The sequence below is a fragment of the Mya arenaria genome, chromosome 7 (assembly GCF_026914265.1).
Source record: "Mya arenaria isolate MELC-2E11 chromosome 7, ASM2691426v1".
NCBI lineage: Eukaryota > Metazoa > Mollusca > Bivalvia > Myida > Myidae > Mya > Mya arenaria.
Window position 1 is genome coordinate 5,709,407 of NC_069128.1, and position 72,089 is coordinate 5,781,495.

At 34.5% G+C, this 72,089-nt stretch overlaps 2 protein-coding genes across 2 annotated transcripts; one reads left to right on the forward strand and one right to left on the reverse strand.

Annotated features, from left to right (window-relative positions):
• The first annotated feature begins 10,599 nt into the window (after positions 1 to 10,599).
• LOC128240514 (uncharacterized) lies at positions 10,600 to 14,481 on the forward strand. The gene is made up of 2 exons (XM_052957168.1): positions 10,600 to 10,717; positions 12,179 to 14,481. The coding sequence occupies exon 2, from the start codon at positions 12,182 to 12,184 to the stop codon at positions 14,465 to 14,467; it is 2,286 nt and encodes a 761-aa protein (XP_052813128.1). The 5' UTR covers positions 10,600 to 10,717; positions 12,179 to 12,181; the 3' UTR covers positions 14,468 to 14,481.
• A 15,737-nt stretch (positions 14,482 to 30,218) lies between these two features.
• On the reverse strand, positions 30,219 to 38,524 carry LOC128240527 (plexin-A2-like). Its single transcript, XM_052957186.1, has 9 exons — positions 38,320 to 38,524; positions 37,866 to 38,022; positions 36,446 to 36,619; positions 35,734 to 35,858; positions 35,112 to 35,189; positions 34,245 to 34,400; positions 32,701 to 32,848; positions 31,897 to 32,034; positions 30,219 to 30,304 (listed from the first exon to the last, which is right to left on the reverse strand). Exons 1-6 carry the CDS (start codon positions 38,452 to 38,454, stop codon positions 34,245 to 34,247), a joined length of 825 nt encoding a protein of 274 aa, XP_052813146.1. The 5' UTR covers positions 38,455 to 38,524; the 3' UTR covers positions 30,219 to 30,304; positions 31,897 to 32,034; positions 32,701 to 32,848.
• Positions 38,525 to 72,089: the final 33,565 nt, after the last annotated feature.

Consider the following 72,089-nt stretch of genomic DNA (forward strand, 5'->3'; position numbering starts at 1 on the left):
TGGACATTCGATGGGTATTTCGCCTTTGGAATGACGGGATGTGTGAGATTCCGTCGGTGGAATGAGGCTGATTATCTCTGCTCAAGTCAGTTGCTTCAACGTGAATAGACTACCCCAATCATAGGTTCTACCTGGCCCGGGACTTTAAGCAGGACAACAACATTCACTGGATATACGACTGGCCATCATGTAAAATAAATAATGCAATAAGTGACTTTTTTATAACAATATTTATATGAACAATTACCCAAACAAATCCAGAAGTCGTAAGTTTGAACATAAACCACGTGTAATGGCACAGGGTCAACGCCAATAACATAGACCACAAAAACAGAAAATTACAATCCAGAAACATGGAACAACAACACACAACTCCACAAACACCACACGTCCCTCTTGTGTGCATGTCTTTTAATTAGAGCCATAAAATACATTTTTATCGCATTAATGATTTCCACTGTCACATCTATGAAGGCAAAGAAACTTTTATTTTTATTTTTAGAAAAAATCAAAGAAATCAAGATCATTGTCATATCCTTGGTGTCATTGTTGTTATGTTATCGATGTCATATTGCAAAACTTTCCGATGGTTGTGAGAGATATAAGACCACCACTAGAAATAAACTTAAAATACTTGAAAAAAATAATAATTTCAATTTGAAAAAAAAACATCAACGGTTTCTGAATCAGTTCAAAGAGCAAAACACTTCCTTCACAATTTTTGTCAGCTACGGCAAATCGGAATTGTAGATGCAAGTCGCGATAAAAGAGATACCTGTACATGCCAAAATGCCGTCTGCTTGGCACTGAATAGGCTTAATGAGCTGCATACGTGTGTGTGTTTTGTCTCTACATGGGCTTTATGGCTGCCATTAGGTGATCTACTTGGTATTGAGTATGCTTAATGGACTCGTTTTGCACCTTTTTCTGGCACTGCAAAGGCTTAATAAGATATACAAGTTGGCACTATGGAGTCAAACATGCATTTGTTTTGCTCTGAACGTGCCTTATTGATGTAATATTTAAAACGAAAGAGAACTGCACTTACTTAAGTATAGACCCTCTGAAGTTTGGTTATGAATGGAAATGCTTGACTTCGATCACTAAAGAAATTTTCAGACGCCGGAAGGGTTCGTGTAGAAACCTTCTTTGGTTCAGAATGCCGATTATAATGCTGCTTTGGTGTTTGCTTGACACATGATAAAATTAACTGTAGATGCATTTGTGTTTATTTGGAATTGATATGGATATGGACGAGTCCTCCTGTGGTATTTTGACACTTAATTACCATTTTTGCAGCAGATTTGGATTAACTAAGCACTGAATTGACTTGATACCTGTAAAGGATTTCTTTATACTTAATTGACACAAGAATATCAAAAACTAGTGCGTTTTGTGCAATTGATAGAGCTCCATAGTGTCTTTATAGTAACTTTGGCAAAATCGTTACAAATATATGATGCAGTTAATGTTTGAAACCACAGAATTGTCCACACAGTCTGCCTTTACAAATAAAAGGAATGGAACCGTGTGATCATAGAGTAGAGTTCTATAATGAAAAGCATTATTGTACTAGCCATAGGATTAAACACACACACACACAAAAAAAAACATTATAAAAAATACAATACGTATTTGCTAAAATCTTCTTCCAAATTATCAACCTAAGTAAAATATTCAAATAAAGTAATGTCATGCGCTGAAACATTCCGATTGAACCAAATGAATGAAAAAGTCAAGAATTTCGCCATATTTGCATAACATTTTCAATGAATTCACATTTCTTTGCAGCCATTTTGGACGCCATCTTGGACTTTTTTATCCATACCACACGTTCAAAATTTATGCTTATCACCTTATTAATTATATACAACATACTTTATCTAACATGTTGATATATGACATTCCGTTACCTGCTCCTTAAATCAGCTTCTTCTGACCTGATTGTCACTTTATTATTATGTGTAGTCACTTCAAATAATAATTATAAGCATGATAAAATCAGTGTTTTGTTGCTATTGGAATCGTTTTATAATTATTTACTAAAGCAGAGACTTAAAAGGATATTTACAACATATATTCTTTACATGTTTACGAAACATATAGATATAGAAATATAAATGAACAACATGATTTCGGTCAATTACATTAGCAATCAAATCTTTTCAGGTGGAAAATGGCTGCCATGGCAACCAAAACGCTTTTTTTATAAGTAAAAATATTTGAATTTTGTTGTGTTTCTTTTTACGATATAACCATAAAAATAAATTCAACTTGACTTAAGTATTTTCTGAGGTAATATAACATACATTTATTTATGACAATACCTAGTCATCAAGGCAGTTGAAGCAGGTATTTATTTTGTGTTAATCATTAGTAAAAAGGTCATGTGATAAAAAATGGTATTTGCCATCATAGTATACACAATTTTAATGAGCTCGTCAAGGAATTATGTTAGTAAGCTCGCCAATGACTCGTAAGGCTCGCTTACTAACAAAATCCTGATCTCGTTGACTCCAATTGGGAATAATATGACGACTCGAGAAAGAGTCGTAACTTCGGACATTGTCTAGATATTCGGACATATGAAAATAAATTTTGTGGTAGATCTACCGATGATCGACTCGTTAAGTAAAATTAATACAGGAACATTTTACCTCGGCAGACAGTCTTTCTTAACGATTAAATGATTACCTTTTCAGTAAACAACATATAAATCCTACACAGCAATTAAGTAAACATCCCCTAAGCGGGGAAGAACTTCACTGTTATCATGCATAGATTGTTGACCCGCCGAAACAGCAAAAGTGAAAGAAGTCAGTATACAAAATGTTAGGTGTATGAACGCTGAATTATAGCCTGTTTCCATGGTAGTTTATTTATTGTATTTGTTTACTAAAAAGCCAAAAAATCAATCGCATAAATTTACCAAGATATAAATTGTAAAAGGTTATAAAGAAATGGTTTACCATATTATACTGCCATTCTTTCCAACATATTGATTAGATACTTAAAAAGTGACCGAAGTTTATTGCCAGACACTTACCAGTATATATGTTGCTTAATAACTTAAGACCTAATGAAAATAAGTTCCATTCATTGCTACGAATATACAACTCATACTGTTTGTGTCATATTATTCATTTAAGAAACAGACAAAAAGGCTTCTTAAAACCAGATGAACGAGTCATGGGCTGCTGAAGAAATGAGAGTTTAATCTAAGGTGGAAAAAAATATTTAAATAATTTTAGTTTAAAGTAAGGTTGAAATGAGACAAGAACGGTTAGTCTTTCAATAGTTGTCATTAACTTGACAAAGTAGTTATAAAACTGAAGTAATATCAGTCATATTGTAAATTTGGTGAAAAAACAGTCTCTTCACAGGCTACTTGAAAGTTATTGTAAAAAATGAGTATGTTGACAGATTATTTAACAATGTTTTAAATTATCATAGGATCTCACCTTCATTGCTTCAAGTTGCTACCTAATACTATTATATTCGAATAAATATCCGCAGTTTGATGATTAAAGAACTAGAAATCAAGAATGAAGAGAAATTTCAGTACACTCGTAAACGTCTGTTTGGTTGTGTTTGTGGTTTCGCTTATTGTGGGATACACCAAGTGGAACATGATACCGGTGAATTCGTCGTCATCCCCTCCACCGATCACTAAGTATGACTTAAGTATACTGGTAATCGTATACAACCGGGCTCAATCAATGTTACGTCTGCTAAATTCTATCAACGAGGCCAATTTTGATGGTGATAACGTCAAACTGGAGGTTTGGATTGAACGATCGAAGGCGGGGGTTGTGGATACATTAACAGTAAAAACTGCGGAAGAGTTTGTATTCAAGCACGGCCATTATGAAGTCTCAAAACATTCGCAACATGTCGAAATTTATAGACAATGGTTTGCGACGTGGAAACCAAGAGTTAACAGTTCTGAAATCGCCGTGATTCTTGAGGATGACTTAACAGTTTCTCCTCATTTTTACAAATATTTGAAATTAGTGCATAATAAATATGACAACGTACCTGAAATCAACGGGTTTTCATTACAGGGAATCTCAATCAAGCATGCAATAGGTTACTCAAGCCAAACATTAGAAGCCCCCGAAAGTTGTTCAGTCTACTTATACCCCGTTTAGGAACGTGGGTTTTTTCACAAAGTAGAGACAATTGGATTCACTTTTTGTAGTTGTTTTTTGCAAGTGATTCAAAACAAGATATTTCAGCCGTATGTTCCCGGAAATGTGATTTTCGCCTGGTATAAGATTTTGCAGGCCCAGGGTCGAGCAGATGGGGAACAATCCATATATCACATATATCATTCCTGGAAATTCAAGGAATATACGCTTTATCCAAACGTTAAAGGTAACTTATATCTGCTTGTCTATATTTCAAACTGTATGCCCATGTCTTCGTTGTCTCAATTAAGGTATCTTCGTTTTATTTACTGACCATTTTTTGGCATCTACATTTTTTCATGGCTGTGAGTTGTAACTTCAAACTCTGTTTAATGTTTGGTTCAGACAGGTATCAATTATATGTCATCGAGTGAGAACCGAAAGTCATATTTTCATGGGTGAACATATCCACGTCCAGTGCTGAATTAATAAAATATTATCGATATTTCATTGAAAGGAGCATTTTTAAATTATCATCATATGCTTTAAAAACAATACAACTGCCATTCCATATCATACTTGGCAAGACTTTGTTTGTATTTTATGGCATTTTAACTTTTATTTTATCATCCAAATTGTACTCCGCAAATCTCTGGGTATTTAAAATATATTTGGATATAATCAAACAGCGTTTAACTCGAAATGACGTTTTAGCTAAAGATTTCCCCAAATATACCTGTTGAATATCTAAATCAGGTCATTTGTTTAAGCTTTACTTAAATTTCTTTCTAAATTTAATGGAAACATGAAGTCAAAAATCTATGGTTATTCACACATGTATTTAACGCCAGAATTACTAAAAAAATAAAAATAAATGAAAATCTAGCAAGGTAAATCAGGGCATTTCATTATTCAAAAAAAAAAAAAAAACGAACAGCAATTATGTGCAAAACTACAGAAACAAACTCAGTAGCAAAACAAAATAAACATGATAAACATACCTAGTGTTTTATATGGTATATATGCACTGCGCTCTTTGTGGAGTTTTGTGCTGTTCTTCCATGTTTCTTGTTTGTGATTTTTTTTGTTTTTGTGTCATATGTCTTTGGCGTCTACCCATTGCCATTAAACCGGGTTTATGCTTAAACGTTTTGCTACTGAGCTTGTTTCTGTAGTTTTTTACATAAGTAATAAACCCGGTTTAATGGCACTGGGTAAACGCCAAAGACAAGAACACAAAACAAAAACGCACAAACAAGAAACATGGAAGAACAGTACAAAACTCCACAAACAGCACAGTGCATTATATATTAAAAACTAGGTATGTGTATCCATGACTGTTAGGTAACGCCTTGGAACGGTCAGTAAAATTTAACCCTTATCGGCCGGCATGATCTTAACATAATAATCTGATCAAATTGTAAATCTACCCCTGTTGAGCACCCGAAATGTGTGCATATATCTTGATAACATCATCTCCTCTTGTAATGTATATCCTTAAATTGACACCAGGTGAACAAAGTGACTTTTAAGTTGAGAAGTAATTGTACAAAACACATACTTGGAGTTGTTTTACAATACTAAATTAAAGCTGCGGAAACCAAATGAGGTTCTTATGGGTTATGCTTACTCCATTAGTAGTATTATTGATCTATAGTGTTGTTGTTCCTCTAACAGACCGCACTTCGCCACCCTTCCAAATACTAAAACATATACCTTTTCCCAAATATAAAAATAAACTTCCCTATTTTATGTTTTGAATGCTTTAAATCCATTTCCCTCCATTGTGATAAAATCAAACTAAAACGACTAAATTGCTCCAGAGAAACCGGTGGACTTAACCTTCTAAATGTTAGACACTTCTTACATGCTAGTAAAGCAAGCTGGGTAAAAAGACTCTTTGATGAAAATAATGAAGGTAAATAGAAAATATTTGTTAATAAGGTAATAGAAAAGAACGGTGGAAGTTTTATATTTGATTGTAAACTTGACGAAAATGACATTAAAGGCATTTTTGGCCATAACGTATTCATTCACAACATCATGAACTCATAGAATATAATTAAGAGGAAACAAAACATATTGATATCAGAAAATTCATAATTTTGAACGATTCATCAATAAAATGCAGTAATAATATTTTATTTTATAAAGAATGGCATAAGAAGGGAATACTCGACCTCGAACACATTTTCAACTTTAGAGGAAAGATATTCTACTAATTGGATAGCAAACATTTTTATACCAAATTCCTAATGGTGATTTTTTTTAAATATTTACAACTGACTAATCATATGCTACAATATATGAAGAATGATCTGAAATCCTCAAGTATAACGATTACAGTAGAATATATGTCGATGCTTGATGAAATAAAATCTAAAAAAACATCAAAATTGATATATTATACACAGAATAAAAATAGCAATATAGAATTAAAGCACAAACAGAAATGGGAAATTCTGTTTCGTAAGGAGTTAAATTGGAAGGAAATTTACATAATGCCTTACATAGATAAAATTGATACGTGTATACAAGCATTTCAGTTTAAAATAATAAATAGAATCATACCTACAAACAGATATTTGTTTAATCGCAAAATATCCAACTCCAACCAATGCGACTTGTGCTCAAGCAATGAAGAAACAATTAGTCACATATTTTGGGAGTGCATCATAATACAAGATCTGTGGAAACACCTTAAGACCTATCTTCAGACTAAGGGTAAACTTGTTCAATTCAATCTATTAACTGTTTTATTTGGAGTAAACACAGCTAGACGTAGTAGATATAGCAGCCCAAACTTTATTATTGTATTGATGAAATATTTCATTCTCTGTTCAAAATAAAGACTTTGCAAGGTTCTTGCAAATACGAACGCGAAATAGTCACCGTGAAAAATAACATAGATATCCATTTACAGCAATGGAATTTCTTGTCATGAAAAAATAAAGCAAACAACGACATTAATCAAACATGAAATACCAGTATGACTCTCAGAACCCCCTTTTTTATTCACGCTCCCCTCTTAACACTTTGTATATAAATATAAACATAAAAATGAGCTCAGTAATTCAATATCTAACAGGGCAAGGAGTGACAAGAAATAAGCGTATTTAGCATAGATGAAACATAAAGTCATATGATAATTGAAAATATCGTAGGTGTTGTTTTCTTCTGTACATGATGTACCGTGCTTTGTATTGTTATTGCTGTTGTATACATATTAATAAAAAAAACACAAAACTCTTTTTCTGGTGGATTTGGGACATATTTGGTGCTCTAATTCATAGAGGTTATATCCATTGAATACATCGGTTATTTTACTTAAAATTTTAATTTAAAATGAAATAAAGAACAAATATACAAATATGCTTTATTACTTTCATTAACTTATTTTACATATTGGTTGTAAATAGCCAACACCCTCTGAAATGATATCAATTGCATAAGGGCACCAGACATCAACATTTAACAGTCCGGGGAACGAAGAGCTTATTTTTACATCGAATACCATAAAACAAACTATAAACGCCTTTCAGCTTTAAGTATTAACTAAAACTATTTCTTAGCAAAAAAACACAGATATGCAATCGTTTCGTAATTGAATTGAATTTTATCAATGCCAGCCACGAAATTACTAAAGAGTTATTGAAACCATTTCAGTAGAATTTAATATGTTCATATCTGCCAATGGACCGTCTAAATGAAACTGCGACTGCTTCATCGCACAATAATATTACTTCCAATGGAATGTCTCAGTCAAACTGTGACTGCTTTGTCGTACAATAACCTTACTGCCAATGGATTGCTCCAGTCAAACTGTGACTGCTTTGTCGTACAATAACATTACTGCCAATGGATTGCTCCAGTCAAACTGTGACTGCTTCGTCCTACAATAACATTACTGCCAATGGATTGCTCCAGTCAAACTGTGACTGCTTCGTCGTACAATAACATAACTGCCAATGCATTGTCCCAGTCAAAGTGTGACTGCTTAGTCGTACAATAACCTTACTGCCAATGGATTGCTCCAGTCAAACTGTGACTGCGTCGTCGTACAATAACATAACTGTCAATGCATTGTCCAAGTCAAACGGTGACTGCTTCGTCGTACAATAACATTACTGCCTATGGATTGTTCCAGTCAAACTGTGACTGCTTCGTCGTACAATAACATAACTGCCAATGCATTGTCCAAGTCAAACGGTGACTGCTTCGTCGTACAATAACATTACTGCCTATGGATTGTTACAGTCAAACTGTGACTGCTTCGTCGTACAATAACATTACTGCCAATGGATTGTCCATGTCAAACGGTGACTGCTTCGTCATACAATAACATTACTGCAAATGGAATGTCCCAGTCAAACGGTGACTGCTTCGTCGTACAATAACATTACTGCCAATAGAGTGTCCATGTCAAACTGTGACTGCTTCGTCGTACAATAACATTACTGCAAGGAATGTCCCAGTCAAACGGTGACTGCTTCGTCGTACAATAACATTACTGCCAATGGATTGTCCATGTCAAACGGTGACTGCTTCGTCGTACAATAACCTTACTGCCAATGGATTGCTCCAGTCAAACTGTGACTGCTTCGTCGAACAATAACATTACTGCCAATGGATTGCTCCAGTCAAACTGCGACTGCTTTGTCGTACAATAACATTACTGCCAATGGATTGCTCCAGTCAAACTGCAACTGCTTTGTCGACCAATAACATTACTGCCAATGGATTGTCCAAGTCAAACTGTGATTGCTTCGTCGTACAATAACATTACTGCCAATGGAATGTCCCAGTCAAACTCTGACTGCTTAGTCGTACAATAACATTACTGCCAATGGATTGTCCAAGTCAAACTGTGACTGCTTCGTCGTACAATAACATTACTGCCAATGGAATGTCCCAGTCAAACTGTGACTGCTTAGTCGTACAATAACATTACTGCCAATTGATTGTCCCAGTCAAACAGTGACTGCTTTGTCGCACAATAACATTATTGCCAATGCATTGTCCAAGTCAAACTGCGACTGCTTTGTCGTACAATAACATTACTGCCAATGGAATGTCCCAGTCAAACCGCGACTGCATAATCTTTCAGTATCATAACTGCAAAGCACGCATATATTGGTGGATGCCATTACCCACGCATGTATGGGTGGATGCCCACACGTACGCATGCATGGGTAGATGCCCACAAGCACGCATGTATGGGTGGATGCCCACACGCACGCATGTATGGGTGGATGTCCACAAGTACGCATGTATCGGTGGATGCCCGCACGCATGTTTGTGTGGATTTACAAAAGCACGCATGTATGGGTGGATGTCCACACGCACGCATGTATGGGTAGATGCCCACACGCACGCATGTATGGGTGGATGCCCACAAGTACGCATGTACTGGTAGATGCCCACACGCACGCATTTAACTGCTAAATTAAATTAATACGCGATCTTCTACCAGCGGACTTAAACATACCGATTTCTGAGTTTATAAACCGTCTATATACATTCGAAGCTCTTTTCGATAAATGGCCGAGGAGCTCCAAATGGATGACTACCATATGTTGCTAAACTGTCAACTTCATTAACCCAACTTCTGTTTAACCCATTCAAAATATCAGACGGAATCAATCCATTTGTTTGTTTAAAATTACAAAATATCTTGAAATTGGTAATAAAGATATACTAATAGGTAGGAACTAACCGAGATGAATTTGCCTTATTGCATTTACAGAAGTAACTAACCAACCAGGGTATACTATATTGCATTTACAGTAACTGACCGACTTGGGTTTACTATATTACATTTACAGTAGTAACTAACCGGTTTGGGTTTACTATATTACATTTACAGTAGTACCTAACCGACTTGGGTTTACTATATTGCATTTACAGTAGTAACTAACCGACTTGGGTTTACCATATTACATTTACAGTAGTAACTAATCGACTTTATTTATTTATTTATTTTTTGAGGGGGGGAGGGGGGGGGGGGGCTTGTGGCCTTCTAAACTTGTGTCTAACCTATACTTTTGCATGTTTCATGCTCTATAATAAGTATTTTTGTAGCATTTTATTTCCCGAACCTTAACAGGAAGGAACGCTATGCTTTAGGTGCATAAATTAAAGATATTTTTTTTACAGAAATATGTTTTGAATCCACTCGACTTACCTTAAATTTTATCTAAATGCTCGCTCTTCTTTCCTTAAAATATGATTACGGACATTGTTAGTGTGTTCAATAAACTAACAAAAAAGTTTACTTAGTTGAAAATTTAATATAACACAGTTAAATTGAGAATCAATTTTGCGTCGCGTCAGAAGCGATAAGATTGCAAAAAAATGCTATCAATGCGCTTAAAATCTTATCGTCACTCAGCCCACGTCTGCGGTGTCACTCTTTAACAAGTGGACTACAATTGAATATTAATATTCTTGTTTAGTGGTAGTTGAGTTCTTTTGCTATAAGTGCGGTTTGCGAAGTACGTGTTTATGGAGATTTTTCAAGTATAGATAATTACAGGTTTACCGTATGCATAACTTGAGAGAATTGGATGTAAAATATCAACCCAAAGGTATTTTATTTTTTGAAAATAATTCAAAGTTTACTTTAATTGAATTTCATTATTTTTAGAGTGTAGTTATATTAAGGAAATACGACGTTTCATTGAAAACTTTTATTTTAAAACCCCAGATATATTGTCATTTAGACGTGTTATGAAATTTAATCCATATTGTATTATGTTTTAAAGTTGTGTAAATTCATGAAATATATCATTAGTCAAGTTAGGTTTAGAAAATGGTGTACTCCTCTTTATGCCATGATATTGCTTATAATTGTATGGTTAAAGTTTATTTATAAAGCCGCTTAATGTGTATAATATGTTCATTGCGAGGCCCACTGTGTCATGCATGTGTGACATGAGTTTACTGGAGAACTTGAAACTTAAAACTTGACATTTTATCACAGTGAATAATTAATTGTGTAGGCAGTAAAAATACTGACATATTTTGGTTTCAATACACGTTCATATACAATTCAAGTGTAAGTAAACACATAACACATGTATGCTTGTATTTACTATCATGCTATTAAAAAACATGTTATAACCAACAAGAACATTACAAATGAACAGAGTGCGGGTAATGTTATGAGATGGGCTCTGATTGGGGTTACATTTTTAATTTGTAATAATGTATGCGCCTAAAACATAGCGTTCCTTCCTGTTAAGGTTCGGGATATAAATTCTACAAAAATACTTATTATATAGCATGAAACATGCATAACCATAGGTTTGACACTAGTTAAGAAGGCCACAAGCACCCCCCCCCCCCAAAAAAAAAAAAAAAAAAAAAAAAAAAAAAATAATAATAATAATAATAATAATAATAATAATAATAATAATAATAATAATAATAATAATGATAATAATAAAAAATAATAATAAAATAAAAAATAATAATAATTAAAAAAAAATATCACAGTGCGAAGATAAATGCATGACAATTTAAGGGATGGCAACGAGTATTAAACTTGATACTCGAGTACTCGGACAATCTTCAGATCGAGTACTCGGGTACACAATTACTAGGAAAACTTTAATTGATTTTCGGGAGAGACAAGATCATGTATGTATTGTTCATGTACCATATGCATGGGTCGTCGTTATATTGGCCAAAAAGTATGTCATTATGTAATGACGTACTTAAACAAATAAATGAAGACAAAAATATTATTTCATTCTATTAATTTGCCTTTATTTTATCTTATTTTGAACATAAATATATGACACTGCAATATTGCGCATGTGAATAAGTAAATTATATTTATTTTAGAAAATATTCGTAACAAAAGAAGCATATGAGAAACAATCAATAATGAACATTATCCACTAATAAATGATAAATAGCATACAGCATACCTCAATTATTAATACTGATGTAATATCATCCCCACATTTGGATTATAACACAGCATAATGCAACTGGTTATATTTTCATAGTTAATAGCGTTTTTGTTTCTATGTGTGTTGCAGACAATGCCGTGCTTATTGTGCGTCAGTGATTCGAAGAATGCCAGAGCGTTACCAGAATGTCATCATGCCATCTGCGATGACTGTCTTACTGAATACATCAGCGCAAGCTTTGATAGAGACACAAGCACGGTCAAGGAAACGCAAACGATTCTTAAGTGTCCACAATGTACTATGCAGTTTAAAGGTCCAGATTTTAGAGCATCCATTTCTGAATGGATTGACAAATTACTGATATTGTCGTGTAAGCCATCAACAATCAATTTCTCAGAACATGATCCAACTAAAAGCGCCACAGATCACGTTAAAAACATCCTTTGTGATGGAGTAAATAAGATGTACACACCGAATGGACCTCATTATCACAGCGTTGATGTGGAAAACCAAGTTTCGGGAAAAACGAGGTATAGGAGACACCCTCTTGATGTCAACAGTGATTGTTACAAACTTTGCTCAACACACTGCTGTAAAAACGTTGAATTTTACTGTATCACCCACGAGGAATTGATTTGCCGACTCTGTGTTATAAGAGAAATAAGACACAGGCAATGTTACAACATTGTCGATTTTGAAGATGCCAGTGACATTATACAGAAAAGTCAAATACACAAGACGGTATTAAGCGATCTCGAAGCAGTTATGAAGCACGATGTAACACTGATTCGTGAAATAGACGACACCAGAAAAGCATCTGAGGGTCAACGATCAGAAATAGAGAAAACATTCGAAGCAGTTAGGCAAACAGCTTTGCATTTCATTGATGTCCAAGAGAAAATCTGTCTGAAGACCTTTGACGAAGCCATGAACTATCAGGCAAAACGTCTAAATGAAATAAAGGGTAAAATTAAAGCCGGCAAAGAAGCAACTAAGCTAATGGCAGCAGAGTTGTCAGATATCATTGAATCTGGTGAAACAAGTTCCTACTTGTTTCCTTCTGTTTTGAAGATTGTAAGACACAATGATGAAAATAAAATAAATACATGTGGCAATTATATCCAGTGCACAACTGCAAAACTGAAATTTCAAAGTACAGAGGCAGCAAATACAGGAAATGGTTTTCATGGAATTCAAATTGCTTTTGAAAACAAGGAAACTCCTCTGTCACCAATGCCAGGTTTTCAAGCAACAACTGAAAATCTTCTGAGACTGGTTGCTGTAAACAGACAAGCAAGTCCTAAAACTCCTCAATGTGTTCAAGTTACAACAAGAGATTGTCAGACTGATACCGGGGTAAAACAACCTTCTCAAACTAAGGCTAAAAAACGTAAAACCAAGGGAAATGTACAAAATACAAAGCCTATGGTAAAAGACGCAAACAAAGCAGTTACTGAATTGAAAAAAGAATCTTCTAACGAAAGACATAAACAACACAACACTAACGTGACCGAGTGTACAAAATACGAAGTTGCTGAATTAGAAGTGGCTCATTCAATCAGAGATTCCAAAGCCATAAAGAACCAACACAATACAAATATCCCTTCTTTTAAGAGTAAATCCAGTGCAACACCGATGTTTCCAAATACGAATCAAGGTCGTGTTTCTGATGTTCTCTTTCTGAAGAATGGTCAAATAATATTTTCAGAAACATTTAACAGTCGACTTGTTATTACGAAAGACGACCTTTCTTATATTTTTCAGTTGAGACTGGATTTTCCCCCTGGTATAATGGCAATTAGAGACAACGGTTCCATTTTAGTTTGCAAAAAAACAACGAACGTACTTGCTGTTGTGAATGTGCATGATGGCGCTGCGCTAACGATTGAATCGCTTATTACATTACCATGGCCATGGCATCCAAAGAACATTAATTCATTATGTAATGGTGATATCCTAGTATCGATGAAAGCACGAGACTCAAAATGGACATTAAGTAAACTACAACTTCATGATGAAGACACCTTTAAGTCGATAACAAGTATAAAGAAGCCAATAGACGATGGGTATTCACTGCATGTATGTTCCAATCAGACCGGTTCCTCACTAGTGATACATTGTTGTGAATCTGCAGGCATCGTGAATGCATTTGACCTTGATGGAAATGAGAAATTCTCCTATAAATGTGACAAGCCCGAGGCAGCCACGCATGATAGATATGGATATATTTATATTTTAAGCTTGACGGGGGAAATCCACATTTTGAAATCAGACGGAACACGTTTTGGTTTAAAGCATTATAAAGACATGCAGAGATGCAAGAATATTGTGTATGATGAAAGCAAGGATCGTCTTATCATCACAACTTACAGAGATAGACGAATACATTTGTTGAAAATAGACTACATCAATGCCTGAGATTTTTGTTTTATTGTGAGCGTTTGGAAAACAAAATACAAGTTTGCAAACATCCGTTTTTGTTTTGTAATCACAGCACCGCGCCTGTCAACCCACGTTCATCCTTGCAAACCGAATAAAGTTTTTATCTCTTCAAATCCTTTCAAATCTTTGTCAAAGATAATGCAAAGTCACGAATTGTTTCTGCGTACCATGTTACACCTCCTCAGTCCTGCATAAACCTTAAAGTGACTCTGCAAACAAAAAATGGAGAGCACTCTCAATCAAATCCCGATTACTTGTTTTTATTCGCTTATCACCAAACGTTCCTAGGTCCCAATACGTGCATTAGTAAGGGCTTCTCGCCAAGGCGTCCACCCCTCCGCCCTCCCCTCTAGGTATATATTAGCTATATTGGTGGTCACCAAGCCGAACAACTAAACATTTCCGGGAAGTAAGGTTTACCTTACCTCCACATCACAAGACCAAATATTATTTTCTTGCTTCAAAAAAGTAAAATAGACCATTCTGAGCCAGGTTTTTATTTAAATCAAACAAAAATACTTTAACAATTTTTATCTTAAATGCATTTTCGATCTTTTATTTAATACCTAAGAATTCGAAGGGTTAAATAAAATGCAGTCACTAGGCGACAAGAGTTTTAGCCAATTGTAAGATGACAAAGTGATACGTGATACCATAAATGATAGAGGTATTGAAATGAAAGCTTATCATTCAGCAAGACGAAACAAAACAAAAGACTTTCTAAACTTCCTAATGTCAGCAAACTATTAATATAAGATGATAAACTTCACCGTATCGTTGTTGAGACTATCACAAATATTAGATTGGCTGTGTTAAACAAGCATATACAAATAGCGTTATCAGCTATCCATATAAAACGACGTTCGATATCAATAAAATAGAAACTCCACTTCAAACATTTTTGACACTCCGCTGATAAAACAAAACGTTATAAAGGGATTATCTGACGCATTAGACTGTCACATAAAGCACAGACAGTTTTACGAAAATACCGGTGTCAAGTAAGCATTCATAGTAGATTTGCGTACGTGGATTTTATGTTATTGTCTGACTGGTTTAAAGATGCACTCTCACAGATTGAACGTTTTGACATATTTTGTCTTGGAACGAGCCAATTTTTGCGAAAATCAATAGAAAACAGTTATATAAGACTGTTGACTAAATATCGAATCGCAGATTTTGATTTATGTTAAAAAAATGATGTTTTATGCATTTTTCTGAAACCGCTAGTAACGGTTAATGCCATAACACAATAATTTTCAAACGGAAATATAAAAATCTACGATTTTATTTTTGTCAGCTATCATATATCATTAGTTTGCAGATATTTACGCAAAATAATGCTCTTTTCAAGAAAAAAAAAAAGTTGTAAAATGGTCAATCTGTGAGAGTTCACAAACGCATATTGTCTAGGCGCATAAGGGTGTAGATACTAAGAAATTCGACAAATAATACATGTCAACGGAAACGACTTGAAGCTTTCCTTATGAATGTTTTTTAACCTGATGGAAGAATGGAAAAAATGACGTCAGCGTGAATATCGAAACATCTAATAGGCAAATATATCAAGCATTTGTCAACTTACAAAAAATCAAGGTGTGCTGGGATATAAAACAGTATTTAATATTAAAAATAACTTACAAGCAATTATTATAAAAATAAAGATAATTTACAATTTTACCGAAAGGATTTTTTAGTAGCGCAAGACTTGTATAAACAGCATACTTCACGCAGCGATTATATCCAATACAGTACAGTACAATACTATGTATTTTAATATGAAATAAGGCACTGCCTTAGACGGGCTCTAGGTATGTTATCAACTGCAGAAACTGCTAATGCAGTACATTTTTTCTTAGGTAAACAAGAGTCAAAGGCAAAATTCATTTTATATGACATACTATGACTTTGACTACACCAATTAAATTATTAAGGTGCATAACAAGTAAGGTTAAGGCAATGTAAAGCAAATTTAAAATTTTAATGTTTGAAAAAACTCATAATAGCAAACACAAGTATATTAATTCACCTAATACTGAATATCGTACAAGCATTTACAGTACAAATAAATGATTCCTACTTTAAACATAACAAGGTCAACGAAACAGATTGAGTTTACTTAAAACTAATTATTACAGTTGTCTGACAATTAACCTGAACTAAACTATTTTAATATGTAAAACATCATTGTGTATATTTTAGATCTTTAAGGTTCTGCAAATAACCTGGAAAAATGGTTTGACCACCTCAGCAGTTTGAAATGAATATAATTTCCCTGTAGTTGACGTTGTTAGCACCATTCCATTATTGAATATAACATTGTATGCAGCAAGTATGAACATATTTAATTATTTAAAGTATGAGTCTTAAAACTGAATTATACATCTATAACATTTAAAAAAACAAGCGGGCCCTGATGGCCCTGTATCGCTCATCTGATCCAATACAGATCATCAAGAATAACAATCTGATCAAGTTCCATGAACATATGGTAAATAAATGTGGCCTCTAGAGTGTTAACATGCTTTTCCTATTACTTGACCTGGTGACCTAGTTTTTGACTGCACATGACTCAGATTCGAACTTGGCCTAGAGCTAATCAATATAAACATTCTGACTAAGTATAATGAACATACAGTCATAAATGTGACCTCTAGAGTGCTAACAAGCGTTTCCTAGGATTTGAAGTAATGACCTAGTTTTTAACCGCACATGACCAAGATCGAACTTGGCCTAGAGCCAATCAATATAAACATTCTGACCAACTTTCAGGAAGATACAGTTGTAAATGAGACCTCAATTTCTCGAAACTTCTTAAGTCCCTTATAACAGGATTAAGCTAAACTCACTATTTTTGGTTTTCAATAATTTGGATAATATTTACTTCTTTAAGAGTATTTATACTTTAGATAGGAATTTTCTATATTTTAGTTAAATTAAACCATTTTTCAAAATTCTATTCAAGTATGTATTTTGAGTAATTGAAATAAGCTACTTAATCCTGTTAAGCTTAAGAAGTTTCGAGAAATTGGGGCCTAGAGTATTAACAAGCTTTTCCTTCAATTTAAACTAGTTTTTGACCACACTTGACCCAGATTCGAACTTGACCTAGAGATTATCAATATTAACATTCTGACCAAGTTTCCGGAAGATACAGTCATAAATGTGACTTTTATAGTGTTAACAAGCGTTTCCTTTGATTTGACCTGGTGACCTAGTTTTTAACCCCAGCTGACCCAATATCGTACTCGTCCAAGATTTTATTGAGGGTAACATTCTGACAAAGTTTCATTAAGGTAGTGCCCCAACTGTGACCTCTAGAGTGTTAACAGTCAAATTGTTGACGACGACGGACGAATACGACGGATGACGAACACAGGGCGCTCACAATAGCTCACCCCCCCCCCCCCCCCAGCAAGAATTTAGCAGCCTACAGACAAGATCACTGTTATAACGATGATGTATTGATCTATGGATAGGGGAATACTCTGCAAGAAAATTGACACATTTCTCTGCATTTGATACATATGCAATTCTTGTCTCTTATTTCAATTGTTCATGATGATTACAGTACTGAAGTCATCGATCCAAGATACATAATGCACTCTGGTATAAGGTACTGAAGTGATCGTCCCATATGACAACTCTGGTATTCTGGATAAAATATTACTGGTGAATACAGTACTGAAGTGATCAGATCATGATGCCACTCTGGTATCCTGGATTAAACGTTACTGGTGAATCAAACTTACTGAAGAGATCAATCCCATATGCCACTCTGGTATCCTGGATAAAACCTTACTGGTGAATGCGGTACTATAGTGATGAATTCCGATCTGAAACAGATTAACACCTAACTCAGAATATAATAAACAAGGGTCAGTTTGTTTACATTGACGCAGATGAAGAGACTATCACACTAACAAATGAAGTCACTGTTGTTAAAAATATGTAAATATGGCCTAAGACAACAGTTATTGTCACTATATGTTTCATATAGACACTAACCTTGAGCTTACAATGTATCTCTTCAAAAAGTATTTTCATATAATATTTTTGCAAAAACAGACTTCAAAACTCCTATAGTTCAATTTCAGGCTGTATGCAACACATACTTAAAGTTTGGCAATAATATTTTAAACACATTAAGAATGAGTATAAGCACTTGTGGTGTTTTCGAATGAGTATAAGCACCTGTGGTGTTTTCATAAAAAGCAGAAATATCCACTTCCATCAATCGGTAAGCCGCAAACTTTTAAAGAGCCATTATGTCCTCATGCATTGGAATAATCTGGACCAAGTATATATATATACGATCACTTCAGTATATATATATATATATATATATAAGACAGCACCATAAAAATGGCCTGCCTACTCTATTGAGATTTTTTCAAAGCAGAATAAAAAAAATTCCACTTTATCAGCTTAGCGTTTATATAAAAAATGACATAGAGCCAAACTGAAATGCTTCCAGGGACAAATGGCGCAGCAAAGGGAATGGCAAAAAAACACCAAAACTGAAAGATTCATGACAACTGCTAGTGTTTTCATGTATGAGATGGCTACATGATGTAAAAAATGCAATGATAGCATAATTATGCTAAGTTTTAATTTTTTTGCTTTAAGTATCTGTTTTGAAGGCTAGATTTGCCTTAAAATTAAGATTACAACTCTTAACCAGTGTCTATAAGTTGCTTATTTACACCTGATTAGTATATATCTCACTCTTTGGAATCATTTACACACAAACAAGTACTACAATGTTAACTTACATCTTCATTCTGAAATATTAGATTCAGAGCTTCAACTCCTGGATCTAGATTGCAGGACCACTGCCATGGGCGAAAAGCCGCAGCAAACTGGAGCTTATTGGCTCATCATATTCTGCAAGCAAGACACAAAATCAATGTTTGACACAGAATAAGACTACCTTCTTCTACTGTAAAAGTATGAAAAATGCCTGTAAACACTCATTTGAGACATACATAACCTTTTATGTAGGAATTATGCTTCAGTCAATAGTAAACACCCCACCAAGCCCGGACAATAGCTGGGACTTTGACTTTCAGTCCAGCCAACCCAGGGTAAAATCCCCGCCCTGCAGGGAAGAAAATACCTGCCAAATGCCCCCGCACTGCTATATTTTGCGCCAAGACAAAACCACCGCATTCACCCGGCACTGCAGGGACACCTGAATGGTAAAAACACGCCCTTTCCCCCCGCTATCCCCGGTTTACCACTGGACCTGGAGGGTCCAAGGTTACAATTGACTGGTGCATTAATGCGATAAATGTGCAGAAAAGTTTATTAATTCCAAAAAATTTATGACAAAAATATTAAATATATAGTCTTTTGGACGATTTGCAGTAATTTTTTTAACAACTCAAAGGTTGATCTTTACTAATTGAGTACCCAGATGCATTTTGAAAGCCTTTAAACCAGACTTTCTTAGAAATCTTTCTTACTTGCAGACAATATTCCTTTCGAAAAAATCCTTGCCAAGAACGGGTATGGAATTCCATCACTAGACCATGTTTTGATCAGCATTGGTTCTTGTCCTTGAATACCTCTGTGGCTCTAGCAACCAGGCTGGCTATATTAAATAAACAATAAATTAGTATTTTTAATTTATTAAAGCTGCACTCTCACAGATTGAACATTTTGATTAAAATTTATTAAACAATTGTCCCGAGATTCGCTACAGAAAAAAAAAAAATTTGGTGCCAATCTGGTGTACCCTTTAAGGTATTTTGAGTGTATTTAGGTTTTTTCTTTAATGCATAAAGGAAAAAGGTTCTTATCTCGATCCCCCTGCTCACTTTTTATTGCTTTTGCCATCAGAGATGTAAATTTTTTCAATGTATTAACTTTAAGTAAATTAATATTCATGACTGATTGACAGTATGAATGAATGAAAAGTAGCAATATTTCTTTAGATATGGATCTTATTGTGTTGCTGAGATTGTTTAAGTAAATGTTTTTTCATGTTCATAAACTAAATATCATATGCACACTAAATGAAACATAATTCTGCATCATGTGTAGTAAGTTGTGATACTTGTTTGCAATTAATGCAATGTTTTCTTAAAAGAGCAAACAAAATGGGCGAATAGATGCACAATACAGTCCAAAGACCAATGAAGGTCAGCAGTTTTATAAGAAAATGATATTATCTCAAAGCCGCAACAACAACGGCATGAACGAAATTCAATTCGGAAAGAAACAGTTCATCAATGAGCTATTGAAGTAAACACTGATCATGATGTCATAACAAGCGAATGTTAATATCAAAGAGCAAGAAACATACTGGCAATTTATTTCAGGGAAACCTTGACAAAAGTCTGGTTTTTTTCCAAACTTATTTCCACCAGTAATACATAACATGGCAATACCTGCATTGCTGAAAATCTGTCTACAGCAGTAATATCAAAAACCAGGTGCCATGGATGCATTCTGAAATACAAAAAAAGTCTGTAATTTGTGCTAATCTTACATATCCCATTCACAAGTGATTTACACTGAAATCTAATTGTTCTAAACTATAGTAACACAACTTCTTTATGACCAAACATATTGCTATTGAGCATTAATTAGTACACTGTATGTACATGACTTTTTTATTTTGTATGTCATGTTTCTTTGCCCCAATTTATGGAAATATAACAGGTTCAAGCTTTTTAAGTCCGTTACGCTTAAGATTTATCGAGAAGCTGGGATCTTATGCACCAGTCAATTGTAACCACGCCCTCCCCCCAGGTCCGGGGTATACAGGGGATAGACGGGGAAATGGGCCGTGTGTTCACCTTTCAGGTGGCCCGGGGATTTTAGCCGGGGTTGGCTGGACCAAATGTCAAAGTCCCCACTATTCCCCGGACCGGGGGGAAAGGCGTGGTTACAATAGACTGGTGCATTATTACATGCAGATTTGAGTGAATCGCAGAGGGTGTTCACAGTATTTACTGTCAACAACACAAACTTTTTTAGGCATCTCATTAAGACTTTTTTACTAATTAACAAGCAGAAATTTGGACACAATGGCAATTTTATAACAAACTTGACCATGAGATTGAGTGTGAGCAAGCCAGTACAGTTTGACTTACCATTTGGGTGAAAAGTTACTAATCGGCGATGTAAATTGAAAAAATGGAGTTGCACCTAATTGTTTAAGGTGCAGGTCTAAGAAAAGGCATGATGTTCTAAATATAGAGGTGCAGTTGTATATTAAAGATGTGCACCTCCATCTTAAATATAGAGGTGCAGTTGTATTTATGTAAGAAGTGGACCTCCATTTTAAAGTTTCAAAATATATGTAGAACAGAACGTATGAATAAAGAATTGCACAGCTTAATAACATACAGGTGCACCTGTAAAGTAGGTGTATTTAAGAAACATTGATGATTCTCTCACAAAGCCATGTTGTTTCATGGAAAGGGTACGGCAACTCTCACTCAGTCATGGGGGTTGTTTGGCAGGATGGTTCGCCTGCTCCACACCCTGGACTAACTATTTAGTTACAATATTTCACACGATCTGTGGCCCACAGCAAAACCATTAACCCGCATTTGCCGATTTGTCTTTCAATCACAATCACTCATATAGTGTCAGCCTTCCTCTCAACATATTCAGTCACAATCTCTCATCTGCCATAGTGTTGCTTGGCACGAGTAGTCACTTGGCACTATTTTTTTACAATCTTTCACACAATGTGTGGATCAAATCAAAACCATTCATCTTTACAGTCACAATAGCTCAGAAAGCCATGGTGTTGGACCGCAACCGTCCATTTATCTTTTCAGTTATAATCTTGCTCTCCGCCATGTTTTTTTTGGCAGGAGGAAACCCTCCCGCACCCTCCCCTTCCAACTTCTTAATTTAATAACATCTGTCACAAAAATGTGGTGTTGCATTTCAGTTACCTGGTATTTGGACTGCAGTTGTGGCCAGTCGAGCTATCTGATTGGGGCGATTCGGTCCCTTGGGTGATCTCTTGGTCTGAGAATTATAAAAAAATGTGTTTGTGTACTCGATGATACATATAATAAACAAATGATCCACTTTTGGTCGTATATTTTTACATATTAAATATTTTAATATTACATACAATCTTTATCATTCACATGGTGTCGGACCACAACCGTCCATTGATCTTTTCAGTTATAATCTTGCGCTCCGCCGTGGGTTTTTTTGGCAGGAGAAACCAGCGTGTTGGTAACTGAAAGGTGTTCCCATCCTTTGATCTAAGTCAAAACATCTAATACACCCATTGTTCAGGCTCACAGACGGTACACCCCTTCCATCGTTTCAGTGACAATTTCAGCCATAGCGATTTCTAAACTGGTCAACCGCATGTCATAAGTTTATGAAATTGATATCTTCATTGTATGATTTACTGAAAAGTGTTTTATACAAAATAATCATACTGTACCTGGCTGACGTGACAAGCTCTGCTATGTGTACCGGTATAATCCATGGTCGTAATTAAATCGGTAATCCAGCAGGAATTAATTCTTCGCAATTTCTATCCGATCAACAACTGTCAAACATCTAAATAGTATCGATTTTGCAAAGCCTAAAATGACAACTACTAACTGTCAAGTGTGACCTTCGTATAGAATGGTAAATAATGCGTATGAATATCTTTAATAAACAAGTGAAAACAAAGTATATATCTCAGACAATCTACAGAAATATGTTTTATTTGTCTTTGTGAGTTTACCAAAAGTATTCATAGTAATTGTTTATAAGCATATTTTGAATTATTTTAATAACTAGTGGGGCGCTATTTCGCATCTCATAAAATTTCATGAGCCTGTTTTTTTCCATCACGTGTGTCGTCACGCTCTGATGATTTTGGTGTCCCGCAAGCACGCGCTCAATATAGTTTATGAACAGAAAAATACTGGTTCCATCACCTTAACGTCTTTTTTTCAGGCTGATAGTATGTGCAACTTTTGAACGAAATAGGGCTCTGCCGAGCTTCGCTCTGTTTAGAGCCCGTATAAAAGAAGCGATGCAAATATACGATACAAATATACATCTGAACTCAAAACAAATGACATAATGGCCAATTGAAAGGTTATACCAATGCTACCCCCAGTTAACATGAATACCTTTAAAAGGATCGGGATAATTGTAATATGACTGTTACCTTCAGTAAACTTGGAGGCGTGTACAAGGATGGGGATACTTGTAATACGACTGTTACCCTCAGTAAACATGGAGGCGTGAATAAGGATGGGGATAATTGTTATATGACTGTTACCTTCAGTAAACTTGGAGGCGTGTACAAGGATGGGGATACTTGTAATACGACTGTTACCCTCAGTAAACATGGAGGCGTGAATAAGGATGGGGATAATTGTAATATGACTGTTACCTTCAGTAAACTTGGAGGCGTGTACAAGGATGGGGATACTTGTAATACGACGGTTACCCTCAGTAAACACGGAGGCGTGTATAATGATGGGGATAATTGTAATATGACTGTTACCCTCAGTAAACATGGAGGCGTGTGTAAGGATGGGGATAATTGTTATACGACTGTTACCCTCAGTAAACACGGAGGCGTGTATAAGGATGGGGATAGTTGTTATACGACTGTTACCCTCAGTAAACATGGAGGCGTGTATAAGAATGGGGATAATTGTAATACGACTGTTACCCTCAGTAAACATGGAGGCGTGTATAAGGATGGGGATAATTGTAATACGACTGTTACCCTCAGTAAACATGAAGGCGTGCATAAGGACGAATATAATTGTTATATCACTGTTATTCCTAATGAATGGAAACATTAAGGCGTGTATTTGTATTTGGATGACTCTTTATCACTGTTACTCCTAGTGAGTGCAATCATAAAGGCGTGTTTGAGCATAAGGATAACTGTTATGTCAATGTTATTCATAGTGAATGGAAATATGAAGGCGTGTATGAGTATTTGGATGACTATTTTATCACTGTTTCTCCTAATGAATGATAACATAAAGCGTGTGTGAGTATTTAAATGACTATTTTATCACTGTTACCCCTAGTAAATGAAAGTGTGTATGAGAATTAGGATGAATATTGTATCACTGTTACTCCTAGTAAATGAAAGCGTGTTTGATCACTAAGATGACTATTTTATCACTGTTACTCCTAGTAAATGGACGCGTATATGAGAATTAGGATGACAATTGTATCACTGTTACTCCTAGTAAATGAAAGTGTGCATGAGAATAAGGATGAATATTGTAGCACTGTTTCTCCTAGTATATGAAAGCGTGTATGAGTATTAGGATGACTATTTTATCACTGTTACTCCTAGTAAATGGAAGCGTGTATGAGAATTAAGATGGCAATTGTATCACTGTTACTTCTAGTAAATGGAAGCGTGTATGAGAATTAGGATGGCAATTGTATCACTGTTACTTCTAGTAAATGGAAGCGTGTATGAGTATTAGGATGACTATTTCATCACTATTACTCCTAGTAAATGAAAGCGTGTATGAGAATTAGGATGACTATTTTATCACTGTTACTCCTAGTAAATGGAAGCGTGTATGAGTATTAGGATGACTGTTTCATCACTGTTACTCCTTGTAAATGGAAGCGTGTATGAGAATTAGGATGACTGTTTCATCACTGTTACTCCTAGTAAATGGAGGCGTGTATGAGAATTAGGATGACAATTGTATCACTGTTACTCCTAGTAAATGGAAGCGTGTATGAGTATTAGGATGACAATTGTATCACTGTTACTCCTAGTAAATGGAAGCGTGTATGAGTATTAGGATGACAATTGTATCACTGTTACTCCTAATAAATGGAAGCATGTATGAGAATTAGGATGACTGTTTCATCACTGTTACTCCTAGTGAATGGAAGCGTGTATGAGAATTAGGATGACATTTGTATCACTGTTACTCCTAATAAATGGAAGCATGTATGAGAATTAGGATGACTGTTTCATCACTGTTACTCCTAGTGAATGGAAGCGTGTATGAGAATTAAGATGACCATTTCATCACTGTTACTCCCAGTAAATGAAAGCGTGTATGAGTATTAGGATGACTGTTTCATCACTGTTACTCCTAGTGAATGGAAGCGTGTATGAGAATTAAGATTACTATTTTATCACTGTTACTCCTAGTGAATGGAAGCATGTATGAGAACTAAGATGACTATTTTATCACTGTTACTCCTAGTGAATGGAAGCATGTATGAGAATTAAGATGACTATTTTATCACTGTTACTCCTAGTGAATGGAAGCGTGTATGAGAATTAGGATGACTATTTGATCGCTGTAACTCCTAGTGAATTGAAATACGACGGCAGTATAAGGAATGTCATAATTTCTACACCAATGTTGTCCTAATGAACGGAAACTTGCAGGCGTGCAGAAGGATGGTAATTACTTTTTTTAGAATTATTAATCCCAGTGAACATGTAGTCAAGTACATGAATGAGGATAACCGTTATGTAACTGCTACCCTAATAAATTGAAACATGGAGGCGTGTATATGGATGGAGATATATGTTTTATCATTGTTACCCCGCGCGAAACATGTATGCATGTTTAAGTAAAGGAAAAACTGTAATATCACTGTTACTCTAATAAATTGAAACATGGAGACCTTTTTTCAAGGATGGAGATAACTGTTATATAATTGTTACTCCCAGCGGACAGGGGGGCATGTATACGGATGGGGATATTTGCTATATTACTGTTACCCCTATCCGACATTGGGACATATATAATGATGGGGATATATGCTATATCACTGTTACCTCTATCAGACATGGGGGCATGTATCATGATAGGGATATTTGCTAGATCACTGGTAGCTCTATCGGACATGGGGGCATGCATAATACTGGGGATATTTGCTATACCACTGTTACCCCTATCCGACATTGGGACATATATACTGATGGGGATATATGCTATATCACTGTTATCCCTATCCGACATTGGGACATATACAATAATGGAGATAAATGCTATATCACTGTTACCCCTATCGGACATGGGGGCATATATAATAATGGGCATATTTGCTATATCACTGTTACCCCTATCGGACATGGGGGCATGTATAATGATGGGAATATTTGCTAGATCACTGTTTCACGTATCTGACATGGAGGCATGTATAATAATGGTAAACGTTGCTATATTACTGTTACCTCCAGTGAAAAGAAGCATACAATTGTATCATTGCAAAAGGGTCACAAATAAGCGTCCTGAAATTGGGTGGAAATGACTTCTACCCATATTCTATGGCATTCCTCCTGTTAACGAATTCAGAAGATTACACCGAAACAACCATCGAACCACTTGGTGAATATGTACAATGTCTGATAAACCTTCATTCAACAGCACAACAAGATTAACGTTTACATTTGTCAGTTGTTTACGGAATTGGCTGCCTGAAATAATCTGATGGGTCCAACTAATTTACAAGTCTATCAGATGTCAATAATTCCTTCAATATAAGCCATGAGGAGCTGCTTATAAAAGGGTTCGGAAAAAGATGAAACTGAAGCAAGACCACACGCTTCATAAGGGTGCATGATAAAAACTCAACACCAGGCACTGTTTAGTCTTTTCTATGTTTATAGCTACCTATAAGCTGTATATTATACAGGAATTATCATAAACCAGTGGACTTGATTTATTTATGTTGTGGTCACAAAAACATTGTTGTTATTAAAATTATTTCATACATCTCGCAAAAAGAATTCATTCTTACCTATCAACATAATTATACTGAAGTTAGATATATTCATTATTCAACTTGTAACAAAAAGTGTACTTCATGAAATGAAATATTATGAGTGGGAAAGACAAAAGAAAATACAAGCATAGTTTGATATTTATTTCTAAAATTCTCTCTGGAACATGTGTTAGGAATTAGACGTCAGTGAGCAGCCAGTATTTGGTCATGAATGAGAAATGTTCTTTTGACATCTGATTGGTTGATTTTTTATATTTTGACATCTGATTGGTTGATTTCTTTATTTTGACATCTGATTGGTTGATTTCTTATATTGACATCCGATTGATTGTTGTTTTTTTTGTAATGCATTCAGTAATTTGACAAAAAATGAAAACAACAGGAAACAAAGCATTATTTGAACACCACTTGATCAAGCCCAGCAAACACAAATTTATGTAACTAAACATATACATCCCTTTCATTACATGATATCATAAGTAAAATAAACGTTTGATCAACGTGATTTCTACAGAAAAAAACGTGAAAAAAAAAGAAAATAAATACTGCATATCATTAAGTTTGTATCAGAACATGATGACTGTTTAGTTCTTCCCACAGTATTTGTTACCTGGTCTGGTCTCTTGACACAGCATTTTTGTCGGACCAGTCCAGATATAATTCATAAGCAGGAAAAATGTCAGTTGATTTGGTTTACAAATCTCTATTTTGTGAATTCCCATAACACTTGTACTCAATTACTTCCGTGTAAAATCGTTGTCTTAAACTTGCGGCATATTGCGAAAATCTCAAGGAAGCTCTTTTGTCTGCGCCGACATAATTCTTATGTTTAAGTGTCCCACTTAACCCTTAAGCTGCTGATGGCGATTTTAAAGGCTTTGCAAACAGCTTGGAACCAGACCAGACGCCGAGTAACTCGGCGCCTGGTCAGGTTCCAAGCTGTTTGCCACTCAGTCAATATATCCCCAAAGTTTTAAGTAAATTGAAAGAAATTTAGAATAAACCAGACGACATTTTTGAGCAGACGACAATTTACCCAGCATGCAAAGGGTTAAGATGGAGTAAAACACGTATTAATGCTTTAACGCACGTTCAAAGGATGCAACATTCTTGTAAAAAGGCAACAAATACGAACTCAATTGGTCTGCCTTTCGACGAACTTTGGAATATACTTTTTACCCCAAATATTGGTTTAAACTCCATAATCTCAGAATGTTTAACCTTTCAATAAAAAATGCAGGTCAGCTATAATTAAACTTGCCAATACACTGGATACGGTGTTATGAAACATATATATTACATAAATGTCCATGAGAAAAGAGTGTTTGTTTTGTTTGTGTTAACTTGCAAAAATCGCCTTTTTAGTAAACAAAACCCATAGTTCCTCATTCTCTGGGCACGGCGGCCATCTTGAAATCCACAGGACCCTAGCCAGGGCATTGTCCTGGACCCAGCGGGGGCCGTGGGAGCCCCCTCGCCCCAAACTAACTTTTCAGTATTTTTTAAATTCTTAACTCTCACCCTTGATTCTTGCAAATATTCCATTAATAAATCCTGGATTCATGGTTGTGATTTCATCATGCTCGCACATTTGTGGCCTTTCCCAATCTCTAAGGACACTCTACGATTCATCACGAAGACATCTGGATATATAGCGGCTTTTAAAATGTCTTGTTATGGAGCTTGCTTTAAATATTGCGCCACAGTATGTAACCGTGTTTTTGGATATATAGCTGCATTTATACCGTCTGGCTGCGGAGTTTGCTTTAAATATGGCACCACGGCATGTACCTGAGTATTCGCTATTAAAATCAACGGTCAAGTCAGGTTTGTTTAATCCATAATAAGGTTAAAGAAATGCAGACTAGTTACAACAGGTTTATTAAATTTTAAAATAAGATACAGCAAAATCTTTGGTTCTTTACAGACTCTGAAAAAGTGTGTCATATAGTCTCTGTTTAAAGCTGCACTCTCACAGACTAACTTTCGGTGTTTAATGGCTAAAATCGCTACCATATCGCTTATTAAGAAAACCATGACATTTTCAGCAATTTTCAAACAATTGAGATCCGTAATACTGTGCGTCTTATATGTCTTGATTAAAGGTTGATTCTGAGATAAAAAAATATTATAATGTCAAAACAAAGAGCATCTTTAATAATATATAGTTTAATTTTACAACTCAAAACTGTGTCCCAAGAAATAAAAGAAATTACCACGGCTAAAACAATATAAGATCGACGATGACACTTATAGTGATGATCAAGTGATGTGAGCCTAAAGCCTGTTAATTTACAGTTATATAAATAATGATTTCTAATGCTGATAAGCTGTTGCTGAATTTCAGCTCGTTTAAATGCGTTAAACTGAATAACTGTGTTACTCAACATCCTTGAACGTGTTTTGTAGATAAACATTCTGCAAACTGCTGCAGTGTGCAAGAAATGCGGCATTCAAAATATAAACAAACGTGGGCTGTTGCTCAAAATAGCTGCTTATATAAGAGTGCTGGTGCATCCCAGCTATCAGAAATGCGGAGATCTGCTTGCTTAACCATTTGGAAAAGTGCAGAACTGGATTAAGTAAAAGCGTGCTAATCATTTCCATTGGGATAAGGTATGTCAATTTGTATATGTATAAGCAATGCAGCAGCCTAACGATAATCCACTTTAAAAAATACTTAATAAAGATTGTGGCTGAGTTTTAAAGATTATAGTACCAACAGAATCTTAACAGGGATTGTTATACAAGTCATGCGAAAAGGATTTTTTTTTTAAATCGGATAAACAACAGGACATTGCAGCAAACTGCCTACTTTTATCCAGGTTGGGTTTTGTTCAGTCAAAAAGGGGCATAAGCCGACAACAACAAAAACAGGACATTGGTCTTGGCAGTATGCTGAGAACACAACGCTGAGCACAACGCTAAGCACTTTGTGCTCAGGTGAGCTAAAACAAGACAATCCTATACAAAAAAACTAAATAATATATGTATCAAATAAAGTTCTGATACCTCGTCTGTATATGGCTTGATCTGCTCGTATAATCTGTAAAGTGCTGCGTTCTTGTTGAAAGTAGTTTCCTGTTGGTTCTGAAAATGGTACGCCAAATAACATCACATTATATGAATCAATCTTGGATTCATTGTCACAGTAGCCAGTACTATGTGTTACATACGTACTACGCCTCAAGCATTAATGAGTTTTATATCTATTCAATGTGTTAAAAACGGTTAATTGGGAGAAACAAAAATAACCTTAAAAAACAAGAGGGCCCTGAAGGCCCTGTATCGCTCACCTGATCCAATTCAGGTGTGACATAGAGTTCATAAATACAAACATTCTGACATAGTTTCATGGTGATCAAAGAGAGAATGTAACCTCTACAGTGTTTACAAAGTTTTTCTATGATTTGACATAGTGGCCTGGTTTTTGACCTCTGATTACCCAGTTCAAACTCTACCTAAAGATCATCAAGAATAACATTCTGATCAAGTTCCATGAACATATGGTCATTAATGTGGCCTTTAGAGTGTTAACATGCTTTTCCTATTATTTGACCTGGTGACCAAGATTCGAACTTGCCCTAGAGCTAATCAATATAAACATGCTGACTAAGTTTCATGAACATAAAGTCATAAATGTGACCTCTAGAGTACTAATAAGCTTTTGCTATGATTTGACCTTATGACCTAGTTTTTGACCACACATGACCCGGATTCAAACTTGACTTAGAGATTAATAATATAACATTCTGACAAACTTTCATGAAGATACAGTTATAAATGTGACCTCTAGAGTGTTAACAAGCTTTTCCTTAAATTTGACCTGGTGACCTAGTTTTTTACAGTTCATGACCCAGATTCGAACTTGGCTTACAGCTAATCAATATAAACATTCTGACTAAGTTTCATGAACATAAAATCATAAATGTGACCTCTAGAGTGCTAACAAGCTTTTCCTATGATTTAACCTAATGATCTAGTTTTTGACCGCACATGACCAAGATTTAAACTTGACTTAGAAATTATTAATAGAAACATTCTGACCAACTTTCATGAAGAAACATTTATAAATGTGACCTTTGTTGAGGAATATATACCTAGCTACTCTACCATTCATGCAATCCTTTAACGGAGAGATGTCTCCTTTACCATGTTGATTAGACTATTCTTATTTTGTTAAGCTCAATTTAGAAGAAAGTTGGTTGCTCATAGACTCATACTAGGGTTTGTTTCCTTGGTAGAGCAAGTGTTCAGTGAGTGGAATACAGCCATAAAACTAGACCACCCTTACCCTGGGGTTATTCCCCTACAACCCTAGACCACTCTAACATTAATTGGGATTTATTCCAAGACCTCTTGGGTGAGAGGCGGACACCTTCACAACTATAGCACTCTCACCCTGGATGGACTCTAATCTGTGACCACTTGGATGATAGGTAGACACCTACACCACTTCATCACTCCCAAACGTGTTGGGCTGAATCTCCACGACCTCTTGGGTAAAAGGTGGATCCATACACCAAGAGACAACTCACACGCTTGAGGGACTCGAATCCACCACCTCATTGGTGAAAGGTGGACACCTACATTACAAGACAACTTTCGTCTTGGTGTAATTAGAATCCTTAACTATTTGGGTGATAGACCCATTCAAACTACCAGGTTAAATGAATACGTACTCTGTTAATACTTGTCAGGTATTGTCCTAGCTCATCGGGTTTCTGCACGTTCTCTTTGACATTTTTGTAGAACTCCTGAACATGTGTTCTGAACTTCGTCAGCTCATTTCGGAAAATAAGCTTCTGAGTTGGCGATTCCTAGAATAAAGTATTTTCATAATATTATCAATCTTATTTTAATAGATAAGCATCAATATGTTTTGTAATATGTGTGCATAATGTACTACAGTGGTGTACCAATTTGCCTTTAATAGGTGTTATCCGGAATTCAGTGAGAAAGGTTTTTCCGTTAATTTGCAGGTACAAACACATTAAGCCCAGATTGGTGTGGTGATCTATTCATATTAAAATTCAGCTAATCCATATGTCCTTTGTCCATAGTAAATTATTTAGATGACATAAGGTCATAACGGTTAACCAAGTATTGGTACCTACAGATTAATAACATTACGGAGTAAATCTATTAAGGCAGCCGACCCACATGCTACTTTTCTGATAGCTCAATGTTAAATATTTATGCCTGTTGTCCCCATGTCATTTTGAAGTCATCGGGTAGCATTTGAAATTATTTTGCGTGCGTTACTAATATGTAAAATAGATGATCGAAATTACACTATACATAAAGTTTTAACAGATATTATAAAAAGGTAAAAATGATCAAATAAAAACAAGTGGCAGGCAGATATTAATAAATTTAAAAACCTGTCTTTCTTGTGACTTGTCCCTTGTTACATGTGTAACAAGCATGCTTAAAATGTACAAATATCATTCCCAAAGAATTTTAATAATAAAAACTTTCTCAACCTTTGACACGGCCTGTTCCGTGCGACTGAAGCTCTCAATGAAGACTTGACTGATCACATCCAGACTCTCCGAAACATAGGACGGGGCATTGATATCGAACAGAATTGATGGTGTCTTGATAAGCATGGCCCAGATGCGAATGGAGTAGCTAGACGAAACATAGGAGAATAATTGAGAATACAAACCAATTCAAGCAGTGGATTGCATTCAAGACCTCTGTTAGGTAGTTACGGCCGTCGATGATGTCAAAAAGGACCGGCAGAGGATAGCCGGATACGAATGAAGTAACATGCAAAAATCAAATAGTATTTGTACATGGATCAATATCATTTAATACATTTATCATGATCATTTTTATGCTGACGTTTTTCACATACTGTGAAATCATTAATGTTCGTGGGACATTAATGTTCGTGGTTTTCGTGGGTTGTGTGATCCACGAATTCAAGATCCCACGAAATATAGACCCTTTATTCACGTTTTCATTTGCCATGTTATGAACATACTCTAGTATAGTCTTTACAGAGATCTCAGTATACGGCGTTAATACAGACCTCACAATATATCGTACCGTTAATGTTTTGCTAATATATAAATAAAATACCTAATCAATTCACTGTGTTTTTTTACCAAATCAATTCTCTGTGTTTTTATTTGCGTGTTGAATATCAGTACTCGATATTTTTCTTTAATGAAATATTTAATCGATTACATTGATTGTTTACTCAAATATACGCAACTTTTCGGTGTTTTCACAGTTTGCAAATTCTTAATTGGCATTAAATGGCTTCGCATAACTATATCTCTCATCAGGGTACATCTTCTTTTATGACCTTAATTTCCAATTAAATCGATAATTGACATTGGTACATGCACTAATTTGCATGTTGTTCTACTCTAGACAGTGTCTTAAACGGTGTGACGTAGAATACGAAAATCACGTGCACAGCGCGTGGTGATTCTGCGAACGACTTAGGATGATCGCAGTTTCGGATTTTTTTTCTTCACAAAATGAAAAAAACACGAATTCAAGTACCAAAGAAAATGTAAATTTTCAGAAAACCACGAAATTTCATGCCAATGAATATAAATTATTTCACTAAGTATCCCCAGTAAATTTACATTTTACTGACCGTTCCAAGGCGGTTCCTAACAATCCTTGATAACCATACCTAGTTTTTTTTATATAGTATATATGCACTGTGCTGTTTGTGGAGTTTTGTGCAGTTGTTCCATGTTTCTCGTTTGTGATTTTTTGTGTTCTATGTCTTTGGCATTAATACTCAGTGCCATTAAACGGGGTTTATGTTTAAACTTTTGGCTACTGAGCTTGTTTCTGTAGTTTTTCACTTAAGTATTGTATAAAATATATGTTAAACTTATTTAAAACAAATTGTAAAAACAACATATTTCGAAGAGCATAACGTGTTTTCATGCAAGCTTTAATACATATAAATCTATTTAACATATACCTGGTAGTATGCTAATAAAAGAACACGCTTTTACGACGATCATCATTCCTTTCAACAAATTACTGGGCTTACCTATGGCTTTTCCAGGCATGGAGTGTGTCGGGATCTATTTTTTTGTTTTTCTGCAAGATCATCCAGGAAATCATAGAGGAACTTGACGGGCGGAGGACACTTGCTGCTCTCCAATACCAGGCTGAACAAGTCATCTATGTACTTCACAAGTGACAACTGCGCGGAAAGAAGTAGGTTTGTATAACATGTCTTCGACATTATAAGATACGGTTTATTTCCTTTACCTAGTCATAGTGCATAGGGGTAGATTACATGTAAATCACAATATATACGTTATGTTGTAAAACATAAGTAACTTAAGACGTTATGCAAATAAATGTTTAAGCTCAGTAGGTCAAAATCATTGAACGTGATTCCCATTCTTTATTTCTTCAATAAAACAAGAGCATAATACCAAAGTGCTACATTTGTTACTATGAGTGACTTAGGTATGAATGCTTGTACTGGTTTAGGTTCTATAAAATATACCAGACATTTCAATAGTATTTCAACACCAAAAAAGCAAGAACAAGTTTCTAAAGATGAAAAAGCGTTCAATAGATCATCTAAAACACAAGATAAACGTTCGATTTTAGAGTCACTTGAATCGACCGAATAAAAATATTTTATCAGATCCATTTCTATTTGATTATATAAAATACGTAAAATTTCATTATTTAATTTACAAACTAAATCTTGTTTCTGCTGACAACTTATCTTCTATTTGACTTGCCCACTCAGATTAGCCGACTGAATTTTTCCCTTGCCCTTTGACAATTGTACTGTTCTTGGGCTTATGTTATCACAAACAGGGCGGTCAGTTAAGTGAATATGTTACGATATGTTCAGGTTTTAGTAGTGATTCACATCCCATTCTATAACAATTACCTTGGTTGTGATAAGCCTGTTCAAGTACAGCTCATCAATGGCAGATTTCTCCTTCTTGTTTGCATCATCATCCTTTAACTTAAATTTAATGATATATTTAAATTATAAGCAGGCAACATAAGACAAAAATCCTTTTTTCTTATAAATAATATTTATTCAACTTACATATTTAATTAAATACTAGCACTCTGTTTCTATTCAGGGTTTATATGATAAAATATCATAGCCCAATCATTAAATCTTTACACTGTTTTAAAAAATATATCAAATTTAAATGTATTTTTGGTTACATTAACTAACCCGACGTAAATACATCAATATAACAGCACGATTAAAACCGGTTGGTCCTTTTTCTTTTTTTACCGGAGAAGGCTTGCGTTAAAAAGAATCTGTCACATTATACACAATTATATTCAAAGCGCCCAGGAAATATTTTTGAAAGCGTGCGAAAGGCTCGCTTACTTTTATTGTTTTTAGAGCTAGATGTGTGTATCATATGATGACTCGTAACATGCAATTAAAAACTACTAAATGTATGTGATGTTTAACGATTTGTCAATTTTTTAATTCAATACAAGCAGTTTAAAGACACATCACTGATGAAAGATATAATATTAAATACCAAGTGCCACTGTTTCAGTTCCATCGGGTTTTCTTCGTCATGCGAAGTGGAACACTCGGCCGTCAACGGTTGGTCTGACCCCATACTGTTGACATCGAAGCAAGGGTCAATCTGTGCCAAGTTCACTGTAAATAGGTATAAGTGGTAATTTGGGGGGATTCTTGTCTTGTATGATTTATTAACAGTTAGCAGGGTTGTAGTAGAGTTAAGAAACATAAGCTAAAATAGTAAACTACATGTATATTTTTGTTGTCAAAACATTCAAACAGGTGAAGAGATGAGGACGGCGATAACTCATTTATATAATTCCAAAACTGTTGTGCAGCATCAAAATGACCAAGCCTCAGTTATTTTTTTGTACGCGGTTGATAAAAATTGTGGTAATACAAAAAACTGTCTTGGTATCATTCCAAATTATCAATTTTATAATCAAAGTGTTTTGTATCTCCTTTAAATTAAATCCGGAGACTTTAATTTTTCTTAAATTTGATTCACAATTTTGTCGGTAATATTCTTTAACTGTAATAAATAGACGTAGATTGCGTTATTTTCTTTGGTACTTTTTGCGTGACTTATTATTTTTTGTTGCCAATTTATGACGTTTAAAAGTAACTGTAAATTTAATATTTTGCCAGGTCTTAAATTCGTAACATGTTTGATTAGCAAAACAATCATAATTACATCCTTGTGAAATTAATACAATCTACAGTACCATAATCCTCCTGCTGACTGAGCTCAGCATTCCGTGGATTTACGAGGGCCATGTTACTTTGGTCGGCCACTGCGTAGTGCGCCAGTGTGTTAACACGAATCCATTCACCATCACGCTTGGACGTGTTGTCTTTATCACGAAGTATCATACGTCCACTGAATCCGGCATGCCACTCTAATATAAGAAATAATATGAAAAAAATGCTGAAAATTGGATGTTACTTTTCATCATTTGTGAATCATCTTTTTAAACAAGATCACAACACGCACATGTCAAAGCCCATCTATTTTGTCAGCTCATTAAATGTCCAATAACTCCAAGCATGCAATTGTGCATTTTATTCCAAGTGGTAGCAGCGGTGCGTTACCGTTATAGCTTGATTCTTTGCAGAAATGTCTATTAAAGTCCCACAATAAATATTATGTATTTGACAGTATCAATATTATTATCAGAGCCTACCATTATGGTCAGCCGGGTCACGGCTCATCTTTTATGATCTTTGTTCCATTCCTTTGGAAAGATACCCATCGTGCAACATTACCGTACAAAATAGCCTTTTACACCATCATTTGCTTTAATTTCGAATGCGTTTTTACCCAGAAAGCAGCCAATCTAACAATACGCTCTTTGCTCTTGGATATTTTTGCCAGATTCAGCCATATTTAAGTCGGTATGAAATGCTGTTTGACTTGCTATGTTGCCTTTCAAGTTAAATAACATGACTTGTGTATGTGGAAGAATTGTAGAATTCTAGGACACATTAATCAATGCCAATTCCAGTGGAATGCTAAACATGTATGTGAACAAGGAAACCATCATTTTGCAGCAATGTTGCCACTATGACTACCAATAAAACGTTCCTCATATTTGAACGACTCTTATATGAACATGACAATAACAACACAAGAGCTGCATGTTTCTTTAACAACAGACGAGCATAACATAAAATAAATTGATTTTTAAGGATCAATTTTTCTTGATAATGGTTGTAATAGATATCAGTATACCATTGCCTTTGAGCAGTCTCACAAAAGGCTATTAGTGCGAACTTATATCTTGCCTTTCCTTGTTTCGGGTGTAAAACAATACTTAAGTATTTCATTATATTACACAAGTGTTATGTAAATTCAATTGACGTTATTTCATTCAACTTATTCACTATTAAAACGTTTACTGACAAACGAGTAAAAATTATAATTTAGGCGATGAATGGTGATGTCATTATAAATTGAATCATACGCCCTTTGTCCTTGAATTCAAATTTTCTGAAAATAGTTAGGCAAGAGTGAAATGTTTGACAAAGACTCACATAGTTCCTTTATCTTATTTTTAATATATTTTGTATTAACTGGCAACTCATGTACGATCCTATATAAGTCATTTGAGCAAGTATCAGACACAATTAAATTGCTATGCCTACCAAGAAGAAGCTCAGTGGGATCTACGGGAAGTTGCGAGGCCGGGTAGTTGACATAGATCTGGTCGAGACGCTTGGCTTTCACCTGGTTAACTGTGTCGCAGTCGAGAGCTTTACATGGGTAGATTTCCTCTCCATTGTCGACCACTACGTTCAATGTCTAGGAAGCAAGTTTACATTCAGCAATATAGTTAAAACATGCAGATGCAATAGGAGTTTGTTGTTTCAGCAATTACAATGATTAAACATAGAATATTTTAAATGCAATCCTGGTGTTGCTTCCAACAGACATAATGTTAATTTAACATTTACGCCAACAATGTTGACCACGCTATGACAACATACGTTTCTTACTTTTTCAGGAATTAAAGATTTCCTTTATTTTAAAAATTATATACTTTTTAACAAGAAATTAAAACACAGAATATGCATGTCCTTCTTTATGTTGAGCACCTACCAATGCTTTAGCCTCAAACTTCACATCCGTCGTTTCCTCGTCTGTTGCCGAGCCTTGATATTTCCGGAGCAGTTTCTCCTCCGAAAGTGTGTACTTTGCATCATTGGTTAAAGCATCGATAGGGCCAGCCTCCATCGTTTTCCTCGTGGCGATGTACAACAGGTACAGAAGTGAACCGGTGTGATCCTTAAAATTGAATTCACACAGGTATGAGTGAACACCAAGTTAAGTAATAAAACAAGGTTCTTTTGCATAAATATGTCGTTCTTTCATGTCTAATGTATTGCTTTTATTCATTGATATTCAGAATGACAGCGAGGCCTTATTAAAATGAAAACTGAAGTACAATTTTTTTTTTGTCTATATCATTCTCTTTGTCTATATCAAACTTGGCCGACCTCACTCAATTTATCAGTCTTGACTCACGTATGTCAGAGACTATTCGTAAAGTATGCTTAACTTCCCCTTTCTGCCTCCTCTAGGTCACCTCTAAGTCATATGCTTATAGGATATATATATATATATATATATATATATATATATATACAAATTCAACCTTTGGGACATTTTGCCTATTTGAACAACCTTTGGAAGACATTATCATTACATGCTATATATCCTATAATAATATATCCTTTGCATATTCCTTCATAAAATATGCATAATTAAATGTAGTAAAGCATAATCAATGATGTTTTTTTCCCAAAATACCAGCCATCGAGAATATACAATTTTAGACTGTCGCCTAAAGGTAAAGCGCCGGATGTTCATGAAAAAGTACAACCTTTGGGAGAAGTACCCCAAATGTTGTACTGTATATGTCGCCGAAAGGTTCAATATTATATATAATGTAATTTGTCTACTTAAATCAGCCGGTAGAGTGGTCTGAATGTTTCGCGGCAGACCCCGTTCGAATGTTTTAGTCCTACTGACAACGTTAAGATGCCAGTTCGGTAACCATGATTTATGTAGCCATCTCCTCAATCCTTTCATTATATTGTCAAATTATTATTTCTTGCATTTTATTTGCTGTGTTCATAACAATATATGAAGCTAATTTTAATTTAAAGTCGGGCTAGGTTGTGATCTTACTCTCACACTAAGACGAAGATTTATGAACCTTAATAAACAATACAAACAAAATATATGCCATTATTAATAAAACACATACATGTTGTTTGTCCAATGACATGCTCTATTGCCGTTTTCATCATTGCATTACTCTTGTAAAAAAGCAGCATTGTTTGCACTTATGACTGGGTTGCTGAATTGCTTCAACCACCAGTTGGTGTGTAAGCTTCTTTTAACTCGCACTCGGGCCTTGCCCATTCGACGAGTGCTCTGGTAAGAGTGTTAGTTATCTAAAATAATTCAAGAATGGTGCACAGACACAATAAAACCCTGGTTTGAGCAAATCCAATTCTTTGACGTGCCGCAAAATATAGAACTGTCACACGGGACCCCGATTAACGTCCATCCCGGAAGATTATTAGTATATAAGTGTTGCGGTTGGGAATAGAAACTGCTGTCCCTGGATTGACTAGTGTGACACAAGACCACGGAACCACCCGGAAAACGTTGACAATCTATTAACCGTGTATTTCGGTATTTTCTCCCTATATATGGCGATACCGATGAGCAATGCGATGGTTGTCGGAATAAATCCTCCGGCGGGATTATGTATGCCAAAAACGTGCCCTGGTATCCAAACGCGTAGTTAGCTGCTAGCCTATTTCATTTTCGTGAGCTGGAAGAACATCAATACTTATGAAACGGGTATAAAAATTACAAGTTATTATGACTATATGCAAAATGCAGCATGAATGACTCATTTAATAATAGTTTAATACGAAAAGTTGAAATTGTTGTGTATGATGTCCACATCCTGTTATGCCAATGCCAAAACGATTGTCTGATTGAGGGTCAGACATCGACGGCCCTATACTTGGAGGAAGAATTGACGATTGGATTTTAAATATGTCTCTGGTGTAATGTTGTCTGCGATTGCATACGTTTTCTTCTCAGACTTAAACAGACGTGTTGTTGCAAACCCACTGTTCCTATATTTTAAATAACAAATAGAAACCACTCTTTGCTAATATCTACCGTTATGGCATTCCTTAAAACACCTAGTGCACGTGCGTTTTTCAAAATCATTTCAGAACTGAAAAAAGAGTGAAATCTATATACATTGTTAATTTATTATGTTTTCAATTTGAAAAAAAAACTGAAATGCTATGAATATATATGTAAGTTTCACTTGTATCTGTTTGATTGTTAAACCAATCGAAATAATTATGTGAGGCTTTTTTTCCAAGAAAATAATGACTGCAAAACAAATCAGTAACGTATTATTTCACTTGAGAAACAACCACCAGAAACCATACAGTAAAATTACACTAAGAAAAATGATTTCTTTTAATGAATGTAGTGCAGTTAATCTCTAAAAAAATATTTAAAGGTGCACTTGACAATTATTCTTAAATATTTGATACGGTATAAAAGCGGTTACAGCAGGCGAGAAAATGCACAATATAAGATTATAAGTATCTCCCATGGCCGAGAGTGTAAGATAGGTTCATTCCGACCCGAGCGTAGAGTGTTTTGCGGAAACGAGGTTTACCGAGTTTCCGCAAAACACCCTGCGCGAGGGTCGGGATGAACCTATCTTACACGAGCGGCTATGGTAGATGCTTTTTCTCCCACCTCAGTTAAACAAAATTAAGTAACAATGTATTTTTTGCTGGAACTCTTTTGTGCTTAGTGAAAATAATTGCGTATGAATATGCGATAGCACGTGGTTGTCATGGATATGCGCGCAATGATCCAGTTAATGTAAATAGTCAAATCGGTCTTTTTAAATAGTTCTAAGGAGAATGAAGCATTTTTCTTGAATGGTGCTTGAAAACTGTTTTATGATGACATTTGAAGCGAGAAATAATTAATTAGCGTTCTAAATATTACCATAAGACAAGATTTCCTTGATGCTACTGACGACAGTCTTCAACAAGGGAGGTAATTACAATGTTGTGACCATTAAAAAAGGAGTTCCATACGGGCATTTTACCTTCGCCCATGGGCAAGATAAGAATATCTAGCATGGTTAAATTATTGGATCTACTTATCTGAGGTGGGAGAAAAGAAGGTACAACACTCGCCCCAGGCGGTATGTCCTGACGCGAGGTCAAGACTGTCTGTACATCATCTTTCCGCGTATCTATACCCCATTTAAACACAGCGACACACGAACATTCCCTAGATTGAATATCAAATTGATATTGCCACTAACCGTTTTTTTCTTGAATCCATCGTGTATGCGGTCGAACAACTTCTTCCTTGTGTCGATCACTTTGTGGTTAATAAAGGTGATATGGTTAATTATAATAATTAATTAAAATATTAATTGTTCAGATATTAAGAATGAGTTCATTGGTTGCACAACACCTAGTTTAGTTTAAACTCTTTTTACTAATTTGTGGGATTATATTGTTCCTGAAACAATTCTTAGTCATTAAAACCTTTAAAATTGGTTATTTTGTTTTGTATTCGAATAACAAGGGACCACATAAATCCGCTGGCGACTTTTGGACACCAAATAACTGGGGGTTGACGTTTTCACTTAAACCCAGGTTATGGTTACACCATAGAAGTCGAGACAACCGTTGAAGTATAAAAAAACACGAAAAGAATGAGGTCACAGGAGCGGAATTTTATACAGGATAATGAGGCCTAAATTCATTTGATTCGACTTTTTTTTATTGAAATCCCTGTAACGGAAAAAGATTTATCACAAGTTGCGAAAAGTCCTCGGTACACACAGAACATAATGCTTGACAAACCTATTGACTATTTGACATACGATTTTGTTTTATTTTGACTGACGAAGAGGTGTATCACTGTTATATTATTGAAAGGCATTTACTGCATGTTTTAAAGACTAATCAACACATAACAAACACTTTGCAAACACGTCAGTAAATGTAAAGTTGTTTATGTAAGGTTTATTCGTGTTTCTTAACATGACTTTTACCTCAATTATACACCAATGATATATCTAAATCAATACGTTGAATAAATAACTGAGTCGGAAATAAAAACGTATGTTTTATAATCATCATGGTTTAATCGAAATCCTTATTTAATTTACATGGAAAAGAGCTTTCATATGAAATACGTTTAAGCGACATACAATATACATGAATTTTTATTACTTCTTCAGGAAGGATCGCTTAAGATCATATCGTTCTTTACATGAAGCTTACAAAGGCCATTTTTCCTGCAACAAAATAGAGGGAAGAACAAAACAATAACACTAACATAATTTTACGGAATATTTACATTTGTTTGAATTGTAGTCATAATCTTTTAAAGTTCTTAACCAGACGACTTACACTGAGCAGAGATTATCGGTTGAAAATTCAAAACAATTTCTACTTTTGGGACATATAAATTTGCATAGGTCCTTAAGTACGAATGTCCTGAAAATCTTGTGACAAGCATATCATCAACTTTTATGTATTTACTTCAATCTTTGATTTCGCATAACTTGACGTAAGAACGTGAAGGATTCTGTATTTAAGACACAACCGTTTCATTCATTGGCAGGTATATTGTCCTTAAGTCTATAATAAATTCATATAGTGTACTAGATGCCATTTTTTCTAAATCGAACAACTTATAAAATATTCAGTGGTTCACATATATTTTACTGTTTGAAATTATGAAATAAAACGAAAAGGACTTTATGGACTTATGCATGGCATAAAGAACGATATATTAATCAGCTTTAAACACTACCGAGCCCGGTAAACAAACACTTATTATTACAATTATTTTGATGATCTATTATCCACGTTGTGGTGACAAAAAAAAAATTTCTTTTCTGTTTTCTGTTTTCGTTTTTACATGAAAGGATGAGGTATTTCAGAGTATGATTTTACAAATCGGTCTAACCATAAACAATTAAATACATGTCACCACAAAAACATAACGTCAAATGAACAAACGCATCAAGAAAATAAATTATATCCAGTGAAAAGGAGCATACATTGAACTAGGGGCGACATGTTTATGTCTAGATAGTCAAGTATGGGTAATAATTACCTCGTACTTGAATACTTAATTAGAAAACAATCGAACGCGGGCCGTTTGAAAAACAAAAACAAACAAAAAAAACAAACAAAAACAACATAAATATGTAGATAAACATTTGAAAAAAACAACTAGAAAAATAAATTAATACAAAATGTCAACATATTCTTTGGTATTGAAGAAGTTTTAGAATTCAGATAGTAGTGATGCAACTGGGAATTCAACAACAAAGAGGTCAGTTCACATTGTTATATATGTATGCACACTGGACGAAACGTCCTGATCTCAGAACACTCTCTTGCCAATGAACTGTCCGCGAGTCTTACTCATCCTTTAAAAAATATCAAAGTTACCGTACTCTAGCTTTTACATTTTTAAGACACGCATGCTAACCAATTTCTAAATTACAACAAGTCAAGACCAATGAAAAAAAACTCATTTGGCAAATTTCCCACAAACAAATGGGATTAACTCACCCCCTTGGCGTCAGAAATATGTTTCAGTCACACTTGGGGCTGTGACGGAGTCAAGCAATAACGCAGCCTCTATGGGGTGCGGGGAGACCTTTATAAACTCAACAACGGCAATAATACACGCCAAGTGGCGACATGTCAAGCCCGCTAAATAAGCTTCAGACAAAGTCAGAATATTTTCCATGTTATTGCAACACAGACATACATGGAGTTCAACAGTAAGACGAAAACTATTTATATTTAGTATGATATATATTATTTGGTAACGTTCAACTTGGAAAATTAAAAAAAAAATCGAACATCTCAAATTATTGTGTACTTAATTAATTAATGTTTCAATAGTACTGTTTCAAATGTTGACCTCTCAGTGTTACCTTCAGGCCTGGCTGATGTGTGTGCTACGTCGCCTTATAATTGTGAAACCGTTTTGAAAATCCTACTATGTATGATCAATACAGCCAGGACAATGTTTTCTCAGGATCGATTGATGTACTTACGTTTTGTTGAAAATCCTTGTATACATGGTAAAGTTTCAACCCGGACTAAGTTCAGTCAAAATAAGTTATATCAACAGTATTCATTTTGATATTTAACTTATATTGTGTCCTTGACATTTGACGTACAAATCATTGCTGTGCGTTTATACCGCTTGTAGGCTCGTACTTAGGCGGGATTCCGATCGTTCATTCCTCATAAACAGACAGAAAAAAGGTACATACATTATCACTACGAAATCGTGGCTTAATAAAATCAATCTTTATTAACAGAACAGAATAGACCATTCCGAAACAACAGTTTTTCTTAAAATCCGCTTTTCTACGATCATCATAATTATCAAATCACTATTGAACCCATGGACAAATCCCGCCAAATATGAGATACTGCGATGACCGTGATAGTATGCAACTGACTGGTATGTTTTGCCTATTAACCGAAAACAGTAATCTAATATCTACAGAGTGCTTAAAAGATAAAAGAGACATTTAGAAACGTTTAAAATTATAAACATATCTATATGTTATAGCACCATTACTGATGATAACATTTTACTGAAAATAATTCATCTATGCCATATTCTAACAGGACACATACTACTCTACTGACAATATATTTTTCGATCCCTAAACTTTACTGTTAGGCAGAGATAAAATATAAATGTCATGCGTAGGCAATTAAAAAGGCAATTTACTTCTATGTCCTTTTATGTTAAAATGTGTTTACACCTCAGAGGAATAATGAACCCACAAAAACAAAAACAACCAAAAGTAAATAAAAAGCAAAAAAAAATAACAAATGCGATAACATTAAATGTAAATACCTGTATGCAAAACTATATTCTTTTTTTAACACAGTGACTTTTCGGTAAAATTTTCTGATCCTAAACAAAACTTTACTTTTAGGCAGAGGTAAAATATTCATGTCATGCGTAGGCAATTAAAAAGGCAATTTACTTCTATGTCCTTTAATAATAACAAATGCAATAACAGTAAATATAAAAACCCGTATGCAGAACTGTATTCTTTTCAAACACAGTAAATTTTGTCATCTGGTAAAATAATTTCATGTCTCCCAAAGGTTGTTGCGATGTTACCCAAAGGTCGGATTGTGTTAAACGTTTCGGACACTATATTAAATCATTTTCTTGCTCGACATATGCTACGGGTAACCAATGTCGTATGTGTCAGGTTCAAACATGCAATTTGCATTTTTGTAATGTTATACGAAGTTACAAGAATATGACCTCACCCTACAGTTTGTATTCCAAGTAGGCTTATAACAGGTCAAAACAAGTCCTGAATTGTGCACAAAGTGACCCCGGTTTCTGCTTGATGCCCTTATAAATACATATTAGGGACATAATATGCACGAAGTGAACAGATAAGGATGTTGCATAATTTGTCGCCCTAGTAAACGTATAAGCTAGAATTGCTAGTCCTTAGCTGAATTTATAGCTATCTCCGCCTACTGGTTATTGTCCTAATAGGCACATGAGAGGGAAATTCCAGTCCGAGCTGAACATTTACTGCTTCCGCCCACTGGTTGTCGCCCTAATAGGCACATCAGAGGAAATTTCCAGTCCTAGACGAAAACCTTTATGTTTATAATAATATATCATTTGATTACGAACAACTTTGAAAAGCATACAAATCGAACCTCTTAATTTAGTATGTACTTAGTTAATGAATGTATCAACAGTACTATTTAACTGTTGACCTCTGAGTGTTACCTTAGGACCTGGCTGATGTGTGCACCACGTCCCCTCATAATGATGAACCTTCATGGCAAAGCCGTTTTGAAAATCCTATTATGAAATATCAAAATACAGCCAGGACAATGGTCGGTCAGGATGGATGGATGTACTCACGTTTTGTTGAAACTCATAGAATGCATTGTTCATCCCGGACTAGCTTCAGTCTAAATAAGTTCTATCAACAGTGTTAGTTTTGATATTTAACCTGCAAGTGTGTCCTAGACATTTGACGAACACATCTGTGTTTATGCGCTAAGGGCTTTATGGTGATCCTTTATACTTGGTTAAGATACAGTTCGGGTGGAAGCACTTACAAACTTTTACCCACTCAGTGATCTTTTTCAATATCATTATTTAACATAACACAAACGCTGAGGTACCAGTCATTCAATATGTATGCGTTTCAAGCCTTTGGATATACGGTTACAATCCTGTTATCAGTGATTAATATTTTCCGTAAATGCATTAATTAGTGAGTTGTTAACTATTATTCTCTCAATATTCATCTTTGTTATACATGTGTATGGATTGAATTTGAATGAGAGTGTCACTTTTAGGAAAAAGAACTATTGCTGTGCGTTCATACGGTATGTAGGTTCGTATGTAGGCGCGCGCCCGATTTTTCAAACTGCATAAACCGACTGAAAAAAGGTACATACATTATCACTAAGAAATTGTTGCGTAATAAAACCTATCTGTATTAATTAGACCATTCAAAAGCAACAGTTCTTCAAATCCGCTATTCTACGATCATCGTTATTATCAAATCACTATTGAACTCTCAGACGAACCCGCCAATTATGAGATTCGGCGATGACCGTGATATTATGCAACTGACTAGTATGTTTTGCCTCTACAGCGCGCTTAAAAGACGAAAGAGACATTTAGAAACGTTTAAAATTATAAGCATAAGTATGTGTTGTGGCACCATTACTGATAATAACATTTTACTGAAAATAGTTCATGTATGCCATATTCTAGCATGACACATACTACTCTTACTGACCATAACTTTTCTAAACCCTAAATAATACTTGTCCTTGAGGCCTAGGTAAAATGTTTATGTCATTTCTATGCAGCAAAAAAATAAATATGCATCTATGTCCTTTTATATAAAAATTGTGTTTACACTCATCAGAACATTGGATCTACAAAAATAATAAATTGGATATTAACATGAAATTCAAAATCAAACATTTGGAAAAACAAATTATTATTAAATCTAATACCGTTTGGATTACAATCGATTAAATCGTCTGGTAACCTACTTTTTTGTCTTCAAAATGTTGCAACGATGTAACACAAAGGTCGGATTGCCAAACCATTTCGGACACTTTTTTTAAAGCATTTTCTAGAAAGATTATTGTTGTTCTTCACATAATACTGACCAAAAATGTCGCGTATATCATGCTCATAGTGCTTGTTGGGGTGGGAGTAGAAGGGAAGGGCGATTTTGTACATGTGATATATGCCTTTCTTGTTAGAATGTTCATTATTATATAGATATGCTTGTTCTGAATTAAACATATAGTGTCTATCGGCATGCCATGGCGGGCTAGTAGGCATAAGGGGGCTACACTTATACGCAATTGTACATTACGTGTCATCGCCTTAGTAAGCACACAATATGAACATACCAGGCATGAACTGAAACTATATTGACCTCATCCTACATTTGGTCGCTCTGATATACATACTTAAGCGATAAATAAGTCATGTAAGGAGCAAGAGGTGACATTTGCCGACTGGTTGTCGTCAAAATAAGCACATATAAGGGTCAAATCGGACCTAAGCCTCACACAGTGGCCTCTTCCTTCTTGTTGTCACTCCAGAATATACCCTTTTAACCAGGCATGATATGCCTTTAATCACATTTATATTTAAGATTGTTTCTTGAAACAAAATATATTAACGTTATTTCGGTTTTAATGTTGTTTAAAGAATGATTTAAATTGTTGTTCATTTATGCTGTATGTATGTATGTATTCGCGCCTCCCATCGTTCAAACTGCATTAATGAACAGAAATCGCATTATATCACTAAGATGTCGTGACGTCACAAAATCTATGTTTATAAACTTATTATACCATAAAGAAACACATTGTCTCATGAAATCCGCTCATCATTATCAAATAACTTTTTAATCCTTGGACAAAAAGTAGCAATATTGTCAGGGTTATTGTGTTACAGCTGTAATCTCACGGTATTAATTTACATTAAATGCAGAAGCCCGGTAACCTCAAACTCTAAATGTTGTTATAAGGTTATACTATGTTCGTATTGTCCTGATTTTTCTATCCTGTGATAGATCCCCTCGGAGATGGGATTCTGCGATGAACGTGATATTATGCAACCGACTAGTATGTTTTGCTTATATCAGCGATAAAATTTAGTAATCAATACTGCGCTTCAATGACGAGTGAGATATTTGAATTCGCTTCTAGTTATACACTTAATTATGTAAATATAATAGCATTATAACGGATGGTAGAGGTTTAATGAACATAACTTCATTGGCATATTATAGCATGGTACATTCTACTGTTACTGACAATGCATTTTCTGATCCTAAACAATACTTTACTTTTAGGCAGACGTAAAATATTCATGTCATGGGTAGGCAATTAAAAAGGCAATATACTTCTATGTCCTTTAATAATAACAAATGCGATAACAGTAAATATAAAAACCCGTATGCAGAACTGTATTCTTTTCAAACACAGTAAATTTCGGGCAAAAGAAAATTTTGTAATCTGGTAAAATAATTACATGTCTCCCAAAGGTCGCAGCGATGTTACCCAAAGGTCGGATTGTGTTAAACATTTCGGACACTATATAAAGTCATTTTCTTGAAAGGTCACTGTTGCTCTTCATATGTTATGAGAAATAAATGTCGCAAGTGTCAGGTTCAACGCGGGGAAAGGGCAACTACTTCAATTTCAAACATGCAATTTATTCATTTTTTTGTTAGAATGTTTATTATATAGTGATAAAAATACCCGTGTATAACAATACATGACAGCCTAAAGCGTACAGTCGATATTATTTACAATTTTATGTGACAAGAATGCGACCTCATCTTACAGTTTGTGGTCCAAGTTGGCACCTAACAGGTCAAATCAAGTCCTAAGTTGTGCATTAAGTCACTCCGGTTTCTGGTTGATGCCATAATATATACCTAATAGGGAAAATAATGTCCCGAACAGTACATTTAATGTACTTTGCCATGACAACGCGGCAAAGTAGTCAAAATATGGGGACAAACTGGTACTCAGCTGCACACAAAGTGTCATTGCCCAATAGGCACATACTAGGAACATACGAGATATGACCTTAGGCTATTTATGTGATGTTCAAAGTTGGGGAGCGGTAAATATTTATTTTTTATGTATGCAAAATATTCCTCTTTCGTTAGAATGTTCATTAAACAATAATGCCTACTTGTGCGACAACCAGTAGGCGAAGGCCACTATTTCCTGTTCAGGACTTCAGTGTCGCGTTTAAGTGCATTCTAGGACGGTAACAAGAAAGCAAAGATCGCTTTATGTTCATTTCAGGATTTATATGTCTTTGTTATATTTTTACAGGGACTTGATTTACATTATGAATGCATGCATGTGCTTTAATTTTTATTTACATAAATTTTAAATAAAACAAGTATAATCACAAGTTATTTGTTATTAATTAAACACTGTTTTGACATAATTATATACTGAACTATCACTCAACTAACATTCATAACGGTGTTAAGGTGTTGCACATTTTCACGACTTTATGTTTTATGTCACCAATAAATCGCGCATGCTGTTTTGTCTATAAATTGTTTGTTCGACATACCGTTAATCCTTATCCCGACTTAGGATTAACGGTGTTTAATGTGTATATTGACATCGGCTTACGGATTATTGCCCTAGTAGAAACAAACCCGAGACATGCTAGTACAAATCTGAACTGAACTGAACATAAATGGATATACGCCATGACTGGCAGCAAAGAATTCTCATAAAACGGACATAGTAAGCATCCATTAAACATTAAGTGTTGTAGGCGATCTATATCATTCGAGTTTTAAGAACTATGTTTGGGAAAAATACAAGAATATGAGGATAATGGGGATATATAGTACATGTGGAAAATAAAAATATTGGAAATATATTGTCATAAAGTTATTAAAAACTATCGAGTATACTGGCGAGGAGGAAACAAGTCAATGATTATGAAAAAGTGTAGAAATCTAACTGCTATGCGATTTTGGTCAAAAGAAACGCGTCAGTTAGAAACTAGCAATATATGTCTGAAGATCTCAGCAAGTTGATACCAAATTCTGCAAAAACAGTGATATCTTGCCACCGACTTGTAAAGTATGCCTATATGAGCAAACAAGTAATCTTAATAATAATTACAATACGCCTCAAAAAAGTGATACGTTTGGAATCGTTCCAAATTATCCAAATAAATATGTATTTCTTGTAGCACCATAACTTATGACAAAATTCTAATTACCATTACTTATTTGATATATATTCTAGAATGGCAAATACTACTTTTACTAACCTATTAGGCTGAGGTTAATATTCATTTAATTTTAAGGTGATTATCATCTCCATCCTTTAATACCATTAGTGTATCCACATTTCATCAGAACATTGCATCTACATAAAATATATTATATTATTATTTATATATATTGGATTACACAAAATGTAATGAACCATATGCCAAATTATGTTTTATCAAACACCATACCTTTTGGGCAACATGTTATTTAACCATCTAATAACAAGTACAAGTTTCCCAAAGGTTGCACCCATGTAACCCAAAGGTCGGATTTGTTTAAATATTCCGTAGACGATTTACAATCTTTTTCTAGAAAGGTCACGGTTGCTCTACTGCTCTACACACGACAATTTCACATATACCATGTTGAAAGTTGATGGGGGGTCGACACTCTAGTTTTCTTTTACAGTTGCCTGAACTTACAAAATAGTGACCTCCACCTACTAATTGTGGTCCGCGTATCCACAAAATAGTACTAGCACCCACTGGCCGATGCCCTAGTAAACGCATGAGACATACCTGTCCTGAATTGAACATAATGTGACATCCACAATGACTTTATGCCCTAGTGAGTTCATAAAAGGAACAAACAGAGCAAATTCAGCTGTTCATATAGTGCCATCCGCATACAAATTGTCACCCTAGTACGCACAAAATATGAACATGATATTCGTGAACTGATTGTTTATGACCTCCGCCTACTGGGCATCACCCTGTTACGCACATGCTAGCGTTAAATGCAATAAGAATTAATATGAACCAACTGGTCTAAGTCCGGACATACATTGACATCCAGGTACTGGTTGATGGGCAGACAACTGATAGAGACAAATTTGTTTCAAAATGGGTTTATTGTGACGTCCGCCATTCCTCGTCGCACTATTATGCACATAATTGAGTCAAACGGTAACATATATTGACAATCTGTCAACTGGTTGTCATCAAAGTAAGCACATAATAAGAACCTACCGTACATGAACTTAATTTTATTGACCTCCGGCTGTTGTCCAAGTTAACACATATAACACATATAAGGATATAACAGTCATGAATTCAAGTTATGACCTCCACGTACTGGTTTTTGTCCTATTAAACAAATGATATCCATTTGCTATTGGTTTTGGCCCTGGTAGTCTCATGATACCGACATACTAAGTATGAGCCAAAAACAGAGTGATATCAGCCTACTGACATCGCCTACTATTTATCTGCCTTGTCGGCACATAATAGGGATCTACTGAGCCATATCGGAACACATGTTGACCTCCACCAACTGGTTGTAATCCTACCAGCTGCATTGTAGGGACAAACTAGACATACTGTAATCATATAGTGAACTGCGCCTACTGCTTGTCGCCATAGTAGGCGAAAGAAAACGACATACTAGTCCTGTCTAAAATAAGTGACCTCCGCCTACTGGTTGTTGCACTAAGTGGCACAAAATAGGAAAATACTTCGATTAAAGAAACCAAAAAGCTGAGACTTTCGCCAACCGGTTTTCATCTTCGTAGACGCAAAATAGCGACCGAATAGACATGATAGTGATCGCCCCTACTGTTTTTTCAGTAGAAAGCAAATAATAGGGACGGACTATTTCGAGACTATAAGGCAAATTATAGAAACATCATAGACGTGAAATGTTCATTATGACCTGCTTGTGGTTCTTGCACTAATAAGCACCCAAAAGGGCTAAGCGGAACAAGAATGACCTCCTGCTACTGGTTATCGCTCTTGCCATAGAAGGGATATTTTAGGGACATTATTAGTTTGAACTAAACACACAGTGACATTTGCCAACTTGTTATTTCCCTAGGACGAACAAAACAGGGACATATCGGAGCTGAACTTAACATAAAGCGATCTCTGTCTATTGGCTGCCACACTTGAAGGCACGAAAAAGCGACATACACGCCCTGAACGGAACTGGACATTTACTGTTAGTTTTGCCTACATTTCGTTGCACTAGTAAGCACTAAAAACGATATACGAGCTGCACACATACTTCTGCATAAAACATTTCAACATAACTTCTTTGGTTTAGTATAGCATGACACGTACTACTGTTACTGACCACAGATTTTCTGAGACCTTAACAATATTTTTAGGCTAAATATTCATGTCATGTCTAGGAAGTTAAATATCAGATATACCTTTATGTCCAGTTATATAAAAAATGCATTTACACAGCATTAGAACAATGAATTTACAACGACAAAAATATAAAACACAATAAAAATATGAAATCCGATAACATTACATGTAAAAACTCGTATGCAAAACTATATTCTTTTTGAACACAAAACTTCCTTTCGGAAAACAGAAGATTTGACCATCTGGTAACATCATTTCATGTCTTTCAAAGGTTGCAACAATATTACCAAAAGATCGGATTTGTTTATAATATATTTTAGACATTATACAAAAATCACATAAATAACCAGCCTATGCTGAACACAAAATGATCTCCCTACTGGTTGATACCCGAGATGGCATATATCTTAAACCGCAGCATACTACTTGTCGCCCGAGTAGGAACATAATAGCGGCATTCTATCCCTGAATAGAAGACCAGAAGACCTCAGCCAACTAGTTGTCGAAATTTTGGGATCATAAAAGGGACATTTCAGTCTTGGGACAAAACATGTAGGAGTCTTTACCTGAAAAAACATTCCCTGAGCCTGAGGAGAGTATATAATGATCTCATACTTCTGATTGTTGCCATAGTTTACTCATTATAGAGAGTTACTAGACGTGAACTGGGCATAAAGTGACATCAAACTACTGGTTATCGCACTAATAGACACATAATTGTGACGTACTTGACCTAAAGTGAATATGCAGTAACCTCCGCATGTCCTAGTGCCCTAGTGGGCATAAATAAGGCCATCATTCAAGCTCAAACATTAGCAGGCCATACTGCTTAATACGCAAGTATCTTTATCATTGGAATATACTGGGCCTGAGTAAACGTATAATAGCTTGCACGTACCGATTGTCGCCCTCATGTGCACATTTAGTGAAACAGCCTACTGGTAGTCTCTCTGCTCGGAACATACTAGGTTGAACTGATCATACAGTGTCATCCTGGTTATGCCTGATGCCCTTGCATATGCATAAAAGAGACTTACTAGTCCTAAACTGAATGTATAGTGACTTCCGTCATGACCTTGGACCATAGCTTATACTCATTCGGAGCTCCTCGGCCATTTTTTTCAAAAACAACCTCGGATGTATTTGGACGGTTTACATACTAAAAAAGAGGTACGTTTACGTCCGCTGCAAGTAGATCGCGTAGTGATTTTATTTAGTAGTTAAACTTTATGACTTTACTCTTGGAAATCTTAATTGTGTTTGCAATAATATACTTCAATGACAATCAGTTTAAACTTAGATCAGTAAACACAATTCTAAAACACTACATTTCTAAAATGATTTAATTAAAAAAATACGAACTACTTTAACTGATGTACCGACAAACATCCGAGGTTGTTTTCAATAAAAATGGCCGAGGAGTTCCGAATGAGCTTATACTAAGCTTAATCTGAACAAATGGTGACCGCCGCCTACTGGCAGTTGTCCTAGTTTACACATATAAGGGAAATACTAGACATGAACTGACAAATACAACCTTTGGGTAACATCGTTGCGACCTTTGGGAGACATTGAAAATTTTCACCAGAAGGTCATTTCTTCTTCTCGCTAATAGTCAATGCGCGTTTAATAATAATATATTATTGTTAACGTATTTTTATGTAACATGTTTTATTATCCCAGTTGTTATTTGATAAATATATTTGAGTTTTGTTTTGGTATTGAACCAACGTTCTGATGAAGTGGCTACACGCGTTTTGATTCGGACGGAGAATTGATTTTTGCTTTTTTTAATTTGCTAGATATCACACCTTATTAATTCTTTACTTAGGACTTTTAAATAAGGCATCGTTTATTGTTACAAACAAATATGAATAGCATGGTACTTCAAATTAAATTTCTTTGACGCGTACCAAATAAGACGTTTTCAAATACATATACAATCGAAATCCGTTGTCTCGATATATCAGGGACTGGCCATAATACTTCGAGCCTCGCGAATATTGAGCCAAGCGATATTGCGTATTGTATGTGTATATTTATACGTTAAAGAAAGACATGTTAACCTCGTTTGTTGTTTGCTACGTTATCTCCTTAAGACCTATTATTACCGTGTGCATATCGTACAGTTCACAATATGACAAACTTGATATATGAAATAATTTGATTTTTTTTTATTTATTTACGCAATAAAATTATATAAACCCATCCATAGAAAACATAAACAACTAATCTTGATACTAAGTTAGTAGGAATACGTGTGAATAGCTTAGGTTGTACAGAGTCCTCTCAAGATTGCTCAACATTTGACAGTTGTATTAATTCTTCCATTTGGAGAAACCTTCAGCGCAATAATTTTATCTGAAGACGCCTGATTAAAACACAATCAGATTTATACCTGTACTGCCATTACTATTAAAACGCACATAAGATGAGTTTGGACATACATAAATGTGACATGATGCAAATGTTACGAAAGTTGTATTGGAGATGTTAATCCAACGTGTTTACGATCAATGCGTACTTTGTTGGTTTCAAAATGTTAATAATAGTAAAAAGCTAGAAACGTATGTACTTATGAAAATAAGTGTTGTATGTGAGCCCAATCTTAACTATATTAATATAATCAAACATAGAATAGCATGTATCAATCTATTAAACTAACACAGTGGGCGATTTGTTAAACACGAAATCCTCGTGCACGTTCTTATCAATGAGATATTTATGTCAAATTTGTTCTTATACATGTATCCAACAATGTTATAACCCTATATTTTAATCAGGCATGTTATTTACAAACTTAGATAATTGGGTAAATGGAAAAGTTAATGATAACTTAGATTTATCTGGTTCATTTTTTAGATATTTAACAACATAATTTTCTTATGATTAATATTTACATTTGTGTTTGTATATACATTACTTGTTCACCGTCTTTAAATTGTATTATGTATAATAGCAATGACATTTTTATGTTTATGCTAATTAAACTTAAACTTGACTCTGACATACTTTTAACGTCTGTATTCGTACCAGCTAAAGACAGAAATTAAAGTGAAAGCATGTTTGCTCAAACTGTTAAACCATTTAAATATGATAATGATTATAATACCAATCAAGCAAAATTAATCGATCAGCGCCTCGGCTTAGCCAAGCGAACAAATCAAGGTGTGAAAACTGACATCGAGTAATACAAACAAAACAAAATGTTTACTGTTTACTAGAGACCGCAAAATGACATCGAGCGTTGAGAAATATTTAACCTCAAAATACCAAGCTAACCGATCGAATGTTATATGAACATATTGAAAAAAACAAAAACACTTTAAACCTTGTTCGAGCCATCGAGGATATCGAACCTTGCGATACCGAGACCCCGAGTTTCGACTGTAATCGAATATGAATTCATTGGCATCAGTGGCCGATCTGCCGAGATGAAAACCTATCATATTTATCATTTTGTCACTTCCGATTGCACTTAAGTTTGGGTCGCAATTTTTACACCTTACTTAATATATTGTTTAACGCTATGCATCTAGAATTTTTATATTCACTCGCGTTACCACGCGCCAAGAAGGCAAGTATCTTAAACCATAGCATATTGGTTGTCGCCAGAGTAGGAACATAATAGCGACATTCTATGCCTGAATAGAAGACAGGGAGACCTCAGACAACTGCTTGTCGAAATTTTGGAATCATAAAAAGACATTTTCAGTCTTGAACAAAACTTGTACGAGTCTTTACCTTAAAAAACATTGATAAACAGTGGTCTTCACCATGTCACGGCGCCGTATTAAAACACCCTGAGTCTGAGCAGAGAATATAATGACCTCATACTTCTGAGTATTGCCATAGTTTACTCATTATAGGGAGTAACTAGACGTGAACTGGGCATAAAGTGACCAAATATTGACCGCCGCCTACTGGTTGTCGCCAAGGTAGGGATTCAATAAGGACATATTATGAGTCCTGAACTGAACAAAGAATGATATCCGCCTAATTTTACCTTTCTAGAAGACACAGTATATGGATATACTTGGCTTGAACTAAACAAATTGTTGAGAAGAAATATAGTTGGAACATACTAGGTTGAACTGATCATACAGTGTCATCCTGGTTATGCCTGACGCCCTTGCATATGCATAAAAGAGACTTACTAGTCCTAAACTGAATGTATAGTGACTTCCGGCATGACCTTGGACCATAGCTTATACTCATTCGGAGCTCCTCGGCCATTTTTTTTCAAAAACAACCTCGGATGTATTTGGACGGTTTACATACTAAAAAAGAGGTACGTTTACGTCCGCTGCAAGTAGATCGCGTAATGATTTTATTTAGTAGTTAAACTTTATGACTTTACTCTTGGAAATCTTAATTATGTTTGCAATAATATACTTCAATGACAATCAGTTTAAACTTAGATCAGTAAACACAATTCTAAAACACTACATTTCTAAAATGATTTAATTAAAAAAATACGAACTACTTTAACTGACGTACCGACAAACATCCGAGGTTGTTTCCAATAAAAATGGCCGAGGAGTTCCGAATGAGCTTATACTAAGCCTAATCTGAACAAATGGTGACCGCCGCCTACTGGCTGTTGTCCTAGTTTACACATATAAGGGAAATACTAGACATGAACTTACAAATACAACCTTTGGGTAACATCGTTGCGACCTTTGGGAGACATTGAAAATTTTCACCAGAAGGTCATTTCTTCTTCTCGCTAATAGTCAATGCGCGTTTAATAATAATATATTATTGTTAACGTATTTTTATGTAACATGTTCTATTATCCCAGTTGTTATTTGATAAATATATTTGAGTTTTGTTTTGGTATTGAACCAACGTTCTGATGAAGTGGCTACACGCGTTTTGATTCGGACGGAGAATTGATTTTTGCTTTTTTTAATTTGCTAGATATCACACCTTATTAATTCTTTACTTAGGACTTTTAAATAAGGCATCGTTTATTGTTACAAACAAATATGAATAGCATGGTACTTCAAATTAAATTTCTTTGACGCGTACCAAATAAGACGTTTTCAAATACATATACAATCGAAATCCGTTGTCTCGATATATCAGGGACTGGCCATAATACTTCGAGCCTCGCGAATATTGAGCCAAGCGATATTGCGTATTGTATGTGTATATTTATACGTTAAAGAAAGACTTGTTAACCTCGTTTGTTGTTTGCTACGTTATCTCCTAAAGACCTATTATTACCGTGTGCATATCGTACAGTTCACAATATGACAAATTTGATAATATGAAATAATTTGATTTTTTTTTTAAATTTATTTACGCAATAAAATTATATAAACCCATCCATAGAAAACATAAACAACTAATCTTGATACTAAGTTAGTAGGAATACGTATGAATAGCTTAGGTTGTACCGAGTCCTCTCAAGATTGCTCAACATTTGACAGTTGTATTAATTCTTCCATTTGGAGAAACCTTCAGCGCAATTATTTTATTTGAAGACGCCTGATTAAAACACAATCAGATGTATACCTGTACTGACATTACTATTAAAACGCACATTAGATGAGTTTGGACATACATAAATGTGACATAATGCAAATGTTACGAAAGTTGAATTGGAGATGTTAATCCAACGTGTTTATGATCAATGCGTACTTTGTTGGTTTCAAAATGTTAATAATAGTAAAAAGCTAGAAACGTATGTACTTATGAAAATAAGTGTTGTATGTGAGCCCAATCTTAACTATATTAATATAATCAAACATAGAATAGCATGTATCAATCTATTAAACTAACACAGTGGGCGATTTGTTAAACACGAAATCCTCGTGCACGTTCTTATCAATGAGATATTTATGTCAAATTTGTTCTTATACATGTATTCAACAATATTCAAACCCTATATTTTCATCAGGCATGTTATTTACAAACTTAGATAATTGTGTAAATGGAAAAGTTAATGATAACTTAGATTTATCTGGTTCATTTTTTAGATATTTAACAACATAATTTTCTTATGATTAAAATTTACATTTGTGTTTGTATATACATTACTTGTTCACCGTCTTTAAATTGTATTATGTATAATAGCAATGACATTTTTATGTTTATGCTAATAAAACTTAAACTTGACTCTGACATACTTTTAACGTCTGTATTCGTACCAGCTAAAGACAGAAATTAAAGTGAAAGCATGTTTGCTCAAACTGTTAAACCATTTAAATATGATAATGATTATAATACCAATCAAGCAAAATTAATCGATCAGCGCCTCGGTTTAGCCAAGCGAACAAATCAAGGTGTGAAAACTGACATCGAGTAATACAAACAAAACAAAATGTTTACTGTTTACTAGAGACCGCAAAATGACATCGAGCGTTGAAAAATATTTAACCTCAAAATACCAAGCTAACCGATCGAATTTTATATGAACATATTGAAAAAAACAAACACTTTAAACCTTGTTCGAGCCAACGAGGATATCGAACCTTGCGATACCGAGACACCGAGTTTCGACTGTAATCGAATATGAATTCATTGGCATCAGTGGCCGATCTGCCGAGATGAAAACCTATCATATTTATCATTTTGTCACTTCCGATTGCACTTTAGTTTGGGTCGCAATTTTTACACCTTACTTAATATATTGCTTAACGCTATGCCTCTACAATTTTTATATGCACTCGCGTTACCACGCGTTCTGTTATGTTATATATTGGTGTTATTATTACCCTCTTTTAATGAATCCGGGTATTCTGCGTTATCTAACACTATGTTTTACAATTTGAGCAAATTTGGCGGAACTTATTTCAAATGAATTCTTAAAATAAAACGTCATTAACATATTGATGCCGGGGCTCTTTCGATATAGAAGATATAAAATTCTTAAGTTCTGTTTCCGAGATTATCCCATCTAGCGACTCATACGCCATAAAAGGCACTTTTTGTTTTAATTTTTCGCAGCACCAAAAGGTTTCAAAAATGCTTATACAACTCATCTATAGATAAGCCTTCTGAGCTGAGTATACTTTTCTTGTACTGAGTTTTCATTTTTTTCCCAAACTGTTTTGTTTTTGTTATTGCCATGTTAGCAATTCTACACCCTCAATTTATGTTATTATTATTATTATTATTATTATTATTATTATTATTATTATTATTATTATTATTATTATTAAACGTGGTTAATCGTTACTGTGCGACTGAAGTAAATTTAAGAATGAATTACGTTTATCGTTATCACACGCAATGTGTATACTGGGGATATCCAATTGATCAAGTACTTGAATTCCTGTTTGTAAACAAATACCTTATAAACATATTGTTATTGCCGAGTGGTCATAGAATTGTGTGGAAGGAAGTATTTCAAAGTTGCTCAAAAGAGAGAAATATCGATAGTTAATGAAAAAATAATCTACCGGGTTATTTGCTTTAGTTTTATTGAAATAAAGTCGCTTATTTTACTATCCTTACTAGTAAAGTTTTTACGTGGTTGTCTGAACATTTGTCAACATTTGTTCGAATTGCTCGTTGTCTATATTATTATCAGTTTCAGTTTATTGGCAATATCAGCAAATACATGCTTTTGGCCAAAATTAACATCAAATATCACATAGATGGCCACAAAAAAAAAGAAATGAGAAAATTATCAACATACAAACATATGAGTATTTGATAACTATAATTTTAGGCTACACATGGTTACTCACACATGCTCACATTCACACATATAAAATACATACATATATTAATACAATCAAAAATCAAAAATGCTTCTCTATGTAATCAAAACTTATGAAGCCAATTTCATCCGCCATGCGGCCGTTTAAATTGCAAATTAATGCAAGTATATAATCAGTGCTATATATTTCGATTTCCTGTTAAGTTTTACAATTTGTATGCCTTTCAATAATCGTAATATTATCTTTAACACTATCCTTAAAATAAATGGAGAAACATCCACTATAACGATTTTTGTTTGTATTTTTATTGGAGGTACACCATTTGTGATAAAATAGCAACAGATAAACATGTAAAAATGGAATATAAGACTGATTGTATGTTGTTTGTTTTAATCATATAACTTGCAGTGCGTTTTTCAATTAATTATTTGAATAAGACTTCTAAGCTTGTTCGGTCAGAAAACAATCAGAGTCAATTATTGATTAACAAAGACATCAAAACAATCTTGAACAAGAGGCACATCAGTGCCTGTGCTCCACTGGCCAAAAGGTTCAAGCAAAGACCACCTAACGAACATTTTCGTCAAGTTTCATAGAAATACAATCATCAATTTTACTTACACTTTTCGGCCATTTAAGTTACTAAAAATAGCTGTTTCATAAACTTTCAGAATGTCACTTAAACGAAAATTAATGTTCAGTCTATATATACTTTCCTATGTATAAATGTAAGGTTTTTAAATTGATCTTTTTGTGAGAACTTTATGCTTATATGTTTACTCATAAATTATTATTGTTTAAAAATTATTTAAAGATGCTATACGTGAAAAATTAAGACATTATTTTTTTTCTATTAAAGGGAGGTAATTCAGTAGTAAAATGTAATCAAAGCTATTAAAGCATGGCATTTCTTTTCTAACCATGTTGATATTATTACAGTCTATTCAAGCAAGATGCCTTTTGTTTTTACATAGTACCCATAGGTTCTGAAAAACAAGGAGCACTATTCCCAACAGAAGGATGTCACTCCCTATCACTGCATGAGCATCATAATAAAGAAATGTTTACTCAAACTGCAAGCTGCTCAATTGAAATAGGTATTTACCTCAAGCATACAGTTTTATAATGTGGCAAAATAGTCGGACTACTAGATTGTCATTCGGACTAGTAAAATATGCCATTATGCTAGTCCAACTGGCTAGTAGGTTAAAATGTTTTTCGTGAAGACTGCGGACGAGAAGTCCTTAAAGGTTTTTCTATTTTTAACTCTCGCAGCCATGTTGTGCAGCGGACCGGAACCATTTGGGCAATTTTGGTTAAAGGGCATCCCGATGAACATTTATGTAAAGTTTCATCAAAATCTGATAATCGGTTTCTGAGAAGATGTAGTTTAACGTTTTTTTCTATTCTTAGCTCTGGTGCCCATGTTGTGCAGCAGACCAGAACTGTTTGGGCTATTTTGGTTAAGGACTACCCAAGTAACATTTCTGTCAAGTTTCATTGCAATACGATCATCGGTTTCTGAGGAGAAGTCGTTTAAAGGTTTTTCTTTTTTTACCTCTGGGGGCCATCTTGTGCAGTGGACCGAAACCATTGAAGCAAATTTGATAAAGGACCATCCAAGGAACATTTCTGTTAAGTTTCATCAAAATCTGATCATCGGTTTCTGAGAAGATGTTCTTTAAAGGTTTTTTTATTTTTTTGCCCTGGCAGCCATGTTGTGCAGCGGACCGGAACCATTTGAGCAATTTTGGTTAAGGACCACCCAAGAAACAATTCTGTCAAGTTTCATCAAAATCTGCCTATCCGTTTCAGAGGAGATGTCGTTTAAAGATTTTGCTATTTTTAGCTGTGGCGGCCATATTGTGCAATGGACCAGAACCATTTGAGCAATTTTAATAAAGGACCACCCAAGGAACATTACTGTCAAGTTTCATCAAAATCTGCCGAACCGTTTCAGAGGAGATGTCGTTTAAAGATTTTGCTATTTTTAGCTCTGGCGGCCATATTGTGCAATGGACCGGAACCATTTGAGCAATTTTGGTAAAGGACCACCAAAGGAACATTCCTGTGAAGTTTTGTCAAAATCCGCTTATCAGTTTCAGAGGAGATGTCGTTTAAAGTAAAAGTTTACGCACGCACGCACGCACGCACGTTGTGCAGCGGACCGGAACCATTTGAGCAATTTTGGTTAAGGACCACCCAAGGAACAATTCTGTCAAGTTTCATCAAAATCTGCCTATCCGTTTCAGAGGAGATGTCGTTTAAAGATTTTGCTATTTTTAGCTGTGGCGGCCATATTGTGCAATGGACCAGAACCATTTGAGCAATTTTAATAAAGGACCACCCAAGGAACATTACTGTCAAGTTTCATCAAAATCTGCCGAACCGTTTCAGAGGAGATGTCGTTTAAAGATTTTGCTATTTTTAGCTCTGGCGGCCATATTGTGCAATGGACCGGAACCATTTGAGCAATTTTGGTAAAGGACCACCAAAGGAACATTCCTGTGAAGTTTTGTCAAAATCCGCTTATCAGTTTCAGAGGAGATGTCGTTTAAAGTAAAAGTTTACGCACGCACGCACGCACGCACGCACGCACTCACGACGGACAATCTGTGACGACATAAGCTCCATGGCCTTCGGCCAGTGGAGCTAAAAACTGCAAACTTTCCATTAGTTTTTTTTTAACGAAGCCGGGCATTAATTTGTGTCATTATAACTTCTTTAATTATAAACAATGCGAGAGATTTGAGTAATAAACGCTTAAACCAAGCTGACTTAAATTAGACCGCTTGTAAAAATACCCATCACAAGACGATAGGCGGATTCGAAATAACAAGACCGACCAATCAACGATCCGAATCCGCTACAGAGATAAGCACCCTCTATTGAAAAATGTACTGGACGCGTGGCTTCTGTAAACACCAACGGGGTTTAATGGTCTTATCCGATAAATCAATACTCAACACATGCTACAAATGCATTTGCGTTTACGTTTGGAGAGGAATTATAAGCAAGATATTAGTATAAACAAAACTTATGTTATGTTATGTTATGTTTAGTATGATTTTTTTTCAAATGCTAAAGTGAATTTGATGTTATATTTAAGATATTTAGGACATTTGGTATATTTATAAATATAGACATAATTCAAAATAAAATCCTTAAACGTTGTTAATGTCATTTCTGCACACGTTTTTGTTTTTGATTCTAAAAATTGATATGGTTTCCGTTAATGTAGGTCTAATACATTTGACTTAAACATAAAATATTACAATGAGGCATTCATTTAGATAACGCTACAAAACAATTATGTTTTATTTAATATCATTGTAATGTCCCAAGGCCTATGTCAAGCCTTCTGTAAGTGGCAATTGATCCCCGACCCGAAACTCGTGTGAATAACTTCTCGGTATTGATCTTTATTTCAATTGTCTTGTGTTCCCTATTTTTACATAACATTTATTCAGCATCAAATGGTGTAAAAATAAGCACTAGTAACTCTGCAATATATGGTGAACTAGGACAGTACCCTCTGTATTTTACTAGACATGTAAGAATTGTAAAATATTTTCTTAAACGGATTAATTGAAAACAGACAGTTCCTTTTTATACAAAACATTGCAAAGCCTTCGATACGATGCGGAAAATAACGCAAATTCAAACAAGTGGTGTTCTAATGTACGCACACATATCCGGAGTCGATTTATATTGATTATTTTATTCCTTTTTTAGAAGAAGATTAATCGACTCATTTATTGGACATTGGAAAACTTATATAAACTCATTAAGTTCATTAGTGTTATACAGAGAACTACAATTCACTATTCATATGTCATCGTATATAGATCAATTGTATAGCTATAGACTTAGGAATATTATTGCTAGATTTAGATTGTCTTCTCATATGATAAATATTGAAAAAGGCAGATATGTTAATATTGAAAGAAATCAACGTAAATGTATTTTATGTGTTCATAATGATATCGAAGATGAATATCACTTTGTTTTGATTTGTCCGAAATATAATGGCATAAGGAAAAACAAATATAACTAAATTTTACTATGCAAGACCAAGCATGTTTAAATTCATTCAATTATTAAACTCGGAAAACGCTGCATGTCTACGAAAACTAGCTTTGTATTCCAAACATACTTTTAAGCTACGATATACTGCTTTGAATAATAATGCTTAATTTTAACATGTTGAAATCATTGATAGTTTATATATGTATAATGCACTCTCGCATCTATCAACTATTGCCATGCAATGTGTTATATTATTGTAACAACGATGAACTGTAAATGTTAAAGTTAACAATAAATGTTCTGTTCTGGTCAATGTTATATAACGTTCAAAGACAAAATGCAAAATCATATGAAACAAATCATCGTGATATCATTATAACCATCATGCACGTTGAATTGTGTGATTAACTTGGTTGATATTTTCCTTTTACTCTTTTATTCTTTCGATTTTTGAGTAATTTCTAAAAATTATGTCAATGATAAAAAAATCATTTAAAACGTGTTATACATTAAACTATAAATAGTTTGATTGTTTATGTGTGTGTATTCTATATTTCTGTTTTGTATTCATATAATATAACGATGAGCTTTTTATGTTTAAGTAAAAAATAAACTTTCTGTTCTGATCTTTTCTATCAATAGAGAAGTATACTATACATCATAGTATCAAATTCTTAACATAATAATGTTCTCGATCGTAACAAAGATGCATACTATAAATATTTACTAACTTGGCATATTTTTTTCCGCTGTCTGAGGAAAAAGGGTAATACATTTTGTTTTGTTGGCCAAAAGCAAAAATATGGTTTACAGCAATGATTTCGTAGATTATGATGTTTTTGACATACAAAATGATATTCATCTCGATGACATTCATATTACAAAAGCTACATATTCTATATTTTCTTGGAAAGTGATGCTGTCTTCCTGTTTCGATTAAAAGGTCATGTGAGGAAATGTTGTAACGACCGTTCTATATTTATTCATGTGCATACTATTTAGATATTTTCATGCTTGAGTTCATTTTTATACCAGCGATATGTTTCTAGTCTGTTCGATTCATTAATATCTGCATTCCATATATGTCAATTATTCTTTGTCGTATTATTTCGATCAATATCATAATTGAATGTAAAATATAGGGATGGCAACGAGTAGTAAAGTTAATACTCGAGTACTCGGACGATCGTTCGATCTAGTACCCGGGTACTCGATTACTCGGAAAAATTGAATATGTGTTCGCAAAGACAAGATTGTGTATACATGTATCGTTAATGACGTATATTGCGCGTTGGTCGTATTATTGGTCATTTTCACCTTTAAAGTAAACTTTCATTACGTATTTTAACAAAAAATGATATAAAAAGAAAACAAATGTTGTTTCAGGCTTTTAATTTGTCTTATTCGTTTCATTTTATACAAGTATGCACCGCAGAAATGAACAACAATCAGAATTACAATGAACGAAAATTAATAGCATACATAAAAATAGTGAACGAAATTCAATACGAAGTTCAGTTGTTTAGTTGTTCACTCTACAATTTTTTTTAAATGGTATGTTTTTGTACTGTGTCATTGTTGTTTACCTCATTAATATTCATAATTCTTGATTTAAAATATCAACCAATCAATTGTGATAATCATTGCAAAAATAGTTAAAATACGCCAATTAAGAAATCAATTCTCGTAACATTCGATACTCTTTCGCTCGTTAGCGTCCATTGTTTGGTGAAAGGGTTCTAATTGGTATACAATAGAAATGTGTAGGTGAAAGTACCTCTATCAAAACTTTGCTAATTGACATCAGTGCTAATTTGAAATAGAGGTCCTTTGTTGACAGTTTAAAACTATCACAACAATTGTCAAATAATTGACTGAGGTCAATTGTGTACACAGCGGGGATTAGAGGGACCGTAAATTGTCCTCTTGGCAAATAACCAGATCTGATATTTTGTCTGTAAATCGTGAATTTGGTGATTTTTAAAGATTTGTTCCCGAGTACTCGAGTAGTGATTTGGTACTTGAGTACTCGGACGTTCGATCGAGTACTCAAGTCCTCGGGTACTCGTTGCCATCCCTAGTAAAATATCAACAAATCTTAGACTTGCCTTTTTGAAATTGATTTTAAATAGTTTTATTAAGACTGTTCCAAGTCAATCTTTTAAGAAATATTTGAGAATTAAAGTTAGAAAAATAACAATGAGGGTTATTTCTCTATAGTTCTTTGGGTCGTCTTCATTGCTCCCTTTAAATGCAGGTACTAATAATCTTCCCTAAATGGATCTGGGATATTCTCCTGTGGTAAAGATGCGATTTAATAGTTTCAATAGAAACGATGATATATCTGTAAATATGGTTTTACAGATTTCAGCATTACAGCTTCCTTAATCTGCCAAAATGACCGTTTTATCAAGATTGTCATCGCAAATGTTTGCTCTTAATTTTGAGTTGTTAGTATAATCTTAAGTACTATATAGTGTTTTGAAATTATCCTATAAATCCGACGCATTTTGATTCTCAGATTTTGGTTGACTTTTTTATATTCGTTTTTATTTTATTTCTAAAATTCGTTAAGGTTTATTTTGCTCAGGCTCTCACGGCTTCTTTTGAAAGCGATTTTCTAGAAGTTGTATCATTTTGTTTTTTGGCAAACCGACACAAAGACGAATTTGAATTATCTGTATGAACGAATTTGTTGAACCCTCAATGTTAAATTAGAATCTAATTGTTCTACAAATCAAGACAATTGGTTACATTTGAATGACAAACTACTTTTAAGTTCTTCAATTTTGGATGGATTCCATTAAATTGTATTATCTTTATTGATATTATTACTCTTACTATTATTTTTAGCATTATTTTTCCCCAGCTGCTTTTTACAAGCGAAAACGATCCATGATTGATTCGAAAATTTCGGTTGGATCTTGTATTTGAAAGTCTGAAACAGAAAATATATTTTGAAGCTGAAGTATTTAATAATCCAATACGCCTGATTGATTCTTTTTGAATAAAATGTATATTTGCCTATACCTGATCGGTGTGCAGTCGACATATAACAAAAATATCAAATTTGGAATGACATTACTCGATGAAGCGTTTACCTTGTGTAACTAGCACATAATCTTTTGAATCACGTGGTGGAATATAAGCACAATCTGACAGCTGATTACCCGTCGAATGTTAGGTAATCTATGATTTAGAGCTACTGCCATCCGCTGTAACCAAACATTTATTAAGTTGGTAATCCTTTTCAAAACCGAAAACAATCAAATTGATCATATCGTAATAGTTTACAGTTACTTTATCGGTTTTTTTCTCAGCAATTTCAAACTATTTGCTAAATGATTTGTGATGATAATATTCATTTCACGCGTTTCGTTAGTATAGCGTGAAATATTTGTCTTGGCGAAATGATAGTATTTGAATACAGTAGTGGTCAGTCTTGCACGAGGATTTCGTGCTATATTGGTATATTAGCGTGCAGAGTCATTCTACCAGTCGACTTCATTCAGTTCACTTCGTAACCTAAATTTTCACTTCAATATTTTTAGTGATTTTGTTTCACTGTTTTATATCCATATTTGAAACCAGACAAATGAATGAGGTTCGACATTCATACGTTGTGGATGGACACTTGGCAAACGAACACAGGTTTCCAGAGTTAACCGTCTCTGGTTTTGCCTGGCCGGTCGGTTGTACTGCATAGGACTTTGCCAGTGAATTTCATTGTGTTGTGCTCTACATAAATACATGTGCTCGTTTTATACTTACTTAACCTGGCTTCACGTCATCTAATCGTAAATCGTAAATGATTCTCAAATTGACAAAATGTGGTCTACAATACAATGTTTACGTTTTCTAAAATAAAGACGGGAACCAAGATTAGCAGAGCGTATTCATAAGACGTCAAAATTACGCGGTGTACTTAAGTTATAATATAATATAACGTACTTTTCTTTATATTTCATCATAATAGTGGCCATCAATATTAAGTGTTAGAGGCTTTTATACATGTTAGCATATGCACAAACCCTAAAATCTCTGACTGGTAAATACCAGCTAACGTTTTACGGGCGTCAACATCACCTCTATCTAGTAGTTTAAGCTCCCAACAAAATTCCCCACACTGGTATAGAAACATCTGCGGTACAAGACCATTTATGTATTTTTATTCAAATAGTAAATCTACCAAAAGCGCCTTCATTGGTTGGGATCAGGTTTGAGCACTAGATTTCCGCTACGTGCCTTTGTCCGGTCTTCGGGTGCCACATCGCGTCTTTATAATAGCATGAAACCCATCCAGAGTCAACAAACTGGCTTATAATAGAAAAATACGTGGTTCTCTAAGCTGGCCCTTGTTTGCTGATATAAGATGGTAGTTCAAGTTGTCCCCTTCGTACCAGTATCCGGTCTTAAAAAGTCAAATCACATCGTTCTAGTATTATGAACCATATTATTCATAGCATATACTATTATATTATATTAATAACGAATGTTAAGTAATTCACCATTCATCAGCCTTCATGAAATATTTCCTAATTTGCTGTTACGGTAATATTATTTATTAATACCTTGGATATATGTTATATTTCGACGTAACCCGCATAGTTATTTGTTTTAAGCTGCGTTATTTATTGTTTTCATTTTTATCCGTTATCCTTCGTTGGTTAAAATAGGGCCTATATAAGGTTCATGTCGCTCACACATGGAGTGAACCTCAGTTACAGTGATTTATAAGTTGACTGCATTTTTAAAAGTTTCTGTAGATGCTCACTGTCATGCGATACACATTAGTCATAACTGATATCGAAGAATGAATTTGAATTTAGCAACTAAGCACTCAAGTTGATGGAAAGAAGATATTAATTATAACTGTTTTTTAAGTATAGTCGACTCAGGTTATTGCAGATGTACGTGTATAACGTATTAAGTATGAGTAACTACGTTTATTGTCTTCGAATGAACATTTACATGTTAAAATATTATTTTGGGATACAATATTTGATCTTGAGGATTTGGGGAAAACTAGTTAGATATGCCGCTTGTAAACCATACACCATCAGATTAAAATGTTTGTTTTTGGTGAGGAGGTTTAACCCTGAACTGATTTTGGTTTATCAGTACATGATAACACATTTCGACGTATTTTATGATTTTTGCCGTCCATTTGAAAAATAGATTATATTTGCTTAACAGATTTCCGCTTTTATGTCGGAATAATTGATTACAAGACGTTTGTTCGGGTTATGTTTTATTTAAAGTGTTTCGTCTGAAATTTTTATCTAGTAGTAACCCAGAGCATTTTTATCTAGACATGAAGAAAACGTCTTGTTGTTATCGAAAACATGTACCTTACTTTAATATATGAACTCATAGTGGATTCGTCATTTTCATGTTATTCTAAAATGTAATCAATGCATCAATATAAATGTTAATCAATACAAATAAAACATTAAAACAATTCTATATCATTATCTGATATTCACTATCAACTAATGATAGATGACTTCTCTTAAATTCTAAATGTTGGTCAGTTATAAATAGGCAGGAAACTTGAAGCAGGAAACGACATGTTATATGTAAACCTATTTGTACCAGCATCTAAGGATTGAGAAGATATGGCGAAGTTACTGTTTACACTGCATATATAGATAGCAGATATTTGTTTATCTACTTTGTAGAACATGTGTATCCCCTTGAGAACGAATTATTCTTAATAAGCTTAAAACAACCTTATCTATAAGAACAGAGTGATGGTTTTATGCGTTAGATTTTAATTGTTAAACCTTTGATGGATGAGAATAAATGCAACCCAAATTTCTAATTACATGACCAAATCAAATCCGATAATCCATTCAAATTATCGCAGAAAAAATATCATACGCCAAGAAATTGATTTTGTTGATCACTGAATACATGTATATATGTACTGTTATCACATAATTGCTTTATAAATCAATATACTTTTGTGTCTTAGCCATCATTAGATAGTTTGTAAATGGTCAAAGGCAAACATGCCGATTCGCCAATAAACTCTTGAAACTCTTAATCACGAAACTCTTAAACATCAATTAAAATTATAGAATTTTTGCTATAATCCCTTTAAACATTGATTTTGTTTTTGAACGACATTCATCAAATTGATATTTCATATTCAGAAAAATTTATAAACTCTTTAGTTGACCAAGGGTCCATTCTGGGACACCTCATGTTTTATATATATAAATATATATACATCATAGGCATTCCCTTTGAAATACAAAATCTGATTGTCTTGTATATGGATTGTGTCTTACCTTATCATAATAATTAACGTAAATGCACAAAAAATAAATGTACGTAGAAACTATTCTTGCACAGCATATCAGAGTGGTGCGTATCGGAAATAAAAGCTATCACGTGTGAAGGAAATAACTAGACTTTAACTAACAGGTCCAAACAAGTATATTGCTTAGCAGCACAGATTTAACGTTTTTTACAACCTTTTTTATTTTTTTTGTACAGAAATGAGCAGAATTTTTCGTAGTACTAAATATCTGCAAACCAGCGATAAAAGACTGCTGATAAAAGACCGCAGATTTTCATAGTGCCGTTCTTAAATTTATATTTAAAGCTAAAAGTGTTACTAACTGTTTACAACAAATGCATAAAACATCATATTTCGAACTTAAATAAAAAAATTTTATCTGTGACCAATTTCTGTCTGAATTCTTATATGCCTTGTTTACATGCATTTTCACATAATTTGGCTCGTTCTAAAACAGTTGTCACAACGTTCAATCGGTGAAATAACAGCTTTAAAACGCGAATAAGAATTGTTTGAAAAAATAAAACGGATCAATATATAAACCATTGGTAGTATCAAACAGCTGCATTTGAATATTAATCCTTACTAAATCGTCACACTAGCTATTTTTGAGAAATCATTACTATATCTTATACTGCAGCATAGGACATCGTCTCTAAACGAAGAAGATATCGCTCATTTTAGGCATACAAAACGATAGAAGAAACACATGCTTGTAGAATAAACGTTTAGAACTGTTACGGATAGATAAACATAAATCTAAAAACATGTAAGAATTGCTTAACAACATCAGATGCAAATAAAAAATTGTTTTTTTTGTGTAAATTCTGTTAGATACATATTAACAGATAACTTTTAATTGTATTTACGATATTATAGTTGTTTTAATTGATCGATATACTGTCTTAAATACATTGTATGTGTTCCTTAATTTACTGTAAATAGTTTATAAACATTTTATGTGATAACATGATGGTATCGATGGATCGATACAAAATGGTGTAATCTGTGAGTGTGCATGTGCGCGTGTGCGAGCGTGTGGTACACGCGGGCATTCATATTTCTTATAAATGATTGATTTGTTTAATTGAAGTAGCCGGGAAAGCTGCGTTATTGACCGATAGTATTGATAATTCTGATTTTGCGGTCACAATGGACTGCATATTCAACACAATCAAGTATCAGTGTGACGTTATATCTATTTTTTAGAACTGCACAAGTTGAGCTCACTATGGCAGAACCAATTTTATATATACTACTCGTATCAGATGATGCTTAAAATTAAATATAAGTTA

Bases quoted from the DNA above. Each gene is read 5' to 3' on its own strand.
- LOC128240514 (XM_052957168.1), top strand. From the start codon at position 12,182: ATGCCGTGCTTATTGTGCGTCAGTGATTCGAAGAATGCCAGAGCGTTA.
- LOC128240527 (XM_052957186.1), bottom strand. From the start codon at position 38,454: ATGGAGGCTGGCCCTATCGATGCTTTAACCAATGATGCAAAGTACACA. The intron at 38,023-38,319 runs GTAGGTGCTCAA...CTTGCTTCCTAG, and splicing joins AGTTTGAGGCTAAAGCATTG to ACATTGAACGTAGTGGTCGA. The intron at 35,190-35,733 runs GTATTTAATATT...ATTAAATTTAAG, and splicing joins AACTGAAACAGTGGCACTTG to TTAAAGGATGATGATGCAAA.